Below are 72,089 nucleotides of genomic sequence, written 5' to 3'. Positions count from 1 at the left end.
CACTGCTTGGTCACACGGCTGTACAGGTTCACTGCTGGGTCACACAGGTACGCTGGTTCACTGCTGGGTCACACAGATGTGCAGGTTCACTGCTGTGTCACACAATTATGCAGGTTCACTTCTTGGTCACACAGCTATGCATGTTCATTGCTGGATCACACACGTTCACTGCTGGATCACACAGCTGTAGGTTCACTGCTGGATCACAAAGCTGCGCAGGTTCACTGCTGGGTCACACACGTATACAGATTCACTGCTGGGTCACACAGCTGTGCAGGGTCACTGATGGATCACACAGGTATGCAGGTTTACTGCTTGGTCAGACACGTATACAGATTCACTGCTGGGTCACACAGTTGTACAGGTTCACTGCTGGGTCACACAGGTATGCAGGTTCACTGCTGGGTCACACAACTGTGCAGGTTCATTGCTGGATCACACAGCTGTGCAGGTTTATTGCTTGGTCACACAGCTGTGCAGGTTCACTGCTGGGTCGCACAGGTGTGCCGATTCACTGCTTGGTCACACAGGGGTATAGGTTCACTGCTTAGTCACACAGCGGGACAGGTTCACTGCTAGGTCACACAGCTGTGCAGATTCACTACTGGATCACACATCTGTGCAGTTTCACTGCTGTGTCACACATGTGCATGTTCACTGCTTGGTCACACAGGGGTATATGTTCACTGTTGGGTCACACAGCTGTACAGGTTCACTGCTGGATCACACAGGTATGCAGGTTCACTGCTTGATCAGACATCTGTGCAGGTTCGTTGCTGGTTCACACAGCTGTACAGGTTCACTGCTTGGTCACACGGCTGTGCAGGTTCACTGCTGGGTCACACAGCTTTGCTGGTTCATTGCTGGGTCACACATGTATGCAGGTTCATTGCTGGGTCACATAGCTGTGCACGTTCACTGCTTGGTCACACAGGGGTATAGGTTCACTGCTTAGTCACACAGCGGGACAGGTTCACTGCTGGGTCACACAGCTGCACAGGTTCACTGCTTGGTCACACTGCTGTGCACGTTCACTGCTGGATCACTCAGTTGTATGGGTTCACTGCTGGGTCACACAGGTATGCAGGTTCATTGCTGGGTCAAAAAGCTGTACAGGTTCACTGCTGGGTCTCATAGCTATGCATGTTCATTGCTGGTTTATTGCTGGGTCAAAAAGCTGTACAGGTTCACTGCTGGGTCTCATAGCTATGCATGTTCATTGCTGGTTCACTGCTGGGTCACACAGCTGTACAGGTTCACTGATGGGTCACACAGCTGTACAGGTTCACTGCTTGATCACACAGCTGTGCAGGTTCACTGCTGGGTCACACAGCTGTACAGGTTCACTGCTTGATCACACAGCTGTGCAGGTTCACTGCTTGATCACAAAGATGTACAGGTTCACTGATGGGTGACACAGCTGTGCAGGTTCACTGCTGGATCACACAGCTGTGCAGGGTCATTGCTTGATCACACAGGTATGCAGGTTTATTGCTGTGTCACACAGGTGTGCAGGTTCACTGCTTGGTCACAAAGATGTACAGGTTCACTGTTGCGTAACAGCTTTACATGTTCACTGCTTGGTCACACAGCTGTGCAGGTTCACTGCTGGGTCACACAATTATACAGGTTCACTGCTTGGTCACACAATTATACAGGTTCACTGCTTGGTCACACAGCTGTGCTGGTTCACTGCTTGGTCACACAATTATACAGGTTCACTGCTTGGTCACACAGCTGTGCATGTTCATTGCTGGATCACACACATTCACTGCTGGGTCACACAGCTGTACAGGTTCACTGATGGGTCACACAGCTGTACAGGTTCACTGCTGGGTCACACAGGTATGCAGGTTTACTGCTTGGTCACACACGTATACAGGTTCACTGTTGGGTCACACAGCTGTGCAGGTTCCCTACTGTGTCACACAGCTGTGCAGATTCCCTGCTGGATCACACAAGCATACTGGTTCACTGCTGAATCACACAGGTATGCAGTTTCACTGCTGAGTTACACAGGTATGCAGGTTCACTGCTTGGTCACACAGCTGAAGAGGTTCACTGCTGGGTCACATAGCTGTGGAGGTTCACTGCTGGGTCACACAGCTGTACAGGTTCACTTGTTGGTCACACAGCTGTACAGGTTTACTGCTCAGTTTTCACCTCCCTTGTATTCCCTGCTTGCTCTCTATTCCTCCTTTTTTTAAAGTGCTGTTGTTTTGATTTCTTTTTTCAAACTTTCAAAACAATGCATCAGCTTATACAACAGTCAGTACTGCTCCAAAACATCAAACAAACCAGCTCCAGCACTGCAAATTAATCAAATGGGAGCATTTTTTTTCCCAATTCTACTTCTTGGATTACCCAAATTCTTCCATATTCTGTACTTGGTCTTCATTTATAAGGACAGAGATGATGGATCGGATTGTCGCATCAGAACGCAATCCCTCATACCCAGGATTCATCACTCATCATTTGGTAGAATTGATCATTGGTATTCATCTTTTGAGTTATCATGAGAGGAATCAACTGTCCCAATTGTTGTTCTAAAGGGCCAGTGGTGATTCTATTATCTTAAGCCTAATTTCCTCATACCAGTCATGGTTACTGAAGTTTGATTACGATAAGTGCCAGGTGCCAGATTACTGACACTAGTCCTTTTTATAGTTGCTTCTATATTTAGGTTGAGCTATTAGTTTGTTTCTGCAATTGGCCTTCAAAAGCCACTATTTCTTTTTTTTATTGGGACTGGAGTGACTGTTATTACCTTTCACAGACTTCCACACCTGAGAGATAATTTCAATAATGTTCACTCAGGGAATTATAGTGGATGATTTAAACACATAGCCTAAACAAAGACTATAAAAGGAGGATCCTTTATTCCATTAGCAATAAATCTTTATTGTTTGTAATGGACAAGTACAACTTTGGAGTAATGAACTGTTACATAGCACATTTCCTATGTTCCAAATTCGTAAGAATATTGTTGTGGAACTTAACTCCGAACTGCTAATTAGTTTATTAACAAGTTTATTGAGCCCCTATGCCTAACTTCCTTTGACCATGTAACACTAATTACCTTGTCTCCCAGATGAAAGGGAATCTTTCTTTCCTTGAGGCCCCTCCATCTTGGATTTCACCCAGATGGTCCATTGAGATCTCTTTCAGTGTTGGCCTTCTCCAAGGCTGCATTGTAGCTTTCTGACCATTGGCAGTGGCTATGATCTGCACCCTTTGTGGTCTTGGCTGTTTAGTGCCTATCGACTGGTCAGTTATTTCATTTATAAAACTAAGATTGATTGTAGCAGAAGGAAGCAATTTCCCTTTTCTGGTTGTGATATGGATAAAAAAAATAATTTAATCAATAATTCTGGATTACATCTCCAATTTAATGGAAAATTAGGCACCAAATGCAAAGTGCTGAGGATTCTGAAGACTCATATATAAACTACAGCTCCTTTGTCAATGTCAGTCGGATACAAAACACTGTCTAATATTCTGTTTTGAGTCCTAATCTTACCACACAAGAATCTCTGAGAAGAATAGAATTGAATGTTGTTGCTCTCAGTTTAAGTATTCATGTACGCTGTTAAATTATTTTTAGGACATGCACCTTAGCTGCAGAAGTATAGTCTCCCGTGGTTAGCAATCTTCTCATGAGTCCATGCAGTTGCACTGAGGAAACTCCAACCACTTACATGTGAGTTAGCTGCTCCTTTGACAATATGTATTCTTATGTACTGTCACTGAGCCCACATCATCATGAAGTTGAAAGACTGCGCTATTTTCTGGGTCTGTAGATTGTTCAGATGCAAAGATGGCCTTTAGTAGAGTGATGTGCTCTTTCTGTCAGGCGTGAGCGATTAGGGAGGGTTTCCATGTTAACAATGATTATGTCTGCAGGATGTGTGGGTCACATGGATAGATTGGAGCAGCAGTTAGTGGTAATGATGAATTAACAAGAGCAGGGGGTTCTGATGAATGACAGTTTCAGGAAGGTAGAAAAACCACAGATACAGTCAGGTAGATGGGTTACTTCAGGAAAGGTAGGAGGAGTAGGCAGCAGTCTCTGTGGCTATCCTTATCTCAAACAAAGATGCTGTTTTGGAAAATGTAGGGGGTGGTGGACTTTCAGGGGAATGTAGCATGAAACAGCTGTCTCAAATATAATGAGGGGTACATCAAGCAATCGATTTTAATAGGGGACTTAGAGTCAGAGGCACAGACAGATATTTCAGTGATGAACACTGAGACATCAGAATGGTATGTTACGTCCCTGGTGCCAGGATCAAGGATATCTCAGAGAGGGTGGAGATAGGAGAGAGGGACCAGCAGGAGGTCATTGTAAACATTGGAACTAATGACACAGGGAGAGAAAAGAAGGTTCGAAGGAAAGAATATAGGAAATTAGGCAGGAATTTAAAAAGTAAGTCCTCCAGGGTAGTAATATCTGGATTACTCTGTGCCATAAGCTAGGATAGGAATAGGTGGACTGAACAGATGAATGCATGACTGAGGAGCTGATGCATGGGAGAAAGATTCGTACTCATGGATCATTGGAATCTCTTCTGTGGTAGAAGTGATCTGTACAAGGAGGACTGATTGCACCTGAATTGGAAGAGGACCAATATACTGCAAGGAGACTTGCTGCTTGGGAGGATTTAAACCAGTGAGGGTGATGGAATTTGGGGGCCGAGGGTTGGGGGACACGCCCAGCAAGATAATGAGGAAAAAAACCAGTCTGAGAGTGGCACAGTTGGGAAAAGGAGCAAGTCAAACAGTCTAGGCAGGCAGGAGTGAAGCAAAGAATAACAGAGGACTCCGGCATTTAAATAAATGTAAGAGGCATAACAGGTAAGGCAGATGAACTCAGGGCATGGTTGGAAACTTGGAACTGAGATAGCAGAGCGATTACAGAGACATGGATCAAGAAAGGAAGGACTGGTAGTTTGATGGCTCAGGAATGGATAGGATTGGCAGCTACTGTTTCAGGGTATAGATGCTATAGGAAGGATAGAAGGGGGCAGGAGAGAAGATGCAGGTTCTGGTTTGCAGACAGTAATTTGCTGATTTGACATTGTTTGAATCACCCCCAGATCGCTGGTTCTGATGCTGGACTTATTTAGGGAATGGTGAAATGAAGAAGGAAGTAGACAGGTATTTCAGGGTAAAAGAATCTCTGTATTATTTAAATAAAAAAGGTAAGTGTAATAGAAGTAGTACAGGGTAAAAGCACTGAACAATGAAATTAACACTATCAGTTATACCGAGGACGGTTATTATTAAATTAAACACCATTAGAACCTAAACAGCAGTTTTAATCCCAGAAACTTAAATCAGGCTTCCTACCCTTGGAGTCCCATGTCCCTGCCTTCCCCTACCTGTAGCTTGGTTGGAAGCTTTGGGGTCTCGGGAGTTTGAGCATACCACTGAGGAAAACATGGTTTTAAAGTGCACCTGATTGCTCAGGTTCTGCCCATTGATTCTGTTGACTTAGAAGAGGCCTGTGTCCAGAAGCTCTTGTTCGGCTAACACTTGGTGGTTCTCACCCACTTTGTTGTGATGACGACCTTGGCTTGGTTTCTCAATTCCGATTTTCTGTCTGGCCTCTGTGGTTCTTGATTCTGAAGCTACTTGTTGGGGCTGAAAGCCTGTGGGGAGCTTGTTGTTGGAAAAGGCCCTCTCCTAGGTAAGATCAGGGCTAGCAGTTATATAGACTGTGCGCCCCATTATCTTCTCTCAAATCTATGCTGCCATTGTGTTTTTGGTGTTCCCTTTGAAGTCACTTGGTTTTCTGATAGTTATGAGTAAGTGTGAATGTATTTTGATTGAACGTTCACAATCTCTGAAGCATTATACTGTCTACACTGGGTATTCCAAGGTGTAACAGCTTGTTTTAGAGTGTTAGGTTTGGTTGATTCTACTCTTAGAGTAGAGATGGAAATTGGAATTCCAGGCTGAACAATAGTCCAGGACTGAAATTATCCTGGATCTGTGTGTTTGTTGCAGCCTGAGCTCAGGATTTTGTCCAGTGCTTTTAGATATTAGAAAAACCAGGGTCTTGTGCAGTATTTTAGATGAGGATATTTTAGCTCAATCCTATGTAGCAGCAGTGGTATTTTTGATTAAGGATAATATTACGGCTGTACCAGGAAGGATATTCCTGGGAGTATATTCAGGCAAGTTATTTGGGTGAAATTCAGAAATAAAAGAGATAATTACTTAATTGAGATTGTATCATAGATCTTCCCCAGTCATCAACAGGAAATTGAGAAACAAATTTGTAAGGAGATTTCAGTTATCTGTAAGAGTAATAGGGTGGTAATGGTAGGGGTTTTTAACTTTCCAAACATAGACTGGGACTGCCATAGTGTTAAGGGCTTGGATGGAGAGGAATTTAAGCGTGTTCAGAAAATTTTCTGATTCAGTATCTGAATGTACCCACTAGAGAAGGTGCAAAACTTGACCTATTCTTGGGAAACAAGTTAAAGTTCTAAATTGGAAGAACATTAATTTTGACAGCATTCAGCAAGAACTTATAAAAGTTGATGGGGCGGGGGTGCGGGTAGATATTTGCAGGTAAAGAGATGGCTGGAAAGTGTGAAGTCTTCAAAAATAGGATAACAAGAGTACAGAGACAGTATATTTCTGTTAGGGTGAAGGATACGGCACGTAAGTGTGTGGAATGCTAGATGGACAGAGAAATTGAGGTTCAGGTCAAGAAAAAGAGGAAGCATGTATCAGGTATAGACAGCAAGGATGGAGTGAACCCCAGAGAGTATAAAGACAGGAAAAGTATTCTTAAGGGGGAGTCCTGAAAAAGGGTCACACCTGAAATGCCGACTTCTCCAATCCCTGCTGCTGCCTGGCTTGCTGTGTTCCCCCAGCCTCCTGCCTGTCTACCTTGGATTCCAGCATCTGCAGTTTTTTTTACTCTAAATGAGATAGCTTTGGCAAACAGAATTAAGGAGAATCTGTAGGGATTCTACAAATACATTAAAATAAAAGAGTAACAAGGGAGAGAATAGGGCACCTTAAAGATCAACAAGGCCTACTTTGCGTGGAAGAGCAGGAGAAGGGGGAGATACCAAACCAGTATTTTGCATCAGTGTTTACTGTGGAGAAGGATATGGAAGCTACAGAACTTGGGGAAATAAATGGCGATGTCTTGAAAAATGAGCACATGACACTGGAGGAGGTGCTGGACATCTGCAAATGCACGCAGGTAGCTAAATCCCCAGGATCTGATTAGCTGTACCCTAGAACTTTGTGAGAAGCTGAGGAAGAGATTGCTGGGCCCTTTGCTGAGATACTTGTATCATCAGTCCTGAAGAAACATAATGCCCAAAACGTCGACTCTCTTGCTCCTTGGATGCTGCCTGAATTGCTGTGCTTATTTCAGTGCATGCTTTGTCAACTCTGATTCTCCAGCATCTGCAGTCCTCACTTTCTCCTGGGATCATCAATAGACACAGGTGAAGTGTTAGAAGACTGGAGGTTGGTGAACATGGTGCCATTATTTAAGAAAGGTGGTAAGGAAAAGCCAAGGAACTGCTGAACCTGACATCAAGAACAAGTTCCTCAAGTGTGGTTTGCAGTGGCCGTGGGAGGAGAGAGCTTGGACTGCAGGGCTGAACTGTGTTGGACATGTGATGGATGGCAGAGGAGCAGGCTGGATGACACTGGCACAGTTGACTGTGGGAACATTGGCCTACCTCGGGGTTACATGTGTGGAGATGCAGGAAAATCTCCAATGCATCTCCTCCGTTTCCTGCACTTTTGCCCTTGAACCCCACTCCTCCAATTGAAACAAGGATAGAACTCCCCTGGTTCTCACCTTCTGCCCCACCAATCTCCAGATACAACACATCACCCTCTGCCATTTCCATCACCTACAAACAGACCCCACCACTTAAGAGATTTCCTTTCTACCCCTATCTGAATTCCAAAGAAACCATTCCCTCCGCTACTCCCTTGTCAGGACCACACCTGCAACAATCCATCCTCCACTCTCAGCACCTTCCCTTGCCAATGCAAGAGGTATATAATGTGTGCCCACACCATTCTCCCATCCCCCCCCCCCAACCTCCATCAAAACCCCAAAGGATCCTTCCACATCCAACAGATTTTCCTTCACCTCCACAACGTCATCTACTGTGTCCATTGCTTTCTGTGATCTCCTCTACACTGGGGAGACAGGACACCAACTTGCAGAAGGTTTCAGAGAACATATACACTAAACAACCCCACCACCCTGTTGCTGAACATTTCAACACCTGCCTCCCACTCTGCCAAGGACACTCAGGTCCTGGGCCACCTCACTGCCAAATCCTAGTCACCCAACGCCTGGAGGAAGAACACCATCTTTCACCTTGGGACCCTCCAACCACATGGCATCAATGTCAATTTCACCAGTTTCCTGAACCCCACTCCCCCCTTACTCCCCCTTACCCCACACCAACCATCCTCTTGAACTGTCCTACCTGTCCATCTTCCTTCCCACCTATCTGCTCTACCCTCCCCTCTGACCTATCACCATCAGTCCCCATCTTCATCCACTTGTCACATTCACAGACTCCCTGCTCCCTCCAGCCCACTACATTCCTAGTGAAGAGCTTATGCCCGAAACATCAACTCTCTGGCTCCTTGTATGTTGCCTGACCAGATGTGCTTTTCCAGCACCACACTTTTTGACTCTGATCTCCAGCATCTGCAGTCCTCACTTGCTCCCTGTTGCAGAGTGTTCAGTGGTGATGGAGAAGATTTATTTAGTCAGTTATTTGTTTTCTTTAATTTTTGTTCGTATTTATTTTTATTTTGACGCCTTATGGTACCGACCCAAAAGAGGTTAGTGGGGACAGAGTCAAAGTAGAGCCTTTTAGTTGTCTATTTGTTTTTGTTTTTTCCCCAGAGTGATAGTGTGTTTAACAAAGTCAAGGCAGCTTTATTTTCTGTTGAAGAAGAGCAGAGTGGGCTTTGTTCTGTGTTTCACTCAGTACTGTCCCTGTGCCGGGAATATCTGATAGGAGCAGAGTCAGGAGTCTGGTTATTTTTCTGTGTACATCTTTTTGTTTACAAGAGTGAGAATTGTTTTTCCCTGGGAAGAGGGCTGTTGTATTTTCTCATTGTTCTGATTTTGGAAGCCATTTTTACATTTTCTTTTGTTTATTCCCAGAGATATAGGATCTTTTATTTTTGTTCAACAAAGTCAAGGTAGGTTTACTTTCTATTTTGAAAGAGCAGAGAGTGGCTTTACTCTGTGTTTTACCTGGTTCTGCCCCTGGGGGGTCTTGGTTTTTTTTCTGTTTACACCTTCCATTTAAAAAAGTAGAGGTTTGCTTTTCAGACTGGAGACCTATGGCCAGTGGTGTGCCACATGGATCGGTGCTGGGCCCAGTGCTTTTTGTCACTTATACAAATGATTTGGATGTGAACATAGTAGTAAATTTGTTAATAAATTTAGTAAATTAGTTCGTAAAGTTAGTAAACTTGCAGATACACCACCAATTCTGGTGTCAGTGAACAGGAATGAAAGATCTCTAAGTACAAAGGTATCTTTATCAGATGGGTCAAGGAGTGGCAGATGGAGTTTAATTTAGAAAAATGTAAGGTGCTACATTTTGGAAAGGCAAATACATTTAATGGTAAGGTCCTGGGAAGTGTTGCTGAGCAAGGAGACTTTGAAAGGATAGTGAAGGTGGCATTTGGTACACTTGCCTTTATTGATCATTGTATTGAATATAAAAAGGAGGTCATGTTAAGACTGTATGAAACATCATTCAGGCCACTTTTGGAATACTGTGTTCAATTCTGATCACTCTGCTATAGGAAAGCTGTTGTGAACTTGAAAGGGTTCAGATTATTTATTAGATGGGCAGCACTGCAGAGCTTGGATCAGATCAAAATTGTTTGGGGGCAAAATTGCATGTTGCATCTGATGCTTGACATGTAAGTCATCCTGTGCTGTAACTTTGAGGTATTTCTAGTGCTCCAGGCATGCCCTCCTGCACTCTGTTATTTAACCAGGGCAGATTTCCCTTGCTTGATAGTAACGGATGCCCCTCTGAGTTTTGAGATCTGATCTGAATAATCCCATTTAGAACAGTAATATGCCACATAATTCTTATTGTAAGAACTGAGCTTTGTCTCTGCTGGGACTTTGCAGTGATCTCTCCTGCCACTATTTCCATATGCAAATGTATCTGCGACAAGTAGATTGCTGTGGTTAAGTAGGTTTTCTCTCTTGTTGCTTTGCTCGTCATCTGCTCAGACCCAGATATATTCTTCAGCTCTCAGCCAATCTATAGTAATGCTATCAAGCCACATTTGGTGATGGACTTGAAGTAGAGTATGTTTATTTGCATTCTACTAAATTTCTCTGCAAAATGCTGGAAAGCGTTGATATTCTTCAAAAGGTTTGGATCATAAAATTCTGCAGCTGATGTCCAACCACTGCGTCAGTGTTTAATATAATTTCTTTGCTTTTGTCTTCTTCTGTGCCTCTTTTAATAAAGCCAAAGATACTATATGTGTTTTTAATGCTTTCTCTTACTTGTCCCACAATCTTCAAGTATTTCTGTACATTGTAGATACAAAACAGAAGTCAAATTTGGAAACACAGGATGAGATCTGATGCTGGGGATATTATGATGTGGAGGACTGGACTGAATTGCAGGTTTCGGTTCATTAACATGTAAATCCCAGAGCTGCTTTTAAGTCACATTCCCAAGATAATATAGGTTTTTTAAAAAGTGGCGTTTCAGTTCAGATATTGCATTAAAGGTGTGAGGTTAGAGTCTGTCTGTATGCCAATCTTGAACCAGACTGGTTCTATTTCCAAAGTGAAATTTATAAAATATTACACAGAATGACTGCCTGCAGATTGTACACTTTTTGAGCAAAATAGAATGAATCTGTAAGTAATTCTGTAAATGCAGATACTGTAACCCTTTCACTATAAATTGTCTTACAGCCCTGCTCCACAGCTACCTGATGAAGGAGCAGCACCCTGATAGCTAGCGTTTCAAAATAAACCTGTTGGACTATAACCTGGTGTTGTGATTTTTAACTAGGGATATTGTTTATCATCTTTAATACACCTCTTAGTTTAGGAGACAACAGCCTCAAGCTGAATCTTGATATATATGCAACAGCGAGTTTTGAGAAGATTTTTAGCTCAGGTTGAGGTTTTAGATGTAGGTTTGCTCGCTGAGATGAAAGGTTCATTTCCAGATCTTTCATTACCTTACTAGGTAACATCTTCAATGGACTTCATGCAAAACAATGCTGAAACTTCCTGCTTTCTATTTATATGTTTGGGTTCGTGATATCATTTCCTTTGATGATGTTATTTCCTGTGGTGAAGTCACTTCCTGTTCCTTTTCTAAGGGGGTGGTAGATGGGGTCTAACTCAATGTGTTTGTTGAGCTACAAATCTTCTCAAAACTCGCTAATACCTATGGGCATATGCTAAAACTGGCCCAAAAATGGGAAACAAATGCCATCCGACAGAGTGCCACCCGCGAACAGCTTTATTTCCTGCACAAATGCCTAAGGAAACAGGTATTACCTAAATTTCTTCAATACAAACCTCCCCTTAACACCCCACTAGCCGTAAGAATAGCAGAGCAAAACGGCCACAGAATGCTGAAGGAAGTGATTAATAATGCCCACAACAGACTCTCTAAATACAACCGGGAAATTTAACATCAAAAATCTTTACTTAGTCGTGCAACAGACCATGAATGGACAGACACAGTACAACAAGCCATAAATATTAGGCAATGACAAACACGGATAGTGAAAAAACTAGATAAACTTACACAAAGTAACAACAAAGAAGCATGAATAAAAAACTTATCTGACCGACCTTTAACAGTCACTGAAAAAGTCGTCTTAGTAAGAGGACTAAATTACAACTGCCAGGATGAGGACAACAAAGATTTCTCAGCAGCATTAGAAACAACAGTAAAAGACAACCAACTCCCAGAAGAAACCCCACAATCCATCAGACAAGTAGTAGCACCAACATTAAGCCGAAAAAAGGAAGGAAACACACTCTACACTAGAAAGGAAAGCACTGGAAAGACTATAAAAAAAGATAAAAATATTATCCTACCTGCAGACAGAGGATGCTCGACAGTCATTCTAAATTGAAAAGACTACATTGAAAAAGCAAACACACTACTTACAGATATCAACACGTACCAACAAGTGGCAATAGACCTGACCCCACAACGAGAGAACCAAATCACAGCCCTATTCAAAACACTTCAGAAATCTGGACAAATAAATAAGATCCATTTCCAAAAAATGAAACCAGATGGATCCAACACACCACGCTTCTACGGATTACCCAATGGCGAACAGCCAATGGGGAATTTCAAATCAGCATCTACAGAAAAACAACACATACAGACCAAATATTGAACTACAGAAGTAATCATCCCAACACCAACAAACGAAGCTGCATCAGAACTTTATTTCAAAGAGCCAACACACACTGCAGTACAGAGGAACTATACAGGGCAGAGAAAAATCACCTATACTGTGTAGTCAAAAAGACTGGGTACCCAATGAACACAGTCCGCAGATTTCTCAGTAACAAACCCAAACAAGCAGGCAAACCATGTCCAGAAACCCTAGCCATTCTCCCCTACATCAAATTCATTCCAGAAATGACTGCCAGATTACTCAGACCCCTTGACATCATGGTAGCCCACAAACCCACCAACACTAAAACAGCAGCGAATGAACTTGAAAGACCCTATGCAGACAATGAGCAAAATTAATGTCATTTACAAAATACCATGCAAGAACTGTAACAAACAATACATTGGAGAAACAGGCAGAAAACTAGCCACCAGGATACATGAACACCAACTAGCCGCAAAAAGACATGACCCTCTCTCACTAGTATCCTCACATACAGATGAGGAAGGACACCACTTTGACTGGGACAATACATCCATCCTAGGACAAACCAAACAAAGACATGCATAAGAATTCCTAGAAGCATGGAATTCCAACCAGAACTCTATCAACAAACACATTGAGTTAGACCCCATCAACCACCCCCTAGGAAAAGGAACAGGAAGTGACTTCACTACAGGAAATGACATCATCAACCCACAGAAACCCAAACACATAAATAGAAAGCAGGAAGTTTCAGCATTGCTTTCACATGAGGTCCACTGAAGATGTTACCTAGTAAGGTAATGAAACATCTGGAAATGAACCTTTCAGCTCAGCGAGCAAATCTACATCCAATATATGCAACGGTTAATAGAAAGTGAGGTTTTCATTCAATTACAACAACCCTTGCAATTAGACTTAACTGAATAAAGTAAGTTTTGAGGGGGCACAGTGATTATTGATGTCACTTAAATCAGTGTTCCTTCTGTACAATTAGTCCTGAGCCATCTTCGTTTTATGTCAGCTGAAGCTCAAGTTTAACAATAGCATCCCGTTTATTCAGTCATGCCATTGGAGACAAGACAACCCAAGCTCAAGTTTAAAATTCAAGAATTTATTTTCTTTTTTTAAAATTATTAATCACGGCTTGATAAAATATTTCATATTTAACATTACAAAGTACAGACTCAGAAAAATGCACCTTTAAGTTTTAACTGATTTCTAGCCTCTGATTTGTTTCACCTTGAAAGCTGTACTAATAACAAACACCAAACCTAATCACAGATATTAGAAAATCACTAGAAACAAATGGATATTATTGGATTGTGAAACATAAACCTTAGCAGCTGTAGCCTATTATTTGTGTCAAACACTAGAAGCTAGTCATTGTGGTTGTTGTGGTATAGGGGCAGGGTTCCCTACCTCTGAGCAAAGAGCTGTGTGTTCTTACCTGCTGCAAAGGTGTGTCTTAGCATCTCTGAGCAAGTTGATTAGAAAGTATCTAGAAGCTAATTCATTGGTGGTGTGGTGGCAATGTCCCTACCTCTGGGCTAGAAGGCCTGGGTTCAAGTCCCACCTCTCCAGAGGTGTGTCATTACTTCTTTATGGCTAATTAAAAATATCAAGAAGCTAATTCATCCTTCAACAACCATCTTCACTGAAGCTGGATCCTTGACATCTGTGGAATACAGTGCAGACTGCTGGTGGTGAGTCTTCAGAATCTTTTTCTTTGGTCTAGAGAAAGAATTCACTCTTGATACAGTGATCTGCAACACACATTCTCAACGTAGGATACACAAACATTGTGTTCAATAAAACCATTCAGCCCCTTGGGCCTAGTCTGCTCTTCAATAGCTATTTTCTCACCATTACTCTGTATTCTTTAATACTTTACCTGTCTGAAAAGCTGCAGTTGTCCCATATTTTTGACGTCATTAAATGTGCAACAAGACTCACTCTAAGATTTTAAATGACTTTGCTTTTATTATGTTATGAATGAAAATATGAAATCGTAGCGTAAAAAAAGTCCATTTGCTTCCATTAATAATAGTACACACTTACTAATCCTATCCTTATCATGTTACCTTCCAAACTCTGGTATACCTTTTAGAGGGGCCTTTTGTATACTGATAGAATGGGGAACCAGTCGCTAGGCTGCTGCCTCACAGCGCCAGGGACTCGAGTTCAATTCCAGCCAAGAGTGACTGTGTCAAATTTGCACATTCTCCCCTTGTCTGCGTGCGTTTCCTCTGAGTGCTTCGGCTTCCCTCCATAATCTAAAGATGCGTAGGTTAGGTGTTTGGCTATGGTGTTCCTGAATGTGTGAGGAGAGTGCATTAGTCGGGGAAATGTAAAGGAACAGGGTAGGGGAATGGGTCTGGGTGGATACTCATGGGAGGGTTGGTGTGGACTTGCTAGGTCAAATGGCCTGTTTCCACACCGTAGGGATTCTATGATTCAATTATATGGGCATTGAAAAGATATTCAGCATCACAGGATATGGTTATGTACAGGGGTAAAAAGTGAGGTCTGCAGATGCTGGAGATCAGAGCTGAAAATGTGTTACTGGTTAAAGCACAGCAGGTTAGGTAGCATCCAAGGAACAGGAAATTCAACGTTTCAGGCCAGAGCCTGATGAAGGGTTCTGGTCCGAAACGTTGAATTTCCTGTTCCTTGGATGCTGCCTGACCTGCTGTGCTTTAACCAGCAACACATTTTCAGCATGGTTATGTACAGGGTCCAGATATCCAACAGTGCATAGGACAGGGCTTTGTGGGAGGTATGCCGATATTGAGCACACTTCATTGCTGCTTTGTGTATAAACATAGAACTATCTAAACACACCACTGCACTGGCTGTCAGGGAAAACTGTGTCTCTTCCTTTGGGGGAAATTGAAGAGCAGAGTATGGTTATGTAATTGTTGTATCACTGGACTTGCAAGTCAGGGATCTGGACTAGTAACACTGAGATTTTCAGTTTTCATCTGGCAAAAATCAAAGTTGGTTGTCTAAAACCATTCTTGTTCTGTCTGTGTTTACATCCTGAGATTGTGTAACACTTAGGGGTAAAAATATAGTTTCAAGAATACTCAGAAGAGATGAACACAATTAGTACAAAGCTCATGATATATTGAATCTCATATAGTTAGGGCAGCTTTAGTATAAACTAAACCTTCATTTTTTCTATAGTTACCATGTGTTATACACTCCATTTTGGTTGTGGGTGAGATGACAAATTTAGCAGTATTCCTTATATCCCAGCCTTTCATGACCTTTGATTACTCAAAGCACTTCACAGTGATTTACTTTGGAAGTGTAGTCACTATTAGAATTTTGAAATGTGGCAGCCAATTTGCACACAGCAATCAACATGGTAATCACCAAATCATTTGTGTGTTGCTTGTCACCATCCACCCAAGTACCACGCCATGTTTGTTGCTAAAATAGATTGACTATTTTTCTCCTTTATACTCTCCACTGAAAAACTTCTCAACTTCAGCGATTGAAATTCTTGGGTTCATTGCCATCCTGTCCTTTAATCTCTCTCTCCATGTGAAATTGCCTATCCATATTCATAGCTAATGTCCTGATCTTGGTTTCTCACATCACCTCTCAGTTAATACAGGATCAATCACAGATAAGGCCAACTTTGATCACTTTTCTGAATTGCTTTCACTTGTAACACAACCTACTTCTCACTTCTTTCTATATATGCTCTGGAAACTTCTTGCCCTAGTCATAAACAAGTACTATTGATTATCCAACTTCACTTTTTGACTTGTTAGCCCATATCATTAATGATCTAATGTTCACATGTTCTAACTCTTCACCTATAATTTGACTGCCATCATCTAGTCTTCCAAAAACATGCTTTTCTGGCCCCATCTTTCATTTGTACCCTTCATAAATGTCAGTTCAAACTAATTTTTGCAGCTTTCATGATAACTCACTACATGTCTCAGATCTACATTGTTCTCCAGTACATTCACTCATCAATTTGAACATTTCCATCCTTGTTTTCAAATCTCTCAATAGCCTTCCTTCTGCACCTGATTTCCAACATAACACTCCTCTGAAATCTCTGCAATTTGATAAATTTAATGCTACCTTGGGCTGCCTAGAATCCAATCTCTGGAATTCCCTCCTTAAACTTCTCAACTCACTACATCTCATGTCTCCATTAAAATCTATTTTTAACAAAATTGTTGGCATTCATGTTAATATCTCCTCAGAGCAATATATGAACTGAATAGGCCAGTCAACCTTTTGACCCTATTATATCCATTCAATGAGTGATCAGTGGTATATCTCCAGATTAAGTTATATAAATTGCAGTCTAATCTCGTTTGAAAATCTCTTCTGTACAGCTCAGTTTCAAGGATACAATTTCCTTTAACAGTACTCCTGAAATGTTCTCCTTTTTCCTTAACACAGGGTCTCCTTTAATTGTAGTAACCAGAAACCTTGACTGTATTCCATTTTACACATGATAGGGATCCACTTAACCTTCCTTCCTTTCCCATTTGCCTCCCTGTTTAACATATGATCTTACACTATTTCCACATCTCCAGCATGATGTAACCACCAAATACTTTTTCCACTCACCTTGCAGCATTGTGACAGGACCACTCTCTCCTCTATACTCTAGTCCACTGTTCAGTCACTGTCAATATCCCTCACCTTTCCATAGTTGTTGAAAAATGTTAGAATCTATAATAAAGGATGTGATAACTGAACCATAATATACTGAAGAGGAGAAAGTGAGGACTGCAGATGCTGGAGATCAGAGCTGAAAATGTGTTGCTGGAAAAGCGCAGCAGGTCAGTCAGCATCCAAGGAACAGGAGAATCGACATTTCGGGCATAAGCCCTTCTTCAGGAAGCCCGAAACGTCGATTCTCCTGTTCCTTGGATGCTGCCTGACCTGCTGCGCTTTTCCAGCAACACATTTTCAGCCATAACATACTGAAGCAGAATTAGGCCATTCGATTCTTCAAGTCACGTCTAATATATTTCTCAACCCTACTCTCCTTCCTCTCCTCCCCTCCCCACCCTCCACCAAGAAACCTTGGTGTCCTTACTAATCTGGAACCTATCTCTCTATGCAAATAATACAATGACATAACCTTAAAAACCTTCTGTGGCAACGAATTCCACAGATTCACCACCTTCTAGCTGAAGAAATTATTGCTTAACTTAGTTCTAAAGGGTCATTACTTCACTCTGAGCCTGTGCCTTTGGTCCTAATCTGTGGTATTAGTGGAAACATTGTGTTCATGTGCACTCAATTCAAGCCTTTTAGTATCCTGTAAGTTTCAATCAGATCCCCCTTTGAGAGTGCTTACCTTGAGATAAGGGGAAGTGATGGTACAGTGGTATTATCATCAAACTATTAATCCCTGGTAATGCTCAGGGGACACAGGAATGAATCCTACCATCGCAGATGGTTGAAATTGAATTCAACAAACATCTGAAATTAGGAGTCTAATGATCATAAAACTATTGAGAATTATGGGAAAAACTCATCTGGCTCATTAGTATCCTTTGGGGGAGGAAACTGCCATGTTTACTGGCCTATATGGGACTCCAGATCGACAATAATCAGCTTATAGATTGCTGTCTTCCACCTCCTTCCCTTCTTAAAAAGGGGTGTTACATTAGCAATTTTTCAGACCTCTGACACCAGTGATTCCTGAACGATTATCACCAACACCACCACAATCTCCTCTATTATCCTTCAGAATTCTGGGGTATGGTTCATCTGATTTATCCACGTTCAGACCTTTCAGCTTCCCCAGCAGCACTTCAGTGATAGGTCAATACACTTGCCTCTGCTCCCTGACTCTTTTGAAGTTCTGGTGCACTGCTGATTTCTTCCACTGTGAAAACTGATGCAGAATACCTATTCAGTTTCTCCCCATGTCTTTGCTCCCCATTACTGCTTCTCCAGCCTCCTTTCCAGCGGTCCAATGTCTACTCTTACCGCTCCCTTACCTTTCACAAATCTAAAAAAAAATTGCAGTCTTTTATGACCAGCTGGTTTACTCTCATATTCCATCTTCCTCTCCCCTTTTTTTTGTGTTTCCCTCTGGTTTTTAAAGGCTTCCCAATCCTCTGCCTTCCCACTCATCTTCACAATATTGTATGCTTTATCTTTTGCTATTAAGCTCTCCCTGACTTCCCTTTTCAGCCATGGTTGCCCCATGCTCCTCAGTACATTTCTTCCTTGGGATGAATTTCTGCCATACCTGCTGGAACACTCCCAGAAATCCCAGCCATTGCACTCTTGCTAGGCTCACCTTCCAATTCACTCTGGCCAGCACCTCCCTCATGTCTTTGTAGTTACCTTTATTCAATTGTAATGCTGTTATATCCGATTCCGGCTTTCCCCTTTCAAACTGCAGAATGAATTCCATCACCTTATGGTAACTATTCCCTTGGTGTTCCTTCACCTTAAGCTCCCAAATCGAGTCTGCCCTGTTAGAGATCACTAAATCCTGAACTGCCTGGCACCAAACTGGTTCTGCAACATGCTGCTCCTAAAAAGAACATCTCGTAGACATACTACAAATCCCTTTTCTTGAAATCTGCTATCAACCTGATCTTCCCAGCCCTCCTGCGTTTTGAAGTCCCCCTTGATTATTGTAACAGTGCCTTTCTTACATGCCTTTTCCATTTCACAATTTATTTTCTGCCCCACATCCTGACTACTCGTTGAAGGCCTGTACATAACTCCCTTCAGGTTATTTTTTTCCTTTACGTTTCTTTGACTCTACCCATACTGATTCTACACCTTCCAACTCTACATCACTCTTATTGTCAATTTTGTTTTTTTTACTAACAAGGTAATCCCACCCCAGCCATTATGCCCATCTGCTTGTCCTTTCATGAGGATACATCTCTTTGGGATACTTAGTTCCCAGCCCTGATCTCTTGGAGCCACATCTGTGAGACCAACAATATTGTGCCCACTAATTTCAACCGTTTTAGAAATGTTAGGCAGAGACATGGATTTATGAACAGGAAATCATTTTTGGCAAGCTCTTTAGAGCTTCTGTTTGAGGATATTACTTGTAGAAGAAGGAATTTCTTCTCTCACACAGGTGTGATTCTTTGGGATACTCTACCCGGGTGTTGGGGGGGGGGGGCAGGTTGGGTGGGGTAGGGGGGAGGTGTGGTTGGGTGTGATGTTCAGTCATTGAGCATTTGCAAGACTGAAATCAATGCAGTTTGGCTAGATTAGGCTAACCCTAACCTTCTGCAGGATCTAATGACACAAAGGATAGGGAGATAATGTGGAGAAATTGGTATTAAATGCATGATCAGACGTGATCTAATTGAATGGCAGAACAGGCTCAACAGGCTGAATGGTCTGCTCCTACTCCTATGTCTATGCATTGTACAAGTCTAGGAGAAGCACTCCCAAATATTCCTCCAAGGCAAAGCAACCAGTTACTTGTACTTCTTTCAATTAAGTATCTAGTATTCACTCCCCACAATGTGGTCTCCACTACTAGATGACAACTTTGTGGAACACCTCTGTTCAGTCCACAGAAATGACCCTGAACCTCTTGTCGCTTTTCATTTTAATCTTCAACTTTTTTCACATTTTAACATTCTGTTCTCATCCTCCTCCAGAGTTCCAGTCAAGCTCACCGTCAGCCTGAAGAACAGTGACCACATCTTACTTTTAAAGTAGGCATGTTACGGCTTTCCAAACTCAATACTTATTTCAACAATTTTGATTTGAAACCTCTGCCCTGTTGGTTTTTTTATTTGCTGATTTGACTTTTTTTTCTCTGCCTGCCTGCCTTCCATCCTTCCTTCTGTCTGTCTGTCTAATCAATCTGTAGTTCACAATTTATCAGGACACATCTCTTATTTCCATACTTGTCACATGAAACCTTTTGTTAATCTATCTGCCCACCAACTTACAGCAGAGCTTTCCTTTCTTTCCTTTCAGAGTGATTACCACAAACATAATAGTCAGACTGGCCACATGTGAAAATGGACCTATTTTCATCAGTTACTGATGGCAAACATCACTAGACCAGAACAGATTAGCGCATACACAACTGACATCACTATATTTCATGTATAATAATATCACATTGGTCATGCATTATCAGATGAGGTCAAAATTCCAGAAGCTGTGGCAAAGGCCATGAGTGGGGACAAAGGCTGGGAGCAGCAACCAAGGCCAGAAGAAGAGACTAAGGCTGGGAGCTGTAGCAAAGCTCACAGAGTAGCAGTGAGAGAATGTCTCTGGGCCACATTTCGACTTGGTTGGGTGGCAGGGAGGGAGAACTGCACCAACAGCACTGAGGACTTGCCACCTTCCAATTACTGAGCATCCAAGCTTGATAGACCTTGTGATTGGTCTCTTGGCAGTGATGTAGCATTGCCAGAGATAGGAAGTTTTGCCAGTGCGCGCATAATGTGGAGTAAGGTTAATGGCAAGAGCACATCAATGGGTAAGTGCTTCTGTCACTGTTTGCTTACCGACTGAGATTCTCCACATCTTCAACGGTGTCTGGTAAAGCCATGCCCTTTGTTTCAGGCAAGAGCAACACTAGGCCACCAACAATCAAACCAAGCACCCCTGGCAATGAATGGACAGAACAGTAAAAGATTTATTTGCAACTAGACAAATGAATTAGCTTAAATTAAATTTGTAAAACATTCACTCGGGAATATAATTCTTTCTGATGCACGTTAGGAAAACATTTTTTCAGACAGTTTAGTTTTTCATATCACTGAATCATGAAACAGAAGTGAGGAATGTGTGTTTACAGAAAAAATAGTTTTGATTATGACTAAAATAGAACTGCTCGGTCTTGAGAAGTCATTTCATCACTTTGTGACTTCCGCACAAAGATTAAGTGAGTTTAAGTTTCCTTAAAAACTGAAATTACTGTGGATGCTGTAAAACAGTAACAAAAACAAAAGTTGCTGAAAAAGCTCAGCAGGTCTGGCAACATCTGCGAAGAGAAATCAAAATTAAAGTTCAGAACTGAGCAATGGTTCTGAGGAACGGTCATGGGACCTGAAACATTAACTCTGTTTTCTCTTCTCTGTTGCCAGACCTGAGAGGTTCAAGCAGCCTCTGTTTTTATTTAGGTTTCTTTATTCTGGTGGAATAAATTAAACATTATGTATTTACAGATTAAAATATTTAACAGCCCATAATGAGTAGCTTGATAAAATTGGTGAGCATTAACTGATCTAGACTACCAAAGGCCAAGAGATCATTTCCCAATGTGATCTGTCCTGAAATTTATTCAATAAATCTGGCAATCTATTGAGACTGCTCCAGAAAAATATCCATAAGAACTGCCCAAATTGCAATTAAAAATTGTACTGCATGATTAGGCTGTCTTATAATTCCAGTTGCTTCTCACTGTTTATTCCTTCCCCCACCCCCCCCCCTCCCCCCACCCCCACTCCCATTCCTCCCCACCTTCAGTCTTCATCACCATCTTTTCGTAATTACAATCAATTCTGAAGAAGGGTCCCTGGACCCAAGACATTGACTCTGTTTGTTCTCCACAGACAATCCAGGCCTGCTGAGGTTTTCCAGCAATTTCTATTTTTGTTCCTTTAAATTGAGCTCACTTGTGTTGTGATATTTCACTAAATTTACATTCTTTGCTTCTCTTGTTTTATCAATTACTTGTCACTTGGTAAATAATCATTACCACAAACTTTGCACAGCCTATTCCATTGAACACCAACTTGAACCTATGCAGTGCCTTTAACATAATATAACACTCCAAGGTGCTTCATAGAGATTGTGTTGAAATAAAATTCGAGTTAAGATACCGAAGGGACATGAGATACTACAGCTGACTAAAACTTGGTCAAAGAAGTCAACTTCACAAGGATCATTTGAAAAGAGGAGGAGGTATATACAGCTGTATGGATGTTAAATGAGGGAATTCGAGTTTAATGGCCTTGGAAGCTGAAAGTATTATCACCAAGGTGGAGTGATGAATGCTGGAGATGTGCAAGAAGCCAGAATTGGAGAAATGCAGGGATCTTTGGTGGTTGGAGGAGGTTACAGAGATTGGAAGGGACATGGTCATGGAGCAATTTGAGACCAAGGATGCCAATTCTAAAAATTTATGTCTAGACTAGCAGACAAGGTAGGTCAGCAGCTAGTTAGAAAATGTAACAGAGTTTTGGATAATCGTTAGTTTACAGAGGATAAGGTGGGAGGCCAGCAAAGGGATACATTGGGATAGTCAAGTCTTATGGTAACCATGGCCTGTTTGAAGTTTTCAATAACTGATGAGTTGATACAGAGTGGAGACAGGCTGTGGTCGGTAGGTAAAAGTAGGCAGAGGATAGGAAATCCAAAGTTCATTTTAGGAACATAGGATGAGTAGGTCATTGAACCCCTCAGGCCTGCTCTGCCATTACAGATCATGCCTGATCACTTACTTCAAAGGCATTTTCTCACACTATCTGCACAACCCTTGATGTTGTCCTATCTAGAAATTTATCAATTATTTTCAACTACCTCGACCTTCATAGCCCTCTGAGATAGAAAATTCCAAAGATAGTCCACCCTCTCAGTGAAGAAATATCTTCCTATCTCTATCCTGACTGATCCGATTTATTCTAATACTGTGTCTCCTTGTTCAGGGTCCTATAGCTCACCGTGTTTTTAATTGGTCTTCTTTTAGCCTCAGTTGTTAAGGGAAAGGAACGAAATTGGTGATTGGAGAATGGAGTTTGTAGTTGGGACAATTCATTTTGTCTGCCTGACATTTAATTACAGCAAATGTTTGTAACTTACTACTCAATGGATAAACATCATAACAAATCAAAGGTAGCAGAGTGATTGATGGCGGTGTTAGTGGCTATCGCCAGCATAGCTGTGGAATCTGACATTTTTTTTTAAAATGATGTCACTGTTCAGCTGCATGTAGATGAAAAGTTGAGTGAGACCCAGGAGAGTTTCTTGGGAGACACCAGAAGTAGGAGTGGGATGAGAAGGCAGAACCCTGGCTCCTGTTGGATTGGTAGAAATAGAAATGCTAAGTATGTTCATGTGTCAGGCGATGCTGAGAAATAAATAATTCATTTGCATTTAATTTTGATGCTCCTTTGTTAGAAATGAAAAGATTTAAGACATGGAATGAACTTCCTGAGGAAGTAATGGTTGCAGGCACAGTTACAATGTTTAACAGATGCTTAGGTAAGTACATGAAGAGGAAAGATTTGGAAGGATATGGGCCAGGAGCAGGAAAATTAGATTAAATTAGATTAGATTACGGTGGATGCTCGAAACGTCGAATTCTCTATTCCTGAGATGCTGCCTGGCCTGCTGTGCTTTGACCAGCAACACATTTGCAGCTGTGATCTCCAGCATCTGCAGACCTCATTTTTTACTCTTAGATTACGGTGGGCCTAGTTTAGTTTGGGATTATGGACTGGCTAGATCAAAGGGTCTGTTTGTGTGTTGTATGACTCTGTTGGTCAAAGGACTATGGAAAAGTGATTTAAGGTTTGGACATGAGATGCAGGGAGAATGTCAGGACAAACCAATTCATGCCACAAGTGGAAATAAATAATTCATACGGCTGGGAAAGCTATTGAAATCCAGTGTTGAGTTGAACAATCTAACCAATAACTTCAGCTGATGCAATGTATTTGGTATGCCACTAGAATTGGATCTCATGGGATCTCCCTCATAGTGGCCATAACAATGGGCACCATTTTCTCCTTTTAAAGGTAAAGAATGGCAGTAAGTGTGTTAAAACACACAATCTTTGTCATCAACCAGATCGACATAACTCATGGAATCACATGCTTCTCAATTTATTTATCTATGGAAATAAAATATTGTGCAGAGCCAGAAGCTCTGTCCACTGACAAAACCTTCTGGATTTGAAGGTTCTGTGCCATTTTTTAAGCCTAGCAGGACATGCCCCTCAGGCTGTAGTGATTGTCACTAGGAATGACTCGGAACATTGCCCTGGAGGTGATGCTCAGCAGAGTTACTCAACAGGAAGTTGGTCCTCTCCTGACTGACTACAGCGGAAAGCCAATTCACCTGCCTCACCCAGCCTGAACACAGATCCTAATGCAGACCAGTTCTGTAACTGCAATAAAACGGAATGAGCAACACTGCCAAAAGAAGGTGAATAACCTTCTGCATACTGCAAGGCTAACCATCTTCTCCGTAGGATCTCAAGCCCTAGGGCTATCACACAGTCTAGATCTGCCAGTGGCAATACATCTCATCAAGGATGTTGGATTGCAGACCCTTGATCATATGCACCATGTCCACTTAAGGGCTCATGCTCACTTCATTCTCTCAAACTACCAACCCTTCCTGCCCTCAACGCTTCCTACCTACTTGGGATGCTTTACCATGCTGTACAACTACGTATGGTTACAAATTGTTCTTGGACCCATTCCCATCATTCTTGAGCTTTCCCTGTCTCCTTGCAGGGAAAACAGGCACTTGACCGGGTCAAGAGATTGAAGACCAATGGGAAGGTGGCAGACATCAAGCATCTCAGCTCCTTTTTGGAAAGGATTGTCGAACACCCAACGCAGGGAAAATTAGTACTGTTCCTGTGATGACAGGGATACCAGAATGACCACTTACATAGTGAGCAAAGTGGTGATTTGCAATTCCTGGATGAGCATCACCTGGCATTTTGCTCCACATCATTAATGGGTGGCACAGTGGTTAGCACTGCTGCCTCACAGTGCCAGAGACCCAGGTTCAATTCCCGCCTCAGGCAACTGTCTGTGTGGAGTTTGCACATTCTCTCTGTGTCTGCATGGGTTTCCTCCCACAGTCCAAAAATGTGCAGGTCAAGTGAATTGGCCATGCTAAATTGCCCGTAGTGTTAGGTGAAGGGGTAAATGTAGGGGAATGGGTCTAGGTGGGTTGCTCTTCGGAGGATCGGTGTGGACTTGATGGGCTGAAGGGCCTGTTTCCATACTGTAAGTGATCTAATGAACTGCTCTTCAGGGTCATCAACTCATTCCCACTTCTGTTATGGCAGACTAATGGCAGCCTGGGAATCTCAGCAAGTAAGGGCCCACCACCTGAACTGCTTCTCACCAGCACCACCTCAGAAGTGGAAGAGAGTGAAGCCTCATGAAAAATATTGACCAGGTATTCACCTACACCCTCTTCCAGCACAGAGACAGTCACCTCTCCCTGCCTGAGAGGTCCAGCTCCTGCAAAACGCTCAGTGGCTCCTGGACCTGCAATAGCATCAGGAGCAAGGCCAGAGGAGGACAAGGCATTTCAGTTTCAATCCACATGCTCCTTCTTATCAAGAAAACAGCATAATGCCAGGAGGACTCCACAGAGAGGGGCAGGGGACATATAGACATCCCAGCAGTTCCTCTATAGTTTCTGGTCTCTCTCCATTAAATAACATATATTTAATCTTTCCTTAATTAAAAAATAAATGACCACATTTCTCTAACCTGGAACATTATTTGCCACCATTATGTCTCTTCAAAACTTTCTGCTACCAGTTGTAAAACATACAGCACCTTTGAAATTCATCTTCACATTTTGACATTAGCTTTCTACTCCCCCATCTAAATCACTTAGTATAAATAACAAAAAGCCGAGCTCCATTATCTTCTCCTTAAGCAGTCCTTCGGGAGCAAGGTTGACTTTTTTTTTCACTCCAATATTCCGGGTCATGAGATGGGATGAGTAAACAATCTATTGCTGATCTGTACACCCTACCACTGATTGGACAGGTGATGTTTGAAGATACAATTGCGTAGGGTTTTGAATTTTCACCTGCCCTTTCTGTTGTTTATGCTTGTTCTCCACCCAGGAAGCTCAAAATGGTGGCATCTTCTTGGATGCTTCTCCCACACATTTGGACAGTCTTGGGAAACACATTCCCACAAGTTAGTAGGGATATTGCATTTTTTTAAAGGGAGGACTTGGGGTCATTCTTGAAGCAATTCCTCTGACCTCTTGGTAAACACTTGTTGTGACAAAGCTTAGAGTAGAGAACTTCTTTTGGGAATTCACAGACCTCACATTTGTTCACAACCCTAGGAATATTACTTGTCACATATTGCCAATCAGAATATGTTTATTGCATCTCTACACTGTCTCCTAACTCCTAAAAAAGTTAACATGTCATAACGTTGCCTCTAATTTTATGTACTCTTATATTTGTTAATAAACTTGTCAACCTTATGAAATACCTCTGAAAGGTCATTTGGACAATATCCAGAATCACTCCAATATCCACCATCCTAGTGATCTCCTCAAAAAGTTCAATTATGTGAGTGAGACAGCATACAAACATGAGGCTCCTGATAAAGGATGGAAAGCTGGCAAGTTAGCTTGTGGATAAATTTTGTCATTTTTTCAGAATAAAGTAGTGTTTGTGTGGGACACATACTTTTTGTGGTGGCAGTTTAATGTTTGCTCAATATTGTTACCAGAAAAACTTGGAGAGGGAAAGGAGGAGTAGAATTGGTTATTTTCTTGAGGATGTAAACTCTTACAGATAGTGGCATGAGTGTATGCTTCTTAGACAATTAAAATCTGAAGTCTCTCTCCATTCTGGACATATTGAAACTTCTGAAAATTACAATTAGGGGCAGTGATATAGTTGTGATAAAAGTGCAGCATTAAAATAGCAGAGTGCATTATACTTGATACACAATCCTCACCTAAAACCACAAGAGGTAACCCCATCCAGATTTCTGACAGTCGGTACACAATGAATGGAGCAGCAACCCCTCCAATATCGCACAGTGATGAGCATGCTGAAACACCAAGGTTCCTGTTTTTAAAAAAATGATGTTTATTGGCATGCAAAATAGTTTCCACATTTCACAAGCACTCAGTATTTTCCACAAGTCAGATTTTGACTTGACAGCATAGTTCAAGAGAATGGATCTCTTATAATGATATTCAGTGTAATCAATAAATTTTATTCAGAATCATTGATGAACTTTTGTTAATATAGAGAACATCTATTCAGTTCACACCTTATAAATGTTGGGTATAGTTCAGTATTTACAAATATCACCATTTCGATGCAGATAGTGATTCCTAATTTACCCACAAAGGCTATTGCTGTTGCCAACCAACTGATACCTGAAATGGAAGATATAGATAAAAAGTACTATTAGCAAGACTGAATTTTCAGAAAACAAATTAAGTAATTGTTCATAACTAGTTATGGTTGTTCAGAGATTTAAATGAACTAATCGCAAGATTTCACAATTATTCTTTGGGTCAATACCCGCAGGTTTGAGGCAGGTGTGATGTGCAGTGAGTACAAGTTGGTGCAGTCACTAACCTGAGTAATGAAATAACCAATCTCAATGTCAGTTGGCAAAAACAGAAAGTAGAGCTCAACTGACAGGTGGACAGCTTTTAACAGGGCATGAATAGGATGCCAATTATTTTATGACACAAGAAGGATCAATTACTGACTTCCAAAAAGGGCTCTGAGATTTTTTTTTAACAGTAATCTGGACAAAATAAACAGTCCATTATCGCAATTGCATAACAAGAATTAGTCACTGAGAAAATGTTAGAGAATTTTGAGAAGATTTGTAGCTCAGGTTCAGGTTTTGGATGTAGGTTTGCTTGCTGAGCTGTAAGGTTCATTTCCAGATGTTTCGTTACCCTACTAGTAACATGTTCAGTGGGCCTCAGGTGAAGGAATGTTGAAAATTCCTGCTTTCTATTTATATGTTTGGGTTTCTTTGGGTTGCTGATGTCATTTCCTGTGGTGATGTTATTTCCTGTGGTGAAGTAACTTCCTGTTCCTTTTCTCATGGGGTGGTAGATGGGGGTTTAACTCGATGTGTTTGTTGTTAGAGTTCTGGTTTGTCTGCTTATTTGGGTTTGTTGCTGAGGAATGGCAGACTATGTTCATTGGGTCTAACTGTCAGCAACAAACACAAAAAATGAAAAAAACTAGACCTGCAGGAAAAACTAGACAAACTTGCAAAAAGTAACAACAATGACAACACAGAAGCATGGATTAAAAAACTTACCTAATAGACCCTTATCAGACATTGAAAACACCAGCTTAGTAAGAGGATTAAATTACAACTGCCAGGATGTGAACAAGAAAGATTTCTTAGCAGCATTAGAAGCAACACTAAAAGACAACCAACTCACAGAAGAAACCCAGCAAGCCATCAGATAGGTAGTCACACCAACATTAAGCAGAAAAAAGGAAGGAAACACACTCAATACACAAGAAAGGAAAGGACTGGAAAGACTCAAAAAAGATAAAAACATTGTTATCCTATCTGCAGACAAAGGATGCTTGACAGTCATTCTAAATTGAAGAGAATATACTGAAAAAGCAAATGCACTACTTACAGATACCAACACTTAAACACTTACCAACAAGTGGTGATAGACCCAACCCTACAACTAGAGAACTGAATCACAGCCTGACTCAAAATACTTCAGAAATCTGGAGAAATAAATAAGACCGACTTCCAAAAACTGAAACCAGACGGATCCAACACACCACACTTTCACAGATTACCCAAAACCCTCAAACCAGGACCCCCCTTCAGACTCATAGTCTCGCTACGTGGAATACCAACTTATAGATTGGCCAAGGAGCTAAAACATTTAGACTCATGCCACTCCACCCAAGAATTCCTGAAGACCATCAAAGACACTGAGATAGAAGAGGAGGAAATAATGGTCTCCTTTGATGTAACAGCCCTGTTTACTTCAATCAACATTAACCTGGCCAAGGAAACACTGACTACACTATTAGAAGACCCAAAGGCACACACACCAAATACCACCAACTTCATCAACAAGGAGAATATCATCAAGCTAGTGGACCTATGCCTCACCACCCACTTCACCTTCAACAACAAAACCTAAAGACAAACCAACGGAACACCCATGGGATCTCCAATATCAGGGTTCTTAGCAGAGGCAGTAATGCAGACACTTGTGCAAACAGCTCTGCCAACCATCCAGCCCAAGCTCTGGGTCCGCTATGTGGATGACACTTTTGTCCATCACTAATAGAAACAAATTAGAGAAACCTTCAAGACCATCAATAATACCCTTATTGGCATAAATTTCACTAAAGAGGAGGAAAACAACAACAAACTGCCATTCCTAGATGTCACAGGAGAACAAACAGCCAATGGGGAACTTCAAACTAGCGTATACAGAAAAACAACACATACAGACCAAATATTCAACCACAGCAGCAATCATCCCAACATCCACAAACAAAGCTGCATCAGAACATTATTTCAACAAACCAACACACACTGCAGTACAGAGGAACTATGCAGAGCAGAGAAAAAATCACCTATACTGTGTAGTCAAAAAGAATGGGTGTCCAATGAACACAGTCCACTAATTTCTCAGCAACAAATCCAACAAGCAGACAAATCACGTCCAGAAACCCTAGCCACTCTCCCCTACATCAAAGACATCTCAGAAATGACTGCCAGACTACTCAGACTCCTTGGTATCATGGTAGCTCACAAACCCACCAACACACTAAAACAGCAGCTAATGAACTTGAAAGACCCTATACAGACAACAAGCAAAACTAATGTCATTTATAAAACACCGTGCAAGGACTGTAACAAACACTATTTTGGACAAACAGGCAGAAAACTAGCCACCAAGATACATGAACACCAACTAGCCACAAAAAGACATGACCCTCTCTCACTAGTATCCTCACATATGGATGAGGAAGGACACCACTTCGACTGGGACAACACATCCATCCTAGGACAAGCCAAATAAAGACATGCATGAGAATTCCTAGAAGCATGGCATTCCATCCAGAACTCTATCAACAAACACATCGAGTTAAATCCCAACTACCACCACATGAGAAAAGGAACAGGAAGTGACTTCACCACAGGAAATGACATCAGCAACCCAAAGAAACCAAAACATAAATAGAAAGCAGGAATTATCAGCATTGCTTTGCCTGAGGCCCACTGAAGATATTACCTAGTAGGGTAACAAAACATCTGGAAATGAACCTTCCAGCTGAGAGAGAATGTGTCTCTTATGACCTTCTATGTTGATACTCTGAGATATAATGCATTAGTGCATTTTCTCACTTTACTGGAACCAAGTGAGTTTCATGCACATGTCAGTTACTTCACCAGAATGTAACCAGAGATGAGTACCTTCAGTAATGTGGGGAAATTGGAGAAGTTAGGATAGAGCAATTTAGGGTGGGATTTAATAGAAGTATTTGAAATTATGAAGGATTTTGATATAGTGGATGGGAAAGATTTGTTTCTATCAGAAGAACAGTCAGTAGCCAGAGGGCACGGGAACTAAGATAATTGAGAAATTAATCAGGGAAGAGATTAGGAATATTTTTCTATAGTGAATTTTTACAATTGTAGTCATAAAATCATTTGGCCATCAAGCCTTCTCTGCCATGTGATAAAATCACATGGTTGATCTGATTGTGATCTTAACTCAACTATTTTTGCCTGACCCCATACTTCACTCAATCAATCATCAAACTCTGTCTAAGTCACCCTTGAATATATTCAATGAACTGAAATGCACTGACTGAAAAAGATGGTAGAAGCAGATTCAATAGCAATATTCAAAAGGAAGTTGGATAAGTATTTGAAAATTTAAAAAAAGGGCAATAAGGAAAAATTGGAGTATTGGAACAAATGAGAAGTTTTTATGGAGGTCTGGAACAGAGATTATGGGTTCAATTCCTTTGTTCTGTGCTCTAAGATTTTATTCCATTGGCATAGCAGACACCTAATCCAGTTTGTTGGGCTGGGACTATATCAGAATCCCAGTGCTAACCATAGTACTTACTTTCAGGTATGAATGCAGCTATTAGACAAGTGCACCCTGACAACAGACCACCTGCCGCAAATGGAAGGCGCCGTCCAATCCTCTCAATGGTTGAAAGGATGAGAATTGCTGCTGGGATTTCTACTGCTCCCGAAATGAAGAAGTCAAGGTAAATATTTCCTCCCAGAGTTCCCAAACGCATGATAAGCCCTTGGTATACCAAGGTAATAGCGAACCTGTAATGAAGTTGCGTGCATGTTAGTCCAGTGGCAACTTAACAGAATCAAGATAATTCCAGATGACGGTGTGCCACTCTTAAGATAAAAGGCTATATGTCATTACAAAGATTATTGTATCACAGTATCACAGATCATTTTGATACCTGAAAACATTAACTTTTCCTTTCTACTGCGCAGTGTGTGTTCAGGCAATCAAATTGGATAAACCTCAACAGGAACCATCCATATTCAAGCTGGAACTTACCCAGCAGATATCAATGGAAATCATCAGCAGGTAAAAGACTCTCAGACATTGCCCCATTAACTAGGTTTTTGTGTGTAATCCTGCAATTCTTAGAACTAGATATTTAGGCAGTGATTTTGTAAATGCTACATTTCACTGTTTATAAATGTCATGATTACATAGTGAGAAATAATTAAATTGAATGCATGCAATTGATTATTCTATCAGAGTGAAACAGGATAAAATGGTTAGTGATTGAATTTCAAAAGAATTTACAGAATGTAGACTATTTCACACCCTTTCTCCATTTGTTGATATAGGGTCACTGTAGAATAACATGATAGAATGAATGAGAGCAGCCAATGAATGCTTTCAGCTGTTTTTTAACTACAGGTTCACAGAGCACAATAACTCCAACCTCCAGAGAGTAGTTCCATTCAATAAGGTTGAATAAAAGACTGCCAATTCTTCGACACTGCTATCTTAAAAATGAGCTTAAAGCCCCAGTCTTGGCAAAAACAGTCATGAGGGAGTGCAGGAAAGGTTAATCTGGTCCATTGAATGAGTGAGTGAATTATTTAGACATGGTATCTACATCTGCATCAACATCTGTGAACCATAATGTCATAGAGATGTACAGCAAGGAACTAGACCCTTCAGTCCGATTTGTCCATGCTGACCTATATCCTAAATAAATCTAGTCCCATTTGCCAACATTTGGCCCATATCCCTTCACACCCTTCCTATTGATATACCCATCCAGATGCCTTTTAAATTCTGTAATTGTACCAGCCTCCACCACTTCCTCTGGCAGCTTATTCCATACATGCACCATCCTCTACGTGAAAAAGTTGCCCCTTAAATTCCTTTTAAATCATTCCCCTTTCACCTTAGGGCAATGCCCTCTAGTGTTGGACTCCCCTACCCCAGGGAAAAGACCATATTTATTTACCCTATCCATTGCCCTTCATGATGTTATGAACTTCTATAAGTTCCCCCTTCAGCCTCTGATGCTCCAGGGAAAATGGCCCAACCTATTCAACCTCTCCCTCTAGCTCAAACCCTCCTACACTGGTAACATCCTTGTAAATGTTTTCTAAGCCCTTCCAAATTTCACAACAACCTTCCTAAAGCAGGGAGACCAGAATTTCTTGCAGTATTCCAAAAGTCCTAACCAATGCCCTGTACAACCAGAACATGAACTCCCAACTCCTATATTCTATGCACTGACCAATAAAGGCAAGTATACCAAACCCTTCTTCAATATCCATCTACTTGCGATTCCATTTTCAAGGAACTATGAACTGCACTCCAAGGTCTCTCTGTTCAACAACACTCCTCAGGGTCTTGCTATTAAGTGTATAAGTCCTGCCTTGACTTGCCTTTCCAAAATGCAACACCTTACATTTATCTAAATTAAATTCCATCTGCCACTCCTCAGCCCATTGGCCCATTTGATTAAGATCCTGTTGTACTCTGTCTACTGCACCTCTAATTTTGGTGTCATCTGCAAACTTCCTAACCATATGTCCTATGTTCACATCCAAATAATTTATATCCATCATGAAAAGCAGTGATCCCAGCACCGATATTTGTGGCAGAGGCCTCCAGTCCAAAAAAACAACCATCCTTTTCTTATACCTTTGAGCCAGTTCTGTATCCAAATAGTTAGTTCTCACGGTATTCATATGATCTAACCTTGCTAACCAGTCTACCATGAGGTATAGATCTAGCCATTTTTGGACTAATGTTAATTAATTAAAAATCAAACAGCACCAATAGCTTTATTTGGTAGCTAGGACCCTGGTGCAATCTTGTGATGAGATTGTGCTTTTTATGCCCACTGGATACAATCAGGGTGGAGTTAGTTAGATAGGTTAAAGATAGAAGATTGATATTGTCCAAGGAATAGTCTCTTAACAATGTAGCCTGATAAGTTTCAGATTACCATGCATGCAATAAACAAAGAAGACTAAACCTGAAGACAGTTCTTGACCTTGCCTTTACCTCCATCAGTCTGTCTCAAACCCAGCTTGTAGTGGACAGAAAACCATGTGATAAAAGTAAATGGCAGCAGTGGGATCCACCATTTTGAAAATCATGACATTAGTGTAGATCAAGAATCAGACTAAAATCAATGGAGAAGCAAAGAACTAAAAAAAACCTACTTTTCCAAAACATCATTGGTACTGCTTTTAAGATCAGTGAGAAATCAGCTATCAAGCTGAATAGCTGCTATGAATTAAAAACAGGAAGTTCCTACAGAGAAGCCACCAAAGACACTGATAAGGATATTTTTAAAAGCTAGCAGTGGGGGAACAAGGGAAAAGAAAAATCAATGAAGTCAGTTGTTTTTAAAAAAAAAACCCAGCAACCAAGGAGAGAAATTCAGATCAAGCACCCATTAGAAGATGCTAACTATAACACTTGTAAAGCAGATTAAATCTCTTAGAGGGTATTTAAAAAACCCTGAAAAATTAGGCTGAGAGGAAGAATTAACATACCTGTCAGTATTTAGCAGCTTTTAGATCATTTCCTCAATGGCAAATTTGACAGTGAACAAGTTAAGAAAATTATTCAGAGACAGGTTGAAGAGACATTGATTGGGGGAAAAAATTGTATTAGTACTTTTTCCTAGAATCAGAAGTTTCAGCGACCTAAAAGTTTATTAGTTAAATCCATTAATATTACAATAATTTGGGTGAGTAACACAAATATTATTCAGTAGCTAAGAAGTGTTGTTAAGTTTAATTGTTAGAAAAATGACATTGGAGACAAAGCAAAGCAGTGTGGATCTGTTCGCGTTGTATCAGGTTCAGCATGAAAATACCTCAGATGGGGAAAGATTTGCACAAACATCAATGACAACCATCTTTGAGACTGTCAGGAATTCATTAAATCTTATTGACTGAAGCTTTTTTTTGAGAGGCGGAATTTCTACCTACAGATCTTTTGGAAATCCTTCAGCAATTTGGAAAGAAATATTTTATTCATCTCTATAAAGACATCAAACTGGAAAGGAAAAGCAAACTTTACATGAAGCACCATTTAAAGCAATATAATCTTCAAAAGATTTCCCTTTTAACATGATAATAAGTATCCTTACAACATAAATTAAGCAACTTTAAACAATTGAAACTACTAGATAACAAAATGAGTGTCATACAAAGAGACCAAAATCCCATCAATCATTATCCAAATCAAGAACAAATAAGACAATGGCAAAATCATGTTTCAATAGCAGATACTAGCTCTCTGGAAAATTTGTAAATGGTTTCATTAATGATGCAACCACTATCTGAACTATTAAGCTATAGAAATGTATAATAAGAGATTATTTGCAACAGAATACTAATTGGTCTCAGAAAAAAACAATTATTAAACTTCTTCAAACAAAACAGGATCTATTTATAGAACAAACAGTCCAAATGGAAGTGAATACAGAGTCTAGGGAATTGTTCAATAAGCATTATACAGTAAAGGTACATTTAATCCAAAATGTTAACTACATAAAACACAATAGAACATTTAACCAGAGGACACAAACCTCTCATCTGAAAACTATACAAAATGTGACACATTCAATGCAAGATCCAAAACAATCTAATGCTACAGTATCTTATCACAAGTATGGCACCAAAGCAGCACATCAGCCAAAACGTAACTGTCCAGATTTATTTAAACAATGTGTTCATTATATGAAAAGATGTCACTTCTAAAAGATATGCTATTCTCTAAAGGATTACAACATAATTCTCTTCTCAGAGAAATAACACCATCACCAAAGCCTGAAGCTAATGATGAAGAAGAAAATACAGTCTGTCTTTCCCATTTATTCCTGCAGTTACATCCATGCAAGACCCTTCAGCAATTACTACTTCAGGGTGTATGGTAAACCTGCCAGATGAATTAAAATTGGAAGCTAGTAGTATAGGCATAAGGCCACACAACAAAGGACTTCCCATTGTATTATCCACAAAAGTACAACTGTCCCTGATCTCCTTAGATAACTACAGATAATCTTGACTCTCAGAAAACGTAGTTTCCTCTTTGAAGGACTGTGATAAATCCAAATTTATTTCATTATATTTCAATGTCAGTGACTCTGCATAAGGACTCTGGCAGCTAATCTCTTTTATTTACACTGATGCCTCCTCGTTCATCCATTCCTACCTAGTTGAAATCACTCACCTGCCCAAAAAGCATCCTTTCCCATCATTTTTAAAAAATAAATAATCACATCACTTCAAACTTTTTCAATAGAACAAAAGCTTCTCAATAAGAAAGAAAGTTTTATATTTATATGCTGCCTTTCATGACTTTAGGATGTTCCAAATCTCCTTCCAGACAATGAAGCACTTGTGTAATACAGCAACAGTTATGATGATTTCTCCACAATTCTTGTGAACCACAACGTGCTAAAGTACCAGGTAATGTTAGTTGTGGCTCGGGATACAGGATTACTGTGAACATTTAAACCTGTTGTTAATACCCAGTCTTTAGATCCCAAATTGCGATTTTTAAGCCTATCCTGACTGATTTCCTTTGGAACATTAATCTACTCCAACATGTGATGAGGCAAAGCCAGACACAGGGCAGCATTGAGGAAGAAGTCCACAGAAGCAGTTGGGTCATTCATCAAAAAGCATGGGACTGACTGTCAAGTCCCTATCAACAGGATGGAAGCATAAGTTAACCTGGCAGCAGGAAAAAAAGGTGCAATGGCAATAACAATGGCATTATGGGGAGCTAATCTGTAATGGTTTTGAATGCAGTGAATAGTTATTAAACCACAACTTCCAATAATTAAATGTTACATGGGATCCATGGCCCTTCATTTACCCATCTGTTTAGAGATAAGTGGGTGAGTCAGCCATCAAAGTGGAAGGTAATCAAATTGGAACTGACCATCACCTTTCAGAATTTTGGAAAGGGGAGGGAAAGCTGAGAAGCAGAGGGAATGTGACCACGGCTGAGAGAAGGTCAAGGGTCACTAAGGGAAGTTCGAAGGGGCTTGGTGAAGATGGGGTTTAGTAGAGTCATAGTCATAGAGATTTATAGAAGGAAACAAACCCTTTGGTCCAACCCATCCATGCCGACCAGCTATCCCAACCCAATCTAGTCCCACCTGTCAGCACCCAGTCCATATCCCTCCAAACCCTTCCTATTCATATAACCATCCAAATGCCTCTTAAATGTTGCAGTTGTACCAGCCTCCACCACTTCCTCTGGCAGCTCATTCCATACACATGCCATCTTTTGTGTGAAAAAGTTGCCCCGTAGGTCTCTTTTATATCTTTCTCCTCTCACCCTAAACCTACGTCCTCTAGTTCTGGACTCCCTGACCCCAGGGAAAAGATTTTGTCTATTTACCCTATCCGTGCCCCTCATAATTTTGTAAACCTCGATAAGGTCACCCCTTAACTCCAGGGAAAACAGCCCTAGCCTGTTCAGCCTCTCCCTGTAGCTCAAATCCTCCAACCCTGGCAACATCCTTGTAAATCTTTTCTGAACCCTTTCAAGTTTCACAAATCTTTCCAATAGGAAGGAGACCAGAATTGCACACAATATTCCAATAGTGGCCTACTTCAATTGATCTTGAGGAAGGAAGGATCTCATGGTACAGTTGGACAAAGAGTGCAAAATAATCCTAGCATGTTGTCCCCTGCCCAACTGGAGTAGGCAAAGAGGAGGTGTGATAGAAGATTATAGGTTAAAACAGCAGGAGAAGTCTTCCAAGGAGAAAAATCAGAACATTGAGCAGGAGGAACCTTCTGCACAATGCAGCACAGCAGAATCAGGCACTAAGCCAGTGAGGATTTAATTCTAACTTTGAACTTAGCTGCTCAAGCAGCAAGCATTTATTTCTGATGTGCTAGCCTTCATACTGGTGCCCATGAGCTTCTGTAGTCATAGCACATCACCATCCCTGCCATCATTAATTAATCTTAAGTAATTATGTGATGAATTATTACATAACGAATTTCTCTTTTAACTACCACTTACTGTACTACTTAGAGCATGCAATCCAATGCATTTACTACTTTCGGATGAGTAAATAATTAAATCACTCATATCTTACTACTTTTCTGTTAGATTCTCTTATAGAATTATTTCACTTATAATTATTTATTGCTTGCAAAAAATTTTTTTTCAATGTCAGCATTTGCACAGAATTCCAAAAACAACTTGTAACATTCCTATGATGTCATTGCTTGATTTTCTACAAGTCCAACATTTTTATCATCCTCCCTGCTTTGCATATCTGCTGCAGGTCCAAATTTTTCCATTCTTTAGAATAATTTATGCAATTAAGGTTGAATATTGGAAGAGACACGGGACTTTATAGTATGAGAGAAGGCCATGTAACACATCATGTTGGTGCCAGACCTTAAAGGGCTATCACGTGGTTCCCTATCTTCTGCATTTTCCCTATAACTCTGAAAATTTCACCCATTTAAGAAAGTTAATTCATTTTACTTTGGTCAACACATACCAGAGCCTCATAACTTGCTGGATAAAAAATATTCTTTATTTTCACCATTCTTGGCCTTCACTGTTAAGTCTGTCCTATAATCTGCCCTGATACATCTGATGTTAGAAGCAATTTATTCCTATCTATTCTAACAAAACCCTTTTGATAAAAAAAAAGACTGCTTATATATCTACACTGCAATTCAAACGTTCAGCTTAAATAAGCTGTGAAGCTTCAATGATGGCTATAATGTAATTAGGTGTGGAGAGTTGAAAATGTGTTGCTGGTTAAAGCACAGCAGGTCAGGCAGCATCCAAGGAATAGGAAATTCGACGTTTCGGGCATAAGCCCTTCATTAGGTGTGGAGAGACCAGGCTAAATGAACAAGGTTTTTTTAATCAAATACTTTCATATTCTTAATATTGGTCCTTCACTCTGTTTTCTATGTAATGCATGTATTTTATAAAACAGTTTATTTTCTCCAGGAGTCTCCTAAAATCAAACATTTATAGAAATAAAATCTCACCAGTTAAACGTCAAGATAAAGGTGTGTTTCCTCATCTGAGGAGTCCGTACCAGCTCCACAAAGGAAGGACGATCAAAGTCCTCACTGTGCTCTTCAACTATCTATAGGAATAAGAAAGTCATGCCTCAATATACAAATCTTCAATGAATGAAAGCGAACCAACAGAAAGCAATGTGACTCAAGAGGGTTGGAATATAAAAGCACCGTTGTGCTACTGAGACTTTATAAAGCTCTGGTTAGGCCCCATTTGGAGTACTGTGTCCAGTTTTGGTCCCCACACCTCAGGAAGGACATACTGACACTGCAGCGTGTCCAGCGGAGATTCACACGGATGATCCCTGGAATGGTAAGTCTAGCATACAAGGAAAGGCTGAAGATCCTGGGATTATATTCATTGGAGTTTAGAAGATTAAGGGGAGATCTAATAGAAACTTACAAGATAATACATAGCTTGGAAAGGGTGGACACTAGGAAATTGTTTCCATTAGGAGAGGAGACTAGGACCCGTGGACAGCCTTAGAATTAGAGGAGGTAAATTCAGAACAGAAATGCGGAAACATTTCTTCAGCCAGAGAGTGGTGGGCCTGTGCAATTCATTGCCGCAGAGTGCAGTGGAGGCCGGGACGCTAAATGTCTTCAAGGCAGAGATTGATAAATTCTTGATGTCACAAGGAATTAAGGGCTACGGGGAGAATGCGGGTAAGTGGAGTTGAAATGTCCATCAGCCGTGATTGAATGGCGGAGTGGACACGATGGGCCAAATGGCCTTACTTCCACTCCTATGTCTTATGGTCTTATGGGCTGGGGCTGTTCTGACTGTGCCAGACTCTCATACTGACCCTAGAAGACAAAAGTGCATTTGTTAGTCAATATAACACAAATTTTAAAAACAGCTGATGTTACCTCTAAAACAATGTTAAAAATTTGCCTTTTAACAATTTCAGATCCATTAGCCTTCAAAGTGCTCAAGAGTGTCGTACTTGGAAAAAATTTTGATTCCATCAGGGAAAGGAAAAGTAATTTCACCTAGAGGGTGATTAGAGTCTTGAGCTCATTGCTTAAAAAGATTGGTAGTGGCAGAAATTTTTGTCACATTTCAAAGTACTTGCATATGCACTTGCATTGGTACAAGCTACAGAATGATGGGCCAACAGCTGGCAACTGCGATTGGACTGGAAAGCTCTTTTATAAGTGGCAAAGAAACAACGAGCCAAGTTACTTTCTTTGTGCCAGAGATTTTCAATGTGTGTCTGATGAATAATGATGTTTCTCTGTAATAATGTACAGCCGCAGTGGTTTCTCATTCAAACTGCTGGTGAAATTTTCAATCATACAAGAAATGACCTTTTTTTTAAAAAGCAGAAGAATTGGTGAGTGTCAAAACTACAGTCTTCTCCATGTTAATTCACTCTCTCACATTTTGTCATGAATTAGGCTGCTTACCAGGCATCTCATGTGAAGCTTCTGATACTTGCTATGTACTTGGTAAATGTTTACATTTACCCTTGCCAAACAACTAATTATCAACAAGTGACAATCATCTCCTTGGGATCAATGGGAAAATGGATTTTACTGGGGCTGAGGAGCTTCAATGGAAATGTATCTTTTGGAGGTCATTCCAAACCATGTGAAACCTTTCATGACATGCTCTGATATCCAAAAGTTGAACCAGACTGGTCTAAGAAGACTTGACTAGACAGTCAAATTAGCAGTAAAGACCAAAGTTACTGGAAAAGCTGAGCAGGTCTGGCAGCATTTGTCAAGAGAAGCCAGAGTTAAAATTTTGAGTCCAGTGACACTTCATCAAAACCAATGGTAGCTAGGAAAACATTATTTTTTTGCAGAAGACAGGGTGGGGGAGGGGGAGGGGGTAGGAAGTAAACAATAGGTGGGGATAGAGCCCAAAGAGAGAGAAGAACAGTTGGAAAGACAAAGGAGTGGATACAATCTGATGAGGAAAGTGAATAGCTATTAACGGAGAATGTTAATGGTTAACAATAGGTAGTGTGTAATGACAGACTATGTCATAACAAGGCCTGGTGTGTGTGGGTCTCATCGGAACAAATGTAGTGGAGCCAGAGGACTAGGACATGGGAGAGTTCAGGTCCTAAAATTATTGAACTTGATTTTGAGTCCGGAGGGCTGCAAGGTTGCCAAGTGAAAAAAGAGGTGTTTTTCTTCCAGCTTGCGCTGACCTTTGTTGGAACACTGCAGCAAGCCTGAGACAGAGATATTGGCCAGGGAACAGGGTGGTGTGTTAAAGTGGCAAGTAGTTGGAAGCGCAGGGTCTTATTTGTGGGCAGAATTTCGGTGTTCTGTAAAGTGTTCACCCAGTTTACGCTTCATTTCCCCAATGTTGAGGACACCACATTGTGAGCAGTGAATGCAGGAAAGACTAGCTTGTGAGAAGTGCAGGTAAAGCGCTGCTTCACCTGGTAGGTACGTTTGGGATCTTGGATAGTGGGGAGGGAGGTGGTGAACTGGCCTGTGTTACACCTTCAGCAGCTGCACAGGAAGGTGCCATGAGGCTGTGGGTGTTGTTGGGAGTGAAGGAAGAATCGACCAAGATGTCCTGGAGGGAAGGTCCCTGCAAAAGGCGGACAAAGGATGGAAGAGAGATATGAAATATATGTCTGGTGGTGGCATCTTACTGGAGGTGGTAGAAATGATGGCTGATGATCTCCTGGATATGGATGTTGGTGGGATGGAAGGTAAGGACAAGGGAAACCCTATTGCTGTGCGAAAGGGAAGAGAGTGAGAACCAAAGTGTGGGAGATGGGTTGGACCCGGTTGAGAGCCTTGTCGACAATGATGCTGGGAAATCCTCAATTGAGGAAGAAGGTGGAAGTTTTGGAGGCTCTTGGTGAAGTTGGTCTCATCGGAACAAATGTAGTGGAGCCAGAGGAATTGGGAAAATGGATCAAAAGACCACAAGGCAAAGGAGCAGAAATTAGGCCATTCAGCCTATCGAGTCTGTTTCACTATTCAATCATGACTGCAAAGATTTTTCAACCCCACTTTCCTGCGTTCTCCCCGTAATCTTTGATCTCCTTGGTAATCAAAAACCTATCTATCTAGTTTTAAATGTACTCAATGACCTGGCCTCCACAGCCTTCTGTGGCAATGAATTTCACAGATTCACCACTCTCTGGCTGAAGAGGTTTCTCCTTATCTCCATTTTTAAGGGCCTTTTCTTTACTGTAAGGCTGTGCCCTTGGGTCCTCATCTCTCCTGCCACTGGAAACATCTCCATGTCCGTTCTGAAAATTTCAATCAGATTCCCCCCACTCCCATCCTTCTCAACTCCATCAAGTATAGTCCCAGAGTTCTCTAACATTCCTCATATGTTAAGCTTTTCATTCTTGGGATCATTCTTGTGAACTGCTCTGGACCCACACCAGAGACATGAGTTCTGAGGGTCATTGAACATTAACTTTGATATGTCTTCACAGATGCTGCTAGATCTCCTGAGCTTTTCCAGCAATTTCTGTTTTTGTTTCTGATTTACAGCATCCACTGTTCTTTTGGTTTTTGCTCAAATTAGCAGGTTAATTACAAAACCTGGAAGCTATAATTATTCTTCTTTGGCTCCAAGTCACTGTCATAACAAGGAGATGGTGCTGGTTAGACTAAGATTAGAAGGACAAGGGCAGCAGATACGTGGGAATGCCACCACCTTCAATTTCCCCTCCAAGCCACTTGTTATTCTGACTTGGAAATAAGTCATCATTCCTTCACTGTCGCTTGGTCAAAATCCTGGAATTCCCTTCCTAATGGCATTGTAGGTCACCCTGCTGCTCACCACCACCTTCTCAAGGGCAACTTGGGACGGGCAATAAATGCTGGCCAGCCAGCAACACCCAGATCCCACAAACGAATAAATAAAAAAAACTCAAAAGGTTTCTATTCGCTAAAGCTGAGTTTCTCCAACCACACGCCCAGCTAAACAAATCTTTAAAAAGTCTATTATATGTTTAACAAATTATGGCAAGATATTCAGGTATAGTTGCCTTTACTGGTCAGTGCATTGAGTATAGGAGTCGGGAGCTGCACAGGACACTCGTTAGGTCGCTTTTAGAATATCGCGGGCAATTCTGATCTCCCTGCTATAGGTAGGATGCTGTCAAACTCAAAAGGGTTCAGAATGTTGCCAGGTTTGGAGGGTTTGAGCTATAGGGACAAGCTGAATAGACTGGGGCTATGTTCCTTGGAGTGTCGGAGGCTGAGGGGAGATCTTAAAGAAATTTATAAAATCATGAGGAGCATGGATAGGATGATTAGTCAAGGACTTTTTCCCAGGGTGGGGAAAGTCCACAACTAGAGGGCATAGGCTTAAGGTTAGAAGGAAAAGATTAAAAGGGGACCTAAGGGGCAGCTTTGTCACACAGAGGGTGGTGTGTCTGTGGAACAAGGTGCCAGAGGAAGTGGTGGAGACTACTACAACTACAGCATTTAAATGGTATCTGGATGGGTATATTAATACGAAGAGTTTAGAGGGATATGGGCCAAATGTTGACATAATGAGACAAGATTAATTTAATATGTCTGGTCGGCATGGACGAGTTGGACAGAAGGGTCTGTTTTCGTGCTGTACAGTTCTATGACTCTAGGTTAATCACCTCAATTTTCTTTGAAAAGCTTTTCCCGTTCCTTTTTGCCATTTGCTGTATGACATTCAGAGCTTCAGTATTCTTCTTTTGAGACAGCATCCACCTGGGAGACTCTGGGATCAACCTGCAAATGGAATACATCTAGTTTATTGTTAAGCTTGATATACTTTTACTCAACTCAGATAATGGTAATCTTTACAGATGTTACCAGTAGTAGGTCAGGAAGAAAAAGCCTGGAATGGTAGTAGCCAGCTGTAGGTTTCTCCAGTCTGGTATAAAATAAGCAACAGCTGCAAGTAGCATCATCCCTGAGCTGAAACACACTTGATATAGAATACCCACTGTTCTTCTGTACTGTAGTCCAACAAGCTCTGTAACTGAAACAAAATGTTAGCTCATAAATTAGTGATATGCTTTGTGTTAAAAAAGAATGCACCAATGATTCAATATTCTATTATCTACACAAAGGAACCAAACCAAGCTGATTCCACTGTTCTGCAAACTAAAATCTCCAGAAAGTTAGAAAACTATACCAAACCTGCCATTTTGAACAATTTTACCGACATGAATGTTTATTAGTGGAACTACATTCTGATTGAAAAGCTGTCGAGATAGGAGCAAGGACGAGAAACGCAACCTCAGTTTTATCACAAAGAGAGTGCCTGAAACATCTGACTATTTCTCTGATGTTACTTAGTGTGCTCTAACATCCAAGTTTTGCTCAAGAATACTCTACAGCCTTTGCTTAAGCATGCTGTCTTTTGATACTTTGATGGTATTTTGATTCCAGACACTGGAATCTATTTTGTTTTGGCAATTATCATTACATTTACAGAATGTTAGTTTAATGTGAACATGATTTTACCATTTAAAAAAAAAGTCTGGTGTGACAATTGGTTCAGTGGGAAGGAAACATCATTTGGGGCATCCGGTTCTTTTTCAGGTTGGTGACCTATGACCTGTGGTTCCATAGGGATCAACGCTTGGACCACAACTGTTTACAATACATATTACTGAGGTTAGATCACATGGAATACAGGGAGAACTACTCATTTAGATACAGAATTGGTTTGAAGGGAGAAGTGAGAGAGTGGTGGAGGGCTGCTTTATAGACTGGAGACCTGTGACCAGTGGTGTGCTGCAAAAATTGGTGTTGGGTCCACTGCTTTTCATAAATGATTTGGTCAGCATGGATGAATTGGACTTGAAAGGTCTGTTTCAGTCATCTCTATGATTCTATGATTTGGAGGAAGAAAGTGAATGTGTTATTAGCAAATTTGCAGATGACTCAAAATTAGGTGGAAAGGTAAGTTGTGAGAGAGATACAATCAGTTTACAGAGAAATATTGAGATGTAAAGTAAATGGGCAAAACATTTCCAAATGAAGTGAAAATGCAAAGTTGTTTAATTTGGAAGAATTGAGTACAGAATATTATTTAAGTGAGAAAAAAATGCAGTATGCTACAACACAAAAGGTCTTGAGGGCATTTGTGCATGAAACACAAAGCACAAAGGTGCAACCAGTAATCAGGAAGACTAGTGGAATGTTGGCTCTTTTCTCAAGAATGTTGGAGTATAAGAGTAGGAAAGTCTTACTGCAACCGTACAAAGTGCTGGTGAGACCATATCTGGAATGCTTTGAGCAGTTTTGGTTCCCTTATTTAAGCTAAGAAATCATTTCATTAGAGGCAGTCAGAGAGCGTCCACTAGGATGAGCCTTAGCATGGTGCGGTTGTCTTATGAGCAACGGCTAAACAAGTAATAGCTCTACTCATTTGAGCTTAGAAGAATGAAAGGTGATTTCATTGAAACATACAGGATTCCTAAGGGTGTTGACAGGGTAAATGCTGGGAGGGTGTTTCCCCTCATGGGAGTATCTAGGATCAGCCGGCATTGTCTCAGAATAAATTTGCACTAATTTATAACTGAGATAAGGAGGAATTTTTTCTCTCAGAAGATTGCTAATCTTTGGAACTCCTTGCCACAGACAGCTATGGGGTAGAGTCCATGTGTATATTTAGGGCTGAAATAGATAGGTTCTCAATTATTAAATGATATTACTGAAGAGAGCTTTGCATTTTTATACTATATATATATATTAGTAAATATATATATCATCACATCAGAAAAAATATTGGCCAAAGAATGTAGTTGTTAATAACTACATTAACTTAATGGTGCAATAATACATAAAATGATACATACTATATTGAAGATTTATATGGCAAAAATTATGTAAACATCAATGTTAGCTAATTTAATTGGCAGATTATGTGCTAAAAGCAAGTTCAGCACTGCAGTAGCTATTATTGTAAAAGACATTGACTGTGTTATTAACATGTGGGTAAAAGTATAATTCTTACTGAAGACATATGCGCACACCCAACTTCCTTTGCTGAACAAGCCTTGCAACGTACGGAAAATCAAAAACCAAGTGTAGTTCGGTAAGAATGGTACTACAAGTCCCAGAACTGAAGTTACAAATGTTGCAAACAGGAAGCTCGATTTTCTGCCAAACCTACAAGTAAATTAATTTTATGATTAAATAATACAAGAAAATCAGCATTACACTGCAAAGTTTTGATTGGTTAATGACAGTATGCATACCTGTCTGCTCCATAACCCATGATTACTGTTCCAAGTGTAAATCCCAGGTTTAAACATGCTTGAGACAGATCCAGTTTCCAGGAATCAGCACATACCAGTTCAAACTGTACAAGTTGTAGAATTAGAACAAGAAATGGTATTCATGAGTAGTTTCATGTTTGAGAGATTTCAAGTATAGCTATTCATTGCATTAAAAGCCGATCAACTTGGAATCAAATGATTATATATCACAAAAGGAGGCTATTAAGTCAATGCTGTTTGTGATAGTCCTTTGGTAGAGTTATCTGATTAACCCTATGCCCCAATTTTCCTCTATGGAGGAAAACTTCTCTACTGTAAAGAGAAATTCTATTTTCTCTGGGATCGCCATGTAACCGAGGTCCCTCATCCCTTTAACACTATTTTCTTCTGCAGCACTTGGTGAGCTATCTAAAAGGGTAGTACCCAGTATTGACTAATGCAGTTTTTCTGGATGGGAGATGGTTTTTGGAGGGAGTCTGGGTTTTCCCTACGCTGTAGAATTTTATTGTAACGGAAATGTTTCTGATGTGATTCCAGTCCAGAAGTCAACCTGGTTTACAGGATTTGCTTCTAGTTGAACAGATAACAGTTTGGAGAAGACCGCAGTTCCAGATAAGGAGCCTGCAGCTGCTAGTCTAAGTATTGTAGGGCTGGACAGGGCGGGATACAGGGGCTGTCATTCTATTACCTATCAGTGAGGAACAGAGTTCAATTCCATGGAAGCAGTTTCTGGTGGATGTGAATGCTAAAGAGTGCAACTACACTGCAATGCTATAAGGACTCTCCCTGCTTCCCGCCAGTTATGCTTACCTATACGTTAGCTGCTTGTTCCCTAAGGCTTGACCTTCCAATAATAGACTGATAAAGGAAGTGGAATGGGAGGTGTCCCAGCCTTGTTATAATATTTAAATGGTCAAGCTGCCTCCTGGGAACAAGTCACCAATTTATCCCATATCCTAGGTCCTGCAAATTGACCAATCAAACCATAAGTTTTAGGGGTTTAAAATGTGCTCTAATATCTTAGCTGAGGCTTAACCAGCATTCTTTACAGGTTTAGAATAACTTCTTTGATTTCGTACTGATAATGAAGCTAAGAATCATGGCCCGGAAACTTAGGCCAGAATCGTATAGGAGCCTAAGTGACATAGGCTGTGGCAAGATATGTGGCTGAATCAGACAAGAAGAGTGGTGAGGTCTATCTCTATATCAGGAGCAACAGACTCCGACATCTACGTTTCTCACAAGCAATGTGGCACGTTTCTCACCAGGTAGCAGCAATTTGCTAATTAAGGGGGTTATTGCCGTTAATCATCTTGTTGATGGTGTAACTTGACTCATTAATACTCATCATCTTACCTTACCAAACAAACTAAATATCAAAAGCTCAAGGCAAGGGAGGATTACAATTTAAGACCAAACCTCTTTGCCATTGAGCAGTTAGTGATGTGTCACCACCTTGAATTCCTACAATCCATGTGGTATAGGTACACTCTCAATGATGTTAGGGAGGGAGTTCCAGGATTTTTGACCTGAGGAACAGGATGCATCAACCATGTTGCCCCCATCCTATCCCACCAGTAGATCAGCAAAAAACAAATCAAGTTAATCAAATAATATTTGCCTTTAACAAATCAGAGAGTTAGGATAAGGGGAGGAACATAGTTAGGCTGACAACTTGTAACTAGTGGTATGCCACAGGGATCAGTGCTGGCCCACAGTTTGTTAAGGAGTTGCACGTGCAAAGTGAAGATACTATAGTAAAGTTTGCAGATGAGACCAAAGCAATTGGGAAAAGAAGTGGTAAAGATGGCACAATTTCTACAGAGAGCTGTAGACAAGTGAGTGGGTGAAAACTTGGCAGATGGAATATAATGAGAGGAAATGTGAGATTATGCATTTTGGCAGGAAGAATAGAGGAGCTGAATATTATTTAAATGGAGAAAGATTTCACAAAGCTACACAATAGAAGGATTTTTAATCCTAATCTGTGCATCACAAAAAACGAACATCAAAGTTAATTGAGTAATAGGGAAGGCAAATGAAACATTGACTTTTATTTCAAAGAGAATGGAAATATAAAAATGGGGAGATGTTGCTGAAACTATACAAGGCACTAGTCAGACCACAGCTGGAATTCTGTGAACAGTTTTGGGCCCTTTATCTAAGGAAAAATGTAAAGGCATTGGATGCAATCCAGAGAAGATTCACTAATCTGATACCAGATATAAAGAACTGTCCTATGAGAAGAGGTTGAATAGCTTGAGCCTTAGTTAGACCATTGCCAGGTACCCTCATTGGAACGCACAAGATTCTCAGAGAATTTGACAAGGTAGATGTGGAAAGGTCGCTTCCATTTGTGGAAGAACCTAGGTCCAAGGACATAATGTCAGAAAATGTGGTTATAGATTTGAGACACGGAGGGCCAGGAATTCCTTCTCGCAGAAGATTGTGAAACTATGGAATTCTTTTCAACAGAGGCTGTCAAGGTTGTGCCATGAAGCATGTCTGAGGCTGAAATAGAATTTTAATCAGAAAAGGAATCAAGGATTATAGGAAAAAAGCAGGAAAGCGGAACTGAGGATTATCAGATCAGACATGACTTCACTGAATGGCAGAGTAAACCAGATGGGTGGAATGGCCTACTTCTGTTCCTGGGTTGTCTGGTCTTATAAGCTGATGATAATTTAATAATCCATAATTTTTCTAAGTGTTTGATATTGTCTCAAAGTTTCTTAGCGTATACAAATATATATAAGTGCTGGGTTGGCCTCTCTCCCCATTTTCACAGAATCCCTACAGTGTGAAAAGCAGTCTATTTGGCCTGTTAAGCCCAACCCTCTGGAAGGCAGACCAGCCCCCTACCCTATCCCTGTAAGCCTGCATTTTCCATGACTAATACACCTAGTCTGCATATCCCTGGATATTATGGGCAATTTAGCCTGGCCAATCCACATAACCTGGATATCTTTGCACTATAGGAGGAAACAGAAGGAAACCCGTGAAGATATGGGGAGAATGTACAAACTCAACAGAGACAGTTGCCTAAGGCTAGAATCAAACCCAGGTCCCTGGCACTGTGAGGCAACAGTGTTAACCACTGAGTCACCATGTTGCCCATAATGGGGTGTGATATTTGCAATCCTCTGGCACCACCCCCATTTCTAAAGAAGGTGGTGCCCGAGATTATGATCAGTGCCTTGCAACTTCTACCTTACTTCTACCTCAGTAATCTAGGGTCATTTTTTAATGCAAGCTTTTAAATACATTGTCTTTTTTTTATTGAATATTATTTCTATCTCCTAGATTAATAACACCCTCTTTGGGTGAAACCAATGGATGAAAAGTGCACAGTTAATACCTCAGCCATTTGCACTGTCTCCAATAGATATTTTTATCCCAATAGATCATTTTCAACTTGGACCGATATCAGGTGCACTCTATCTTTAATGATTATTTATATTATAATTATTTTATGTTAGCTGCTAATCTACTCTTAAAGTCTCCTTTCTTATTTCTTTTTGTGATCTGTGTCTTTCATATGCAACATTTGTGATACACTTCACTTTTCAATTTCATTTTAATCTCTATAATCTTTAGTCATGGATGGAGTTCTAGCTTTGGTGCCCTTCCTTTCCCCGATCTACAAATATGTTCATCGGGTACCCCACTCATTTACTCTTTGTAAAGCTCCCATTGTTTAATTATTGTTTACCTGCCAAATTTTAATTCTATTCCATCTGTATAAGGCTTTTCTTCAATTCATTGAAATCTACTGTTATGTATTCATACAGTTGGCTTTCTTGTCTTTCTCAGGTGTAATTTTAACTCTAATTGTTTCTCAAACGCTTCCCCACAGAAGAGTGGTTTACTTGCCTGATTTTGTAATATGATCACATATAGGTTATTGAGTTCACACCCATTTAAGCGAACATTATTAATTCTACACATAAAATGGTAGGAATGGACTTCTATGAAACCCTATAGACTTTTGTTCTAGTTCTCTGTGATATATTGCTCTGTCATCATTTCCTTAATAGGTGAACTTATTGGTGGAGTGGGATGGCACTTTCTCACAACTGCTGACATGAAAGTAATGGCAATGATAACTTTTAATGGAAAACTGATTCAAGACATGAACCTCCAGGACCCAAATCATCAAAACCCCTTGAAGAGGAAGATTGAGTCATCAAGTTATACAGCATGGAAATAGACCCTTCGATCTAACTCGTCCACACCAACTAGATATTCTAAACTGATGTAGTCCCAGTTGCCAGCATTTGGCCCATATTCCTTTCATTCCTTCCTATTCGTGTACCCAAGCACAAGTCTTTTAAAAGTTGTAATTGTACCCGCTTCACCACCACCGCTGGCAGCTTGATCCATACCTGCACTACCCTCTGTGTGAAAACGTTGTCCCTCAGTTCCTTTTTAATTCTTTCCCCTCTCATCTTGAACCTGTGCCCTTTAGTTTTAGACTCTCCTAACCTGAGAAATAGACCTCGGCAATTCACCCTATCCACGTACCTCATGATTTTTTTAAAACCTCTTTTTTAAAACCTAAGTCACCCTTCAGCCTCTGACAGTCGAGGGGAAAAAAGCCCTAGCCTATCCGTCACCCTTTATAGCCAAACCTAGTCTCCTTTTCTTCAGTGTTGCACATTGAAGAAAGGCTAAAGCACTGTGTTGGTGAAATGAAGCACTTTCAGCCCCACTGAAAATCTTCACAACTGTTATCTGTAGCAGCTAAACAACGGAAAGACATTGAACATGTAACTATTTGCATTAGATTCATCTGATACACAAAAAAAACAATAAAGTGAATTTTGAAGATGATTGTGGAGACAAGGAAATGAGGACTTCTTTACCATGTCCAGGGTAGGAAATTCCCATTCTGTCGGTAATGGTATGACTTGTATGCTTTCTTTTGCTCTAGGTTAGATTAGATTACTTACAGTGTGGAAACAGGCCCTTTGGCCCAACAAGTCCACACTGACCTGCCGAAGCACAACCCACTCCTACATTCACCCCTTTACCTAACACTACGGCAATTTAGCATGGCCAATTCACCTAACCTGCACATCTTTGGACTGTGGGAGGAAACTGGAGCACCCGGAGGAAACCCACGCAGACGATGTGCAAACTCCATACAGTTAGTCGCCTGAGTTGGGAATTGAACCCGGGTCTCTGGCGCTGTGAGGCAGCAGTGCTAACCACTGTGCCACCGTGTTGCACCTCTGCAAATAGTTACGTTTTGGAACATAATCCAAAAATAGGAGTACACCACCATCAACAATAGAATGGACCAGAAAATTGAAGGATATGGGATCCTTTGGGAGTTACTCTGAGCTGCAGGTTTGCCCAAACTTTCAACATCAGCATCATGTATTTCATTTATAAGGGGCTCACTGTTGAGGTGGGGGAGTAGTGTTAATATTATTGGACTAGTAATCCAGGTTAATGTTCTTGCCATATGGGAAATTGTGAAATTTGAATCCAACAAAAGTGTGGAAGAAAAACAAACTGTCCAAACGGTGATCATGTAACTACTTTTGATTGTCATTTAAAAAAAGACTGATTCATTAGTAAGATTTACCGAGTTAACTTTGAATTGCCCTCTTGGCGATAAATGATGGTCTAGCGAGCTATACATACATTCCGTGAATGAAGAATAAACAAGGTAGAGAAGCCAGTATGTCTTCAGAGAGAGTTGCTGCATCACCAACACTTCTGTAAGATGCTCTTATGATCTCTTTAGATGCAGTTCTGCATTTGTGCACTCCTACACTACAATATGTTTACTTCTGTTTGTAGTAAGATAAGATCTGCACTCTAAGTGACTGTTAACAGGTTTTATTACATATAACAGTACAGTAGAGGGTGCGAGAAAAACAAACCTCTTACACACTCTACACATTTACTTTATCAACAAGTATCTGTCACTATTCTGACATTATCATGATATCGATGTTATGCACAAGCTGAGTAGCCATTATTAAAGATGACTGTAATCCTTTTAGATTAACCCTTTACTCCACATTTCCCTCCAAGTTCATCTGTATTCCAGTTAACCATCAACATTTCACTTTCCTGCCACTTCCTAACTCCTACAACCAAAGAGTCTCTTCTAGTTAAGGTATCGATCTCCAACCTCTTTTTGAAGGTAGGTGGGACTGATGCACCATATAAGAGAAAGTGAGGACTGCAGATGCTGGAGATCAGAGTTGAAAAGTGTGGTGCTGGAAAATCGCAGCAGGTGGGACAGCAACTGAGGAGCAGGACAGAGTTGACATTTCGGAATGCACTATATCGTTCTCCTTGGGAGGTAAGTACCTAAGCAGATTGGGGTTCCAGCCTCTAGTAATTAAAATGTAAAGGCAATGGTGCTATATCCCCACTCTCACTATGCTTGTCTGGAGTGGATGACAATATCTCCAAAATCGTGGTTAGAATTGTTAATTCCTTAGCTAGGTGGAGGGCAGCCATATACACTTCTACTGATGGCTGTACCTCTCTGTCAAGGCTTTATCAATACCTGGAAAAAGTGGAGTTGCACTGATATGAATAGTGGAAGAGCTAAAGAAATTTGATCGTGTCACAATCCTTGATCTGATCGGATGGAAGTGGCCCATCTAGAATTCTTTCACTAACAGATCCCAGGATGTTTTTTCTGCAATACTCTGATGCATTGTCCTGGTAAAAGGTTGGACAATAAGCAGCATGTACAAAGTCTATTGTTCACCTACACTTCATCTCATCCAGGAGATTGGATTGGCTCAATATTTGAGTGATTCACATTTTTGTTGGAATTTTACTCTCTAAAATATCATAACCACTCTGTAGATAATGTCTTCTATTGATGAAGGTTTACTTTGCCAGAGTAGTCTTCTGAAAACAATCTAAAATCTGTGTTCTTATTTTCAAGCATTTCTTTTATAAATGGAAATCCATCTCTGGCTAATATCTCTGGCATGACATTTTTGTCAGATAATCTTTGAGCTTGGAATATTTCAGTTAAAGAGTCCTTTTCTTTCCAAACACCACAGCACCTCTTGCTTTAGAACAACAGCTGTCTCTGCACAATTTGCTTTTTCACTTCTAAGTTCTTATTTTTCATTAATTATTTTCCCATGGACCAGTACTAAATCTTCTTGTTTGTTAGTAGTTATGTTCATTTATGTGCAGCTACCTTACTGCTCATCTTGGACATTTTATTTTTCTTTTATTACCTTATAAAGCAACTGCCATGCATATTTGATTTCTGTGAGTAATGTCATTTTCAATATACTGTTGATTTCTACTGATAGAAAGCAGAAAGTATTGACTTTGCCTGAAGCTTCAATGATCAGAAACCTGTGTCAATGTGCTGAGACTTCCATCATGCACGATTGAAGATCCATTCCTAACTTTGTCACATATTACTTCTCAGACATTGTAGTCATCTTGTTGCCTTTGGAGAATCTGCCAATTTGTTGGTGTTTGTTTGTGGTTAAACTACTATAAGCTCTTCTTCATTTGCTGTTCCTTTTAGCATTAGGGCATTTACTGTTCCTGCCTGTTTATTGCCCGACTATGACACAACCAGGTTGTTTGCCTTCAGTTGAGTTTCCTGAAATATTGCCAAGGTCTCATTCATCTCTACTAGATGTTTAAGTGCAGCTGGGAGCAGCTGAGACTTCAGAATGTCAATCTCTCTCTCATTTCTTTTAATACCTTGACGTTCATCACAGGAAGGATTCTGTGTCTAAGTGTAGTTGCTATTATTGTTATTTTTCTGTAACTACAAAATGAAGAAAATGCAAATCCAGACAAGAATCTCCATTTACTAAAGAATAGTGATAATTAGGAATGAGATTCAAAATATCAGTGAATGCTTTCCCATTATAACAAAGGACAACTGCAACTTGTGTCTCACTCAGATTTTACTCACTCCTGTGCTGCAAAACTAAAAAGGTGATGACAGAAAAACTACCTGAGGAGCAATAGCTCTTTGCTTCCTCCCTCCTTTAAACTCCAATCAGCAAAATATGAGAATGAAATCAACTAGAAATTATCTTTACCAGTGAAAGTGGAACTCAGAATCCATCTCACTGTCTCCAGTAAAAATATTTCAGCCTGCCACAATAGCTTGAGTTATGGGATTTTTAGAAGGGCAATTGTATATATTTGTATTGTCCTAACATTTATTTTTTTTATGTCTCTGAGTAACATTTTTGGTAATGAATAGGTCATTAATATTATCTAAATAATTACAGAAACTAAACACTTGTTTTTCAAATTAAACCAGATACAATTTGAGACCTAGATAATTGGCCAAATCACTACCTGAATTAGATTTAAGTTTTATTATGGACTATAGAAGAATGGGACTAGGAAATAAGGTAGTGTACCCCTTCAAGCTTGGTCATGACAGTATAATCAGAGGAGCCAAAATCCTGTAGTGCACTTTGAGTCATACAGTCATAAAGATGTACAGCATGGTAACAGACCCTTCAGTCCAACTATCCATGCTGACCAGATATCCTAAATTAATCTAGTCCCATTTGCCAGCATTTGGCCCATATCCCTCTGAACCTTTGTTATTCATATACAAGTTCTGATGCTTTTTAAACGTTGTGATTATACCAAACTCCACCACTTCCTCTGGCAGCTCATTCCAAACATGCACCACCCTCTGCGTGAAAATGTTACCCCTTTGGTCTCTTTTAAATCTTTCCCTTCTCACCTGAATCCTCTGCCCTCAAATTTTGGACTCCCCTGCTGGGGAAAAGACCTTGACTACTCACCCTATCCATGCCCATCATTTTATAAACTTCTATAAAGTCACCCCTCAGCCTCTGACACTCCAGAGAAAAAAGCCTCAGCCAATTCAGCCTCTCCCTATAGTTCAAACTCTCCAACCCTGGCATCGTCTTTGTAAACCTTTTCTGAACTATTTCAAATTTAACAACATGCTTCCTACAGCAAGGGGACCAGAATTAAATACAATATTCCAAAAGTGGCCTCACTAATTCCTGTTCAGCCTTAGTATGACGTCTCAATTCCCATACTCTATGCACTGACCAACAAAGACAAACTGACCAAACGCCGCCTTCACCACCCTGTCTACCTGCAACTTCATTTTCAAGGAATATAGCCTGCACTCCAAGGTCCCTTTGTTTGGAAACACTACCCAGGATCTTACCATTAAGTATATCAATCCTGCCCTGATTTGCCCTATCAAAATGTAACACCTCACATTTATCTAACTTAATCTCCATTTGCCACTCATTGGGCCCATCTGATCAAGACTTAGACTTAGACTTAGACTTAGACTTACAGTGTGGAAACAGGCCCTTCGGCCCAACAAGTCCACACCGACCCGCCGAAGCGCAACCCACCCATACCCTTACATTTACCCCTTACCTAACACTACGGGCAATTTAGCATGGCCAATTCACCTGACCCGCACATCTTTGTGACTGTGGGAGGAAACCGGAGCACCCGGAGGAAACCCACGCAGACACGGGGAGAAAGTGCAAACTCCACACAGTCAGTCGCCTGAGTCGGGAATTGAACCCGGGTCTCTGGTGCTGTGAGGCAGCAGTGCTAACCACTGTGCCACCGTGCCGCCCAAGATCCCCTGGTACTCTGAGGCAGCCTTCTTCACTGTCTACTACACGACTAATTTTAGTGTCATCTGCAAATTTACTAACTCTGCTTCCTATGTTCACATTCACATCATTTACACAAATGGCAAAAAGCAGTGGACCCAGCGCCGTTCCCTGCAGTACACGGTTGGCACAGGCCTCCAGTCCAAAAAGCAAACCCCTGCTATCATCCTCTGTCTCCTACTTATTGTCCAATTTTGTATCCAAATAGCTAATTGTCCCTGAATTCCATGTGATCTGACCTTCTTAATCAATTTACTATGCAGAACCGCATTATTCCTGATGAAGGGCTTTTGCCCGAAACGTCGATTTCACTGCTCGTTGGATGCTGCCTGAACTGCTGTGCTCTTCCAGCACCACTGATCCAGAATCTGGTTTCCAGCATCTGCAGTCATTGTTTTTACCTATGCAGAACCTTGTCAAATGTCTTATTAAACTCCATATAGACAAGGTCCATCATTCTGCCTTCATCAATCTTCTATGCCAATTTTCAAAAATCCTAATCAAGTTTGTGAGACATGATTCCCCAAGAACAAAACTATGCTGACTGTTCCTAATCAGTCCTTGCCTTTCCAATATATGTAAATCCTGTCCCTCAGAATTCCATCCAACAACTTGCCCACCATTGATGTCAGGCTCAACATTCTTCAGTCTTCTGGCATCTCACCTGTGGCTATTGATAATACAAATATCTCAGCATGGGGCCTAGCAATCACTTTCCTAGCTTCCCAAAAAGTTTTAAGGTACACCTAATCTTGTCCTGGGAATTTATCTATCTTTATGCATTTTAAAACATCCAGCACCTCCTCCTCTGTCATATGGGCACTTTTTAAGATATTGCTATTTATTTCCCCAAGTTCTCTAGCTTCCATATCCTTGTCCACAGTAAACACTGATGTGAAATACTTGTTTACTATCTCCACCTTCTCCTGTGGTTCCACATGTAAATGGTCTTGCTAATCTTTAAGCAGCCCTATTCTCTCCCTAGTTACCCTTTTGTCCTTAATGCATTTTTGTCTTTAATGAATCCAAAAGAAACCTTTTGGATTCTCCTCAATCCTATTTGCCAAAGCTATCTCATGTCCCCTTTTTGCCCTCCTGATTTCTCTCAAGTATATTTGTACTGCCCTTGTACTTCTCTAGGGATTCACTCGATCACTGCTGCTTATATCTGACAAATGCTTCTTTCTTTTTCTTGACCAGAGCCTCAATTTCTTCAGTCATCCAGTCTTCCTTGTATCTACTAGCCTTGCCCTCCACCCTAACAGGGACATATTTTCCTGAACACTCCATCTCATTTTTGAAGGCTTCCCAATTTCCATCTGTCCCTACTGAATTAGAAAGTTTTCTAGTGTACCCTTAACAAATTCCTCTCTATCCAATCCCTTAACACTTAGTAGTTCTAGTCAATGTTTGTAAGTTAAACTACTTTACCATTACCACCCTATTATTCTTACAGATAACTGAGATCTCCCTGCAAATTTGCTCCTCAATTTCCTCCTGACCACTTTTTATATCCCCTATGAAGAATTCATCCTAATCTTAAGTATCCTCTAATCCTTGAAATCCAATGGACTGCAATGGTCTGTTTTTAAACCTTCTATGTTACTAATGTAGTAACATTAGTACTAGCTCCCATCGATAAGGTCCCTTATTGTGAGACTGCATCTTGTTTCTTTCCACATTTCTGCTGATGGCCATTGTGTGCCTTGTTATTTCCCATTTCTGGAAGGACCTCTACTCTGCAGTAATCTCCAACTCAGTGTCAGGCTGATTTTGAGATGGTAAGGTGGTGGCAGAGTAGGGCATTTCATCTGGAGATCTTCCACTCCGCCCATTCATTTACTACTTTATATTTTTTTCTCCCCCTCTCCTCCTTTCTGTCAGCCTCAAACACCCAGCCCTGGCCTCTGAAGCAGAGCCAATGATCACCAGAGATGCCAGTGGATGGAGCAGGGTCGCAGGGATGTCTGGGGCCTGGTACAGGTGCATGATGTCAGTGGCCCAGTATAAGCGTGGCGGCAGCCGGCAGACAGATCTCGTGGAGGGCCCCGTGTGTCAGTCTACTGCGGACAGCCTTTGGAGAGAGACTGTGATGTTTGTCTTTTTAACTTTCCTTTTATTTTCTGACCTATGGTCATACTATACATAGTTGCAATGTAACCTCTTTTCCTTCATTTATCTATTCTGTACTAAGGAATGTATCTAAGTACCCTTGTGCTTTAGATGTTGTTGTAAGTGGTGACTTATAAACTTCTCACTGTACTCATTTGAGTACGTGACAATAAAACTAATTCAATTCAATTTTTTTTCTGCGTGCCTTATTCCGTTATTTTTTCCCATACTTTGTTAGTGTTGCATGGAATTTTCCTCATTGCAAGCGAATAACTACATAAGACTTGAAATCCTTTGCCCACTGCAATATACTGCCACTGAGCTTTACTTCAGGGTTCCATTTCTGCCACTTCATTGAGTCTACTCATTGCTAGATAAAAACATAGAAAATAGGAACGGGGTATGCCATTGAACCCTTTAAGCCAGCTCTATAGTTCAGTATGATCATCGTTGATCATTCAACTCAGTACTCTGTTTCTACTTTTGCCCCATACTCTTTGATCCTTTTTGACTTATGAATTATATCTAACTCCTTCTTGAAACCATTAAATGTTTTAGCCTCAACCACTTTCTGTGCGAGAGAATCCTAGGCGGCTCAGCACTCTCTGGATGAAGAAACGTCTTCTCATTTCAGTTCTCAATGGCTTACCTTATATTCTTAAATAGTGAGCCCTGGTTTTGGACACTCTCATCTTCAGGAACATCCTTCCTGTGTTTATCCTGTCTTGTTAGAACTTTACAGGTTTCCGTGAGATTCCTTCTTTATTCTTCTAAACCCCTGTGATTTTAGTCCTAACTGATCCAATCTCTCTTCACAGGTCAGCCCTACCATCCTAAGAATCACTCCCTCCATAGCCAGAACTTCCTCAGATAAGGAGACTAAAGCTGCACACAATATTCTAGGTGTAGTCTGAAGAAGGCCTTGTACAACTGTAGAAAGGTAGCCTTTATCCTGTACTCAATTCCTCTTTCTATGGAGGCCAACATACCATTTCTCTTCTTCCTTGTCTACTCCATCTACAAGTTTACTTTCAGTGACTGGTGGACAAAGACATCCAGGTGTTATTGTACCTCCCAATCTGTCAGCATGCAGATAATAATCCGTCTTCCTGTTTTTGCTACCATAGTAGATAACTTCACATTTATCCACACTATACTTCATCTGCTATGGATTTGCCCACTTATTCAACTTCTCCAATTTGCTGATGTCATAGTTCACCCTCCCACCTAGCTTTTAGTTGTCTGCAAACTTGGAGATTACATTTAATTTCCTAATCAAAATAATCAATATAAATTGCAAATAGCTCTGGTCCAAGCACTGATCTCGACGGTTGCCCGTTGGTCACATGCATCAGTATGATTTGGAGAAGTTGGATGAGTCAGCAAATGCATGCCATTTATTCCTACTCTTTGCTTCCCACCTTCCAAGCTGTTCTCTATAATTTAAGTGGTAAATTAGAGTATTAATTGTACATGGTAATCTTTTAATGTAGGACCTTAAAAAAGCCTTATGGAAGTTCAAGGCAACGATATTCACTTATCCCCAATTAATTCTCCGATATTCATCCTCAAAAACTTCCAGTAAATTTGTCAAGCATGATTTTCCTTTTGTAAACAATGCTGACTCTATCCAATTCTGGCAGATTGGTTACAGAAGGTGAAAGATAATATGAAAATACATCTTTGCCATCTGAAAGACTTGGGTTTCAGTTCCATGTGATTTAATGTTGTCATGACATTAGGCGTTTAATTATGACTCAAGTCATCTATATGACTATAGATCCAAAGGTTTCAATCCCCAAAATATGATCCATCGCCTTGTCCTTCTGTGTTAACAGGAACCACATTGATCAAAAAGGTTTTCTTGTATACATTTCACAAATGCCTCTATTTTCTGCTTATCCTACTCCTATCTTGGAATAACTGAAACTCCCATTATCAATATTCTATTTTCTTGCAGCCTTCTGTAACCTGTTGCACATTTGCCCCTTTATCTCCTTACTTTTTCAATTCTAACAAAATAAATTGTCTTTAACCCTCCAACTGCATCATCCCACATCGGTACTATAATAACTGCTGACACTCCTTCACCCTTCTTTTTTTCCTTCTTTCAAAAACACCTCAAAAGCAGAAATGTTACCTTCCAAAAACATCCTATTCAAGCCTTGTTTCAATTATTACTTCTACACCATAATGATCTTAGTCTCAGGTTTGATATCTCAAACCTGTCATTCAAATACTCCTTATTCTTTTTGCCTATTTGCTAACGGCTTTTATTAACAGCAGGCAACATTTCATTCCCAATGTTTGAATTCATGTCTCTCTCTTTCTTTCTTTCCCATCCTTCATTATTGACTGAATTTCCATATCTTTGACAGCTTAATCCAGTCTTAGAACTAGCTCAAAATTCCATAGGAACTCCACACTCAGCTTCTTCACTCTAAAAGATGGTTCAAAGCACAAGGATAAGAACAATATAGGAACATAATTGAATTATATTGGATTAGTTTTATTGTCACGTGTACTCAAATGAGTACAGTGAAAAGATTACAAGTTGTCACTTATTCACTTATAGTGTCATCTTACATACAAAGGTACATAGGTCCAATTTTTTCAGTACGAGTTCTTAGGGAAAAAGAATAGAAAATAAAGACATAAAAATCCCAGCATTATAGATTGTAGAAATAAATTAGAAAATAGAGAAATGAAAAATTCAGAACAATTATCCTCTAACACTGCACGTAGCCTCCAGTCCATATTGGGCATTGACTCCAGACTGCACCAATCATTACCTTCAGGTTCTCGAGGTCCCGAGATCACTCTGGAAACATTTTGAGACGTAAGATCAAGGAGAAAATGCAGGCAATTCAGTCCTTTGAGCCTGATTTGCCATTTAATACAGCTACGTCTGATTTCATTTCAGCTTCAACTTTATTCACCTGCCTACTCCCCATAACCCTTCAACCCTTTAATAATTAAAAGTCTGCCGATCTTCTCTTTAAATTTATTTAGTGCTCCAGCATCCATGACACGTAGGGGTATAAATTCCTAGATTCATCATCCTTTGTGAGAAGTAATTTCCCCTCATCTCTGTGTTTTACTTCTGCTATCCCTTATTCTCTCATTCTAGACTGTCCCACAAGGAAACTTTCTTTCTGCAAGCACTTTGTGGATCCCTTTTATCAACTTATATAGCTCAGTTAGAGACATAGAGGTGCAATAATTAGAGGTATAATATTATTAATCAGTGTTATGAATGTCTATCTATTGAGTGGTTGACCATGAAATACAGTTCAACATAAGTAAAATCATAGTACACATAATACTATACAAAAAGAAAAGGACTTTCACTACCTTACAAACAGACACATGACAAGGCAAATAAATTCATGTATAACTAACTGACTTAATGGAATCACTGGCAAATTTGATTCAAAAGAGGATACAAAGAGTACACCTGAAGTAAATTCAAAGCAAGAATAGGTGCTGTGTGAAACTGCTAAAGATTATGTTCAGGGCTCAAGGTCACGAAATGTGTCTTCGCACAAAATAACTAAAACCATTGTTGAGAAAACATGTATTTATGCATTATGAGAATTGGAAATTGAAAGATCTGGACAATTCCTGGATTGCAAAGGACATACTACATAATTTCTTGGAAAAAATAATATCAATGAGAATTGTGGGGTTATTTGTTGTTTATGAAAATAAGCAAGTTACTTTGAAAAGCAGTGACTAGCAAAGCTTTTAAAAAGAGAGCTAAGACATCACTTTTATGCTCTTAATTGCAAGAGAAGCAGAGTGTGTTTCGAATAGGCCTTGTGCTGAATGTTGTCCAGCAACAGGCTCTGGACTGTACTGAGTCCTGAAAGTTTCAAATATTAGGATTCCTAACTGCTTCCTGGCTGAATTGAGAAAATTATTTTCAGATTGCCCTGTGACTAACATCAATCAGATTTTGTAGAGAAGCGAAACTATCAGTACTTCTGCACTTCATCTCAGCTCATCCTGTCCATACATGTGTTTTTGTTTGGGATAAAGAAGGATGTCTTTAATTCTACATAGTACTTTAGTAAATAACGTCATGTAAAAATACACTTTGCTTTAGTAAAAGTGCTAATTTGGGGTTGATTGAATAAACCTGGCAAAGTCTCTTTTATTCTGGATAACTAATAAAAAGAAACAAATTGACCATTTTGGTGACTAAGAAAGACAGACATTTGATTTGGCTCATACAGTATTGGGACTTGACTTCTAACACACTCTTCCCATCACCAGTGTAACACCAGGAGTATCCTTCAGATGGAGTAGTGGAAATACAAACTCCACAACCATGAAAAGGCAAAAAATGATGAATCAAGGAGGTTGCAGGTTTAAATGCAAGGATGAAAAGAATAGTCTTCAATATTTAGAGTTATGTCTATATTCAGTTGGGCAGTCTTTAAAAAAGTCAAAGATGATCTGTCAGGATGAGAAACTTATCAAAATGTGTTTTTGGTTGTGTATAATGCTTAAGTTTCTTTTTCCTCTGAATTGACTCCGTTGAAACTGAATTATTTTGTAGTCATTGTCAGCCAACAGATCCCACAATAGGGTACAACAATACACTATTGATTCATTCAGTCCCCAGACAGGTACAGAATCTTCTATTCAAGGAATTCTAAATTGTTGGCATACCTGAGTCCAGATTTCTGACACGGCAACAACACAGAGAATACTGGAGAAACTCAGCAAACCTTGCAGCATCCGTGGAGACAAATAGCGTTAATATTTCAAATCTGGTACGACTGTTCACTATCATTCTTCTTTGCTGGGAAGATTCATCAAATGTTGGGATGCCAGGTATATCAGAAGAGCTGGATTCATCCACAGCATTGCTTTTAAATACTACTGCATCTCTGGAGGTGACCCTGAGATGCATCAGGACACTAGGCAGAATTCGTACAACATTTGGTCAAATCAACCAGAAATTAAAGTCAAGGTTAATTAGATTAATTGATTCTGAGAGTAATCTGATGAAACTTCCACATTCTGTGCAAGGAGTCAAACACACTATACAACGACTAGGATGTCAATATATCAAATTTGTCTGAATTTATTAGGTGATGTTAATTAAGTACCATCTCTGCCGACTGCAGACAGTTGAGATACTAAATGAATATTTTGCATCAGTATTTACTGTGGGAAAGCATATGGAAGATATAGACTGTCAGGAAATAGATGGTGGCATCTTGCAAAATGTTCAGATTACAGAGGAGGAAGTGCTGGATGTCTTGAAACGGTTAAAAGTGGATAAATCCCCAGGACCTGATCAGATGTACCCGAGAACTCTGTGGGAAGCTAGAGAAGTGATTGCTGGACTTCTTGCTGAGATATTTGTATCATCGATAGTCACAGGTGAGGTGCCAGAAGACTGGAGGTTGGCAAATGTGGTGCCACTGTTTAAGAAGGGCGGTAAAGACAAGCCAGGGAACTATAGACCGGTGAGCCTGACCTCGGTGGTGGGCAAGTTATTGGAGGAAATCCTGAGGGACAGGGTGTACATGTATTTGGAAAGGCAAGGACTGATTCGGGATAGTCAACATGGCTTTGTGCGTGGGAAATCATGTCTCACAAACTTGATTGAGTTTTTTGAAGTAACAAAGATGATTGATGAGGGCAGAGCCCTCATATCACATCATATGATGTGATCTATATGGACATCAGTAAAGCGTTCGATAGGTTGCCCATGGGAGACTGATTAGCAAGCTTAGATCTCATGGAATACAGGGAGAACTAGCCATTTGGATACAGAACTGGCTCAAAGGTAGAAGACAGAAGGTGGTGGCGGAGGGTTGTTTTTCAGACTGGAGGCCTGTAACCAGTGGAGTGCCACAAGGATCGGTGCTGGGTTCTCTACTTTTTGTCATTTACATAAATGATTTGGATGCGAGCAGAAGAGGTACAGTTAGTAAGTTTGCAGATGACACCAAAATTGGAGGTGTAGTGGACAGCGAAGAGGGTTACCTCAGATTACAACAGGATCTTGACCAGATTGGCCAATGGGCTGAGAAGTGGCAGATGGAATTTAATTCAGATAAATGTGAGGTGCTGCATTTTGGGAAAGCAAATCTTAGCAGGACTTATGCACTTGATGGTAAAGTCCTAGGGAGTGTTGCTGAACAAAGACTTTGGAGTGCAGGTTCATGGCTCCTTGAAAGTGGAGTTGCAGGTGGATAGGATAGCGAAGGTGGCGTTTGGTATGCTTTCCTTTATTAGTCAGAGTATTGAGTACAGGAGTTGGGAGGTCATGTTGCGGCTGTACAGGACATTGGTCACTGTTGGAATATTGTGTGCAATTCTGGTCTCCTTCCTATTGGAAAGATGTTGTGAAACTTGAAAGGGTTCAAAAAAGATTTAGAAGGATGTTGCCAGGCTTGGAGGATCTGAGCAGGCTGGGGCTGTTTTCTCTGGAGCGTCAGAGGCTGAGGGGTGACCTTATAGAGGTTTACAAAATTCTGAATAAATAGACAAAATATTTTCCCTGGGGTCGGGGAGTCCAGAACTAGAGGGCATAGGTTTAGGATGAGAGGGGAAAGATATAAAAGAGACCTACGGGGCAACTTTTTTATGCAGAGGGTGGTATGTGTATGGAATGAGCTGCCAGAGGAAGTGGAGGAGGCTGGTACAATTGCAACATTTACGAGGCATTTGGATGGGTATATGAATAGGAAGGCTTTGGAGGGATATGGGTCGGGTGCTGGCAGGTGGGATTAGATTGGGTTGGGATATCTGGTCGGCATGGACGGGTTAGGCCAAAGGGTCTGTTTCCATGCTGTACATCTCTATGACTCTATGACTCTAAATGCAGGTTAAGAACAAAAGGCATGCTTACAGTCTATGAAACTGATTCCTAATGCTGTGAAGGAATTGATTTCAAATTCAATTCCACTTAGTATAGCCGCACAAGTTTTGATATGAATTTAACTGTTAGCACATAGGTAGAAATTCATGAATGTTTCAAATAGCCATGTGCACATTCACTTATAAATAGCTTTAGATGTGTCAAAGTGAAGTGATTTCATTCATCTGAGTCAAAAGGTGGTGAGTTGAAAGCCCATTTCACAACAGGACTCAGTGCAGTGTAACTTTAATTACTGACATTAATTACAGTATGCAAATTGCTTATTACAGTAAATACAGGTCATTCAGCTGTAATGCGTGTTTTGTTAATGCAAATTTGTTATCATGTGATTGACGGATTCGGGGACATTATTTCTATAGAGTGAACTTTTAAAGCATGTACTGGTTATAAAGCGATTTCGGCCCCATTAGTCTAAATGGCACTGCTATTACGCAATTTTTGTATAACACGGGATTGTATGAGAACAGAACCGACTGGCGTTATAGCAGAACTGACTGTGGTGCCAAAGCAGAGTTTAAACAGACAAGAAAATTGGCTCCCAACCCCATTAAAAGATACTACGATTGAAAGATGTGGATTTTAAGTACTGCCATAGAAGCAGGAGAGAAAAATGAAACAACAGAGACTTTGGGAGGGAGATCCAGCACTTAGAGCATAGCAAACTCTCATGATTGCAATTTGGACACTGATGTTTTAACAACTTTGTATCATTAGCAAGAGATGACATGCTAATATTGCATGCTGCTAACTTAATAACATAATTGGAATTAATGTTTCTAACTAAAATTAAAACATACCTCAGTCACAATACTGGAAATGGAGCCATTTTCAAAAATCCACCCGTCCTGGCATGTTGTGAGTGGCAAATCTTGGGATCCGTTCTGAATAAGTAGCAGTGGATTTTCACAGCTGCCTGAAGAGGCGTTCCAGTCAACATTGTATTTCTCGCACTGACTGTATGAGGAGCTGCCCGATTGCCCCACAGGTAACGTATAATTCTTCTCCTGTTCCAGAGACCAGTTGCATTTATCTCTCAGCTCAGTCACCCCAGGGCTCCTGCACCAATGGTCAGGAGTAACTGCTAAAAAAACAAATCCAACATAGAGATAGGCGAACGCCGCTGAGGTCAGGCATACAAAAAATAATGTGATCTTCTGATATAATCCAAATCCTCCTACTTCTTCCAAAACATCATCAAAAGTCAACATTATGATGTATCTGTTCAACAATAAGTGAAAAAAGTAAATTGACAGTGACAGAATGTCCTCCGTGCACAAGACCTGCAGTAGTGTATCCCAACAAATCAATGTGAAATCTTGGTCTACCAATCAACTGTGTAAACTGAAGAGTTAGCCAATTTAGTAAATGAATGAACAAATGAAACGTGACGCTGAATTATTCAGAGCAATTACAAACTACTATTGGTAACCACTTTTCAAAACTTCAAGTTTAATACACAACTCAAAGCCCTATGCTTTAATGATTTTTTTCAAAAAATGTATTATTTTTGAGCTTCCCACACATCATCAGTTAATGAGATTCAAAGCAACTTGTGGAAATATTGTAAGTAATTTCAACATGTGTACTGATTAGTGAAAAACATGATTTTTTTTGCATCTGAAAGCTCCTTACCTCTCTGAAGAAAAAAGTTGAAGTAAAAAGTATATTACACATTCCCACAGACCCACTTTCCACCACATTGTGATTGAGAGAAGGTGAGGACTGCAGATGCTGGATGATGGGCTTATGCCCAAATGTCGACTGTCCGGCTCTTTGGGTGCTGCTTGACCTGCTGTGCTTTCCCAGTGCCACACTTTTCACTTTCCACTACATTGCATTGGGTTTGCTGTGCTATTGGAGGTAATAAGACAAAATAATTTGATTTTATCATAGAACCCAAATAACTTTGAATAGAATGTCACTCACCTATCATATTTATGACTGTTTTACAAACACCTTCATGTTTACTGAGAAAATGCATACAGAAATAAGAGAAAATGTAGCAGCACCAACAAAACAAAAGCTGTTTAGCTGATGCAAAAAAAAGGGTAATAGTATGTGATTGTGAATGTAAATTATTATTCTGCTTCTCAATAGATATAATTTTATCAAAAATCAGCCAAGAGTCAGTTTTGACAAGTTTCATGAAGAATTTCTCTCCATGAGGCCTGGTGAATTTCCTCATGCTATCCTCATACCTAGGCATCATGCCTCTATGGCACCTGCTCATTCTAATCTCCCACTCATTGTAGGTGGAAGTATTCACCACAGCCTTTGAGCTTGCACTATCTTTAAAACCCACAGTGCCCCAATTCAAGCATTGGTAGTCTGAAGCTGCCCTTAACCTTGAAAATAATCGGAGGTCAACCAGAAATAAATGCTTCACAGTGCAAAAGGTGGCATGGATGACACCTCATTATATATTATATCAGAGTGCTAGTACAACTGTTGTTAATTAAGAAACAAGCCACACAGCTTACCCATTCTTAGTCTCATTACATCTTACTTCATGTAGCCCAACATTTTCTCATCATTCAATGTCAGACCATTATATACAGGAAGGAGGAATAAAAGTTATTAAGGATATAGGCAAAAAGACAGCTTCGAGGGTATTTGGTACAGAACTCTAAGATGTGGTGATGATCACACATCTGTATATTTGTATATTGAACAAATGGAATCCTTTTCCATTGAAGACGTCTGCCAAAGTGGCTCTCTCAACGTCTATTGCCCTTGCACCTGGAAGAAATCAACATTGTCAACAAAGTCTACAACTCCAGTTGTAGCTCTAATCTCTAATACCCCCACATGAGAATTGGAAAAGTCGTACAAAATCCTGGTTAGACCTCACTTGGAGTACAATGAGCAGATCTGGCCACTATACCTTAGGAAAGATATATTGACCTTGGAGTGAGTACATTGTAGGTTTATAAGAGTGACACCTGGAATTTAAGGGTTATGAGGAGTGATTATAGAAATTAGGCCTGTTTGCTCCAGAATTTAGAAGATTAGGAGGTGATCTGAGCAAAGTCTTCAAGATATTAATAAGAAAAGAAAGATAAACCACTTCCATTGACTGGAGGTTCTTTAACTAGGGAATATTGTGATGCCATATCAGTTGTTAGTTAATTTGAGATAGATAATTCTTTGTTAACAAAGTTATCACGGGATATGGACAAACAGCAGACATATGGAGTTAGGCCACAGATCAGCCATGAACTCATTGAATGACTTACTGCTGTTCCTGTGTTTCTACATAACCTCATCACTAAGAAACAAGATGATGTGGTGTAATCAGGAACAAATTTCATTGGTAACATCCTTGATATATTTGTGGGTTGAGGATTGTGAGATCTCACACAGGTCCTAGGTGACTTCCTGGAAACATTGCGTGAACATTTAGCGTATCTGTCACCTTGAAGGGATAGCAAGCTGCCCATTCCTTCATGTCACTTGTCCCCCTCCAGCAGTTGGCACAGTTCTGTGTCAGTGCCCTGGGATATCCTTAGTATGTGGTGATGTAGCATCTCACTCAACTGGAGGAAATGGCATTGAGAAAAATAGACTCTGGGACTCTTGAACCTTTTACACATTGTGAAGGGACCTTCAGCTGAGACCTCTTCACATGGAGCCTGTTTGGCATTTACTGGAAGTTATTGCTAGTCTTGGGATTGCTGGTGCATCAGTTTCTCCACCTCCATGGGTCTTCACAATAGCAACAGTGATGATATCTCCTGCAGGGTCTAGATCCATTGGTCACATTTCTAATTAACACGTGTGGGCAATATAAGAAACAGAATAATTCCTTAGTAATGTAAGCATCACTCACAAATGACAATTTAGCTTAGTCATTCATATAGTGGGATATGGAGGACTCTAACATGGAAGACCATGGAATGCCTCTAAATAGATCTTTGACAAAAGTTCTTTATACCAATGAAAGCAGCATCTGTCGTAAAGAGACAGTAGGAGATTTCAAGTGTTGTATAAGTGCGGAGACTTATGGTATCATTGCACATAAGAGCAATGTCACTTATGAATGCTTACAATTCATAAGGAAGTCAGTACTGTGGCCCTGTGCAGCCTCTGCGATCCTGTAGTATTGAGCTTTGTGGCCTGCAAATGCCACTGTTAAGGTCACCTGTGATTATTTTTGTTTTATAGAGATGACCACTTTTAATCAGCAGTGACCAGTGCCATGATCAAGATTGCTTGTGACAAGGATTTGTATTCTATGCAATTAGAAACTGCATGCATTTCACATGCACGTGCAATGATTACAGACTCTTCAATCTCTACTGTGAAAATGTTGACTAATACACTTACCCTTGAAGTGTCTCACATCATTCACTTGTTGAGGTTCACCCTTCACCTTTATTACCCCCTCTATATTCCTGCATGCTGCCTCCAATTCCCTACCTCCCTGTCACAGCAGTGATCTTTGATAGCCATTTGATCTTTATTTCACTGACCCTCAGGAAAGACTATGACTCACCTCTCTAACTGACTTCAAAGAAAAAAATTAATTCTGCCTACTTCAGGTGTGGTCCCAGTCATTTTCTATTTCCAGTGTACGTTTATAAGTCGAATAATATGGAAGGAAATGCAAGGTCATGGACGACTCAGTTAGACACAAGCTCAGCTTGTTATTTAAGGTGCCCTCCCCAAATCTCCATATTCAGTTCTTCCTGGCACTCTGTCGAATCCATCAGTACTGAGATTCCAAACATTCCTGCTCACCACTTTGATCTGCATGAGCACTAAGAAATCAAGATGCAGCCAGATCCATATCCAGCCTGAATTCAGTGCTTGTCCCATGGCACGTTTAGAGCATACCGGCCCCTTTAACTGGAATGATATTGCAGGAACAAAGTGCATTCCATAACACAGAACCGTGTTGCAAGTGTATCAGAAATATGCCAAATAGGTGCAGTGAGGCTGGTATGTGTCCAATGGACAAGAGGTATCAGCAATTGCTGCCTCTGGAGCAAGGCCTGAGATGTTGGTGACTAGTGTCGAAAATAGTGACTCAGCAGAGCAAGGGACAAGCTGGAGGTGCCAAGCAACCACTTTGACTTTTATATTCAGAAATGTCACTGTCTAGATTCTCGCTAACAGGCAGAAGAATGACGAACTGCATAAAAAATTAGGTCTGATAGTACTGAGATGTTAATGCATGAAAATAGATCTCTCAGTGTTCACTGCTGAGAGTCGCATCTTGCCATTCACCACCTGGTGGTAAAATGGGACTTTTTGCTGTCGGTGTAAAAAAGCTCCTCACTAGCTAGGTCATGATTTTCTCAACCATCTTGCCAATACCGTTGTTCATTACCTGGAAAGATGCTGTCCTATTTGTCTGCGGCCTTTTATTACAGTTATCTAATACATTCTCTATAATCCAAATAGTGGCACTGCATTCACTTAGGCTCATGCTTATCTCTGCAAAGACTTCTTTATGTACAGGAGCTCTGATCATTGGTGTCTCCCTGCGAATCTATTCTCAACTCCATCCTGTTTCTTATTTGCAACACGTGAAATTGTAACATTAGTTTCCATATGTACATTAATGACACCCAACTTCAGCCCTGCTGCTCTCAACCCTTCTACTAATTCTATGTTGTCTGAACTGCTCATCTGATGTTGAAGACGATATAAGCAGAGTTGTCCTTCAATAAAATATTGAGAATTCAAAACTATTGTCTTTGGTTACCACTGTAAACTCTATTTCCTAGCCACCGATTTCCATACCTCACTTTGTCAACAATTTAAGATTGATAGCAGTTCACAACATTGCTGTCATATTTCATCTGAGTTGAGCTTTCAAATACACTTCCATGGAATCATAAAATTGTCTATCTCCATGTCTGAATCAGATGACTTTCAGCAGCAGATGAGCAGAGGCAGGAACATTCAGTCATGCCTCTGTAAATCTAAACTTCGCAATTCTAAGGCATGCCTGGCCAGGCTCCCATCTTCCACTCCCTGTAAACCAAACTCATCCAAAACACTGTTGCCCATGTTCTCTTACACAAAGTTCCATTCCCCCATTATCGCTGTGCCATGTGACATGCCAGCTCCTGTTGAGCAGTGTCTTAATTTTAACATCTTCATCCCTTGGTTTTTAATTTCCTGCATGACTTCATCCTTTTCTCCATTCCAAAAACTTCTAGCTTAACTTCCTAGATGTGTTAGCCATAATCACTAGATCATACTCAAGATCCCTTGTATTACAATTAAATTGCTTCAGTTTTATTGAGGTTAGACTCATAGGACGGACTGAAAATCTGCAATGGTATTTTCTGCCCTTGTCTAATGAGGGATGTAAAAGATTAGTTCACTACCATGCTTAACCACAAGGGGGTGAGAAATCAACAAGATGCTGTGCAAGTCACTCTGCTATTTTTTTCAGATTCCCTACAGTGTGGAAATATGCCCTCCAGTCCAACCAGTCCACACTGGCCCTCCGAAAAGTAACGCACCCAGGCCCATTTCCCTCTGACTAATAACATTATTTCCTCAACACAAATTCTCTGTAACACGATTGATGAATTGGGGAGGCTATTTGTAAAGCATGAACTTTTAAGTCACCAGCACTTGAAGTGTTGTTTCTAAAGCATGATTTTTCTATAATGCGGGTTGCTATTACGTTACCATTGTGTGATGGAAGAGCTGACTGTACCTTAAAGAACCAAGCAACATCTTTTTAAAGTAGCATGCATGCAATTATGCTACTTTATGGTAAGAGGGTTGCTGTATTACAGAAGGATAATGGGATGAATTTTGGCAAGGATTCCAAAAGGTCTCTGATAGCTCAAGGAACAATATCACATTGGCTTGGCTTCCAGAAGTAATGTAATGTAATGTCTCCAGGGAGACTACAATTACCATTACTAGAGAAAGCTAAAGCTGACATTGACAGTATGCTGCACAGTGGAGTGATATCACTTTTGTCACAATGCAAACTATGTAATGTGTAACAGTTCCCAAGCCAAATGGAGAACTCAAGCTATATCGAAATCTTATATTATCGACAAAAGTAGTCCAGTAAGAAGTCTATTGTCCTCAGTGATGATAATCTGGCAGGAGTCACTAATAGCATAATCTTCACAAAATTAGATGCTAACAGATTTTGGCAAATACCCTCGGACAATGTTGTTAACCACCTTCTTAACACCATTTGGGTGATTTTGCTTTAATCCCTTTGATATATCACTAGCACCAAATATATTTCAACATGAAACATCTCAGACCTTAGAAGTGAAAAAGGAGTAATTTGTCTTTTGATGTCATTCTTACAGATGCCATAACAAGAGCATGGTCACTATTTCTTTTGCTATTACAGAAAACAAGTCTCACATTAAATGAGAAGTGCAACTTATGAAGACTGGGAATAAATTATAGGAGCTCTCCCTTAGGCTAAAACAAAAGCAATAATAAAGAGTATCAATGACATTCTGCAATTCCTAGGAATTGTCAATTCACTGGGAAATGAATTCTAAAT

General features: G+C 40.4%; 1 protein-coding gene across 2 annotated transcripts; it reads right to left on the bottom strand.

Annotated features, from left to right (window-relative positions):
- Positions 1-20,911: 20,911 nt before the first annotated feature.
- Positions 20,912-65,796, bottom strand: LOC132819476 (solute carrier family 22 member 2-like). Of its 2 annotated transcripts, none has more exons than XM_060831006.1 (10): positions 65,386-65,796; positions 45,902-46,005; positions 45,658-45,812; positions 43,503-43,671; positions 43,290-43,418; positions 38,685-38,768; positions 31,243-31,457; positions 27,417-27,525; positions 27,096-27,208; positions 20,912-21,015 (listed from the first exon to the last, which is right to left on the bottom strand). In XM_060831006.1, the coding sequence occupies exons 1-10, from the start codon at positions 65,794-65,796 to the stop codon at positions 20,912-20,914; spliced, it is 1,593 nt and encodes a 530-aa protein (XP_060686989.1). The 2 variants fall into 2 exon arrangements, with proteins under 2 accessions (XP_060686989.1, XP_060686988.1); XM_060831005.1 differs by having other exon boundaries at positions 38,685-38,785; positions 43,304-43,418.
- Positions 65,797-72,089: the final 6,293 nt, after the last annotated feature.

Source organism: Hemiscyllium ocellatum, chromosome 10, assembly GCF_020745735.1.
Source record: "Hemiscyllium ocellatum isolate sHemOce1 chromosome 10, sHemOce1.pat.X.cur, whole genome shotgun sequence".
Taxonomy (NCBI): domain Eukaryota; kingdom Metazoa; phylum Chordata; class Chondrichthyes; order Orectolobiformes; family Hemiscylliidae; genus Hemiscyllium; species Hemiscyllium ocellatum.
The sequence above is the reverse complement of the archived record's forward strand: the minus strand, read 5'-3'. Positions and strand labels throughout refer to the sequence as shown.

Excerpts from the sequence above, each read along its gene's own strand:
- LOC132819476 (XM_060831005.1), bottom strand. The coding sequence starts at position 65,796 with ATGTTGACTTTTGATGATGTTTTGGAAGAAGTAGGAGGATTTGGATTA. Across the intron at positions 45,813-45,901 it reads ATGGGTTATGGAGCAGACAG|GTTTGGCAGAAAATCGAGCT; the intron begins GTATGCATACTG and ends ATTTACTTGTAG. Across the intron at positions 43,419-43,502 it reads TTCTTCCTGACCTACTACTG|GTTGATCCCAGAGTCTCCCA; the intron begins GTAACATCTGTA and ends TTCCATTTGCAG.